This window comes from Ictidomys tridecemlineatus, chromosome 12, assembly GCF_052094955.1.
Source record: "Ictidomys tridecemlineatus isolate mIctTri1 chromosome 12, mIctTri1.hap1, whole genome shotgun sequence".
Lineage (NCBI taxonomy): Eukaryota > Metazoa > Chordata > Mammalia > Rodentia > Sciuridae > Ictidomys > Ictidomys tridecemlineatus.
In genome coordinates this window covers 68,818,160-68,890,248 of record NC_135488.1, presented here as the reverse complement: position 1 = coordinate 68,890,248, position 72,089 = coordinate 68,818,160, and the positions used below count along the sequence as shown (strand labels likewise).

At 42.3% G+C, this 72,089-nt stretch overlaps 1 protein-coding gene and 1 pseudogene across 1 annotated transcript; both read left to right on the top strand.

Moving 5' to 3' along the window:
• The first annotated feature begins 24,203 nt into the window (after positions 1-24,203).
• On the top strand, positions 24,204-24,882 carry LOC101963397 (RNA-binding protein with multiple splicing 2 pseudogene; annotated as a pseudogene).
• Positions 24,883-42,081: 17,199 nt separating this feature from the next.
• Positions 42,082-71,647, top strand: Slc1a4 (solute carrier family 1 member 4). Its single transcript, XM_005322070.5, has 8 exons — positions 42,082-42,919; positions 54,960-55,002; positions 57,052-57,114; positions 60,866-61,032; positions 64,777-65,010; positions 65,405-65,599; positions 66,434-66,568; positions 68,727-71,647. Exons 1-8 carry the CDS (start codon positions 42,393-42,395, stop codon positions 68,959-68,961), a joined length of 1,599 nt encoding a protein of 532 aa, XP_005322127.1. The 5' UTR covers positions 42,082-42,392; the 3' UTR covers positions 68,962-71,647.
• The last annotated feature ends 442 nt before the right edge of the window (positions 71,648-72,089 follow it).

Sequence of the window (72,089 nt, the reverse complement as noted above, 5' to 3'; positions counted from 1 at the left end):
GAGGCCAGCATCACTCTGATTCCTAAACCAGACAAAGACACTTCAAAGAAAGAAAACTACAGACCAATATCTCTAATGAACATAGATGCAAAAATCCTCAATAAAATCCTGGCAAATCGGATACAGAAACATATCAAAAAGATCATGCATCATGATCAAGTAGGAGTCATCCCTGGGATGCAAGGCTGGTTCAATATACGGAAATCAATAAATGTTATTCACCACATCAATAGACTTAAAGATAAGAACCATATGATCATCTCGATAGATGCAGAAAAAGCATTCAACAAAGTAAAGTATCCCTTTATGTTCAAAACTCTAGAAAAACTAGGGGTAACAGGAACATACCTCAATATTGTAAAAGCTATCTATGCTAAGCTTCAGGCTAGCATCATTCTGAACAGAGAAAATTGAAGGCATTCCCTCTAAAATCTGAAACAAGACAGGGATGCCTTCTCTCACCACTTCTGTTCAACATAGTTCTCGAAACACTGGCCAGAGCAATTAGACAGACGAAAGAAATTAAAGGCATAAAAATAGGAAAAGAAAAACTTATATTATCACTATTTGCAGATGATATGATTCTATACCTAGCAGACCCAAAAGGGTCTACAAAGAAACTACTAGAGCTAATAAATTAATTCAGCAAAGTGGCAGGATATAAAATCAACACGCATAAATCAAAGGCATTCCTGTATATCAGCAACAAATCTTCTGAAATGGAAATGAGGACAACCACTCTATTCACAATATCCTCAAAAAAAAAAAAATAAAGTACTTGGGGATCAACCTAACAAAAGAGGTGAAAGACTTATACAATGAAAACTACAGAACCCTAAAGAGAGAAATAGAAGAAGATCTTAGAAGATGGAAAAATATACCCTGTTCATGGATAGGCAGAACTAACATCATCAAGATGGCGATATTACCAAAAGTTCTCTATAGGTTTAATGCAATGCCAATCAAAATCTCAATGGCATTTCTTGTAGAAATAGATAAAGCAATCATGAAATTCATATGGAAAAATAAAAGATCCAGAATAGCAAAAGCAATTCTAAGCAGGAAGAGTGAATCAGGTGGTGGTATAGCGATACCAGACTTCAAACTACACTACAGAGCAATAGTAACAAAAACTTCATGGTACTGGTACCAAAACAGGCAGGTGGACCTATGGTACAGAATAGAGGACACAGAGACCAATCCACAAAATTACAACTATCTTATATTTGATAAAGGGGCTAAAAGCATGCAATGGAGGAAGGATAGCATCTTCAACAAATGGTGCTGGAAAAACTGGAAATGCATAAAAGTTAACTCAAAATGGATCAAGGAGCTTGATATCAAATCAGAGACACTGCGTCTGATAGAAGAAAAATTTGCCTCTGATCTACATATTGTGGGGTCAGGCTCCAAATTCCTCAATAGGACACCCATAGCACAAGAGTTAATAACTAGAATCAACAAATGGGACTTACTCAAACTAAAAAGTTTTTTCTCAGCAAGAGAAACAATAAGAGAGGTAAATAGGGAGCCTACATCCTGGGAACAAATTTTTACTCCTCACATTTCAGATAGAGCCCTAATATCCAGAGTATACAAAGAACTCAAAAAATTAAACAAAAAGAAAACAAATAACCCAATCAACAAATGGGCCAAGGACCTGAACAGACACTTCTCAGAGGAGGACATACAATCAATCAACAAGTACATGAAAAAATGTTCACCATCTCTAGCAGTCAGAGAAATGCAAATCAAAACCACCCTAAGATACCATCTCACTCCAGTAAGATTGGCAGCCATTATGAAGTCAAACAACAACAAGTGCTGGCGAGGATGTGGGGGAAAGGGTACATTTGTATATTGCTGGTGGGACTGCAAATTGGTGCAGCCAATTTGGAAAACAGTATGAAGATTTCTTGGAAAGCTGGGAATGGAACCACCATTTGACCCAGCTATTCCCCTTCTCGGTCTATTCCCTAAAGACCTAAAAAGAGCATACTACAGGGACACTGCTACATCGATGTTCATAGCAGCACAATTCACAATAGCTAGATTGTGGAACCAACCTAGATGGCCTTCAATAGATGAATGGATAAAAATTGTGGCATTTATACACAATGGAGTATTACTCTGCATTAAAAAATGACAAAATCATGGCATTTGCAGGGAAATGGATGGCATTAGAGCAGATTATGCTAAGTGAGGATAGCCAATCCCTAAAAAACAAATGCCAAATGTCTTCTTTGATATAAGGAGAGCAACTAAGAACAGAATATGGAAGAAGAGCATAACAAGAAGATTAACATTAAACAGGGATGAGAGGTGGGAGGGAAAAGGAGAGAGAAGAGTAATTGCATGGAAATGGAAGGAGAACCTCATTGTTATACAAAATTACATTCAAGAGAAAGTGAGGGCAAAGGGGGAAAAACAAGAGGGAGAAATGAATTACAGTAGATGGGGTAGAGAGAGAAGATGGGAGGAGAGGAGAGGAGAGGGGGGATAGTAGAGGATAGGAAAGGCAGCAGAACACATCAGACACTAGTATGGCAATAGGTAAAACAGTGGATGTGTAAATGATGTGATTCTGCAATCTGTATATGGGGTAAAAATGGGAGTTCATAACCCACTTGAATCAAATGTGTGAAATATGATATATCAAGAACTATGTAATGTTTTGAACAACCAACAATAAAAATTAAAAAAAAAAAAGAGTGGAAGTCATTGTCCCAACATCCCAGAAGTCTTGAGATGTCTTCTGATTGGACCACTGTATCCCATCACCAAAGCCAGGAGGACATGCAGGGCCATGCACAGGTGGTCACTGTGCACTGCCCAGCATGCAGAGGTGCCACCACATAGACTGCAGCCCCAGCGCTGGGAATGAAGACCTCCCTTCACCTCCCTGGGTCTCAGTTGCTTCATGAGTCAGATGAGAGTGGTGACTCTCTAGGTCCCTTCTGACTTCATTCCACCCTTCTGCATCACCCTCCACTAAAGTAGCATTTTAATGGTTTGGCTACTTTTTAGTGAAGAGGCTTAAATTCTTTTTGGTCAACCCCTTCTAGAAAAACAAGTGGATGGGAGGCCTTTTTCAAAAGAGGAAAGAGAGAAGCCCCAAGAAATTGGGATGTAAAAATAATACACATTGTGAAAATTCTCATTCCATGCAGCCACTGGTTACATTCTATTCGAGTCAACAAAGTATTCTATGGCCACTGTTGAGCATTGGCTTTGTGCTTCGAGCTGTTTCGTGTACACTGTCTCATCTAGCTTTTCCTAGTGAGCCCCATGGAAGAGATAGTACTGTATTTGTTTCCATTTTAAAGATACACAAAAAATAAGGCCAGGTATAGTTGTGGAGGTTGCCTAAAGAGCATGTTTATGGAATGGTGACATCAGGACTCGAACCTATGTTTGCTGGGCTCCACATTTTTGCTTTGAATCAATATGCTTCATCATGCCTTTGTCAGTCTGTCTGGAGCTCGCAGTCTCAACTGAGGCTCCCATCCTGAGGAAAAACACATTTGCTGGTGCATAAGAACACAGGTGTTTTTTTTGTTTTGTTTTGTTTTGTTTTGTTTTTTTGCTGGGTAGGGAGCAAGTACTGGGAATTGAACTCAGGGACATTCGACCACTGAGTCACATCCCCAGCCCTATTTTATATTTTATTTAGAGACACAGTCTCACTGAGTTGCTTAGTGCCTTGTTTTTGTTGAATCAATCCTCCTGACTCAGCCTCCCAAGCTACTGGGACTACAGGTCTGTGCCATCCTGCCACCCCCTGCCCCCATCTCACCCCTCCTGCCAGCGAACATGGGTGTTTTTAAAAGATTCTATTTCCTCACAATGTTATATTTGGAATTTTTTATAACAAAAGAATAGAATTTTAACAAATTTCTATTTAACAAAATTCTATAACAAAAAATAAAATTCAACCAAACCTTCTTGGCAAAGGGAAAAACATAGGGATGTGTCTCTGTGTATCAGGACCTTGTGTCCGGATGACCCTGAAGATTTTTATATTGATCTAAAGAAGGTACCATTTTTTTTAACAGAACACTGGCTTTCTTTGGGGTAACAGGTGCACAAAGGGACTTGCAGCTGAAGGTACCAGTTCTACCTAGAAGAATAGGAATTAGTCATTGAGTGGGGTTTCTGTGAATTCCCCTGCCATGTGGCCTTTATCTATTGCCCTTTCCCCTTTCTTCCTGAGATTGCAGACAAAATGCTGGAGAGCACACAGTCATCCTTCCAGCATGTGTGTAGCAGCCACATGCTCAGGATAGGGGAACAAAAAGACGGAAGGAGCTGGGAACACGGGAACATAATGAGGCTGCCACATCTGCCCTGACCCTAGTGCTCTAGTCTAGACTTGTGAATTGGGGCAACTTAAAACTCTAATTTGCTTATGCCACTGTTTTCAATTTCCTGTTATTTGCAACTGAACCAAACCTCTGTGTGGGGACAGGAATTTCTGCAAACATCAAGTTCGTTCTGGTTGGGGAAAAAAATGTAGGACTCCTCTCTTGCTGAAACCAAGCAAGGCTGTCACATAGGTGAAGGGCCAAGGTTAAGAGCTGGATTTCTGGTTTTAGTTTTCCTGTGGGTCAGGCTATGCTAGAGTGGACAAGCTATGGCCAGTGAGGGCATCCTGGTACCCAGTACCCTGCTCCTTCTGTCCCAGTTCAAACACCTTCCCGACATCCCTACAGCTGGAGACTCCCATGACAAGAAGTCTGGATCTGGGTAGCTACAGGGTCTGTTCAGGGACTCAATATTAACTCTAAGAGCCCTGGTTTGGTTTTTTATTTGTTTGGTACTGGAGATTGAACCCAGGGGCACTCAACCATTGAGCCACATCCCCAGCCCTTTTCTGAATTTTATTTAGAGAGTCTCAATAAGTTGCTTAGGGCCTCACTAAGTTGCTGAGGCTGGCTTTGAACTTGTGATCCTCCTGCCTCAGCTTCCCGAGTTGCTGGGATTACAAGCATCCGCCACCGTGCCCAGCTTTTTTTTTTTCCTTTTAATTGGTTCATTCATTCAAATAAAGACTTGTTGAGGGCAGGGTGGTGCATGTCTGTAATCCTCAGCTGGGAGGCTGAGGTTGATCTAATCTAAGGACAGCTTCAACAACTTGGTGAGACCCTGTTTCTAAATAAATAAAAATAAAAAGGGGATGTGACTTAGAGGTAAAGCATTTCTGGGTTCAATCCCCAGAATCAAAATGTAAAATTTCTCAAAAAAAATTTTTTTAATTAAACAAGACTTGTTGATGGAAAAAAGAAAAAAAAAAACTTGTTGAATGCCTGCTAGATTCCAGGCACTGGAAATATTCAAGTAAAAGAGAAGGTCTCTCGAGCTACTCAGACAGAGAAAAAAAATTCAAGTAAAAAAGAAGGTCTCTCAAGCTAGTCAGACAGAGGAAAAAATTCAAGTAAAAGAGAAGGCCTCTCAAGCTAGTCAGAGAAAAATTCAAGTAAAAGAGAAGGTCTCTCGAGCTAGTCACACAGAGGAAAAAATTCAAGTAAAAGAGAAGGCCTCCTGAGCTAGTCACACAGAGGAAAATAATCAAGTAAAAGAGAAGGTCTCTCAAGCTAGTCAGACAGAGGAAAAAATTCAAGCAAAAGAGAAGTCCACTCGAGCTAGTCAGACAGAGAAAGAAAGTTTAGAGCAGAAAAAGCCATCAGGGGAAAAGTTTAACAGGAGACTGCTACTAACACCTTTCTATCACCAGAGGGTGTAAGTGTCCAACCAACAACACCACCTCCATATGCTGGGAGGCCCCCAACCCCTGCAGTTGATAGATGGGATCCTGAGACAGGATTTCAAATATTAACATGCCCTGTATTTGAGGCAGGAGGGCAGCGAATTCACAATGCTTTAAATTTCAAAACAGTGAAGCAGCTAAAAGAGGATGCAACAACCTATGGTCCTCAAGCACCCTTCACTGTAAGCAAGGTCGAATCCATTAACAACTTGAACATGATGCCAGCAGATTGGGCTAATATGTGTAAAGCTGTGCTAAATGGAGGACAATACCTGTTATGGAAGGTTGCCAATGAGGAATTTTGCAAGGAGACGGCTAGGCAAAATGCAGCAGCTGGTTATCCTCAGAGAAATCTAGATATGTTGTTAGGAAAGGGACCTTATGAGGATCAGCAGCAACAAATTGCATATGATCCTGGTGTATACACACAAATTGCTGTAGATGTGGTTAGGGCATGGAAGACTTTATAAGGACATGGAGGTTTACAAGGTCAATTATCTAAGGTAATACAAGGAGCTAATGAACCTTACACTGAATTTGTAGATAGGCTTATTCAAACAGCTACCAGAGTTTTTGGGAATACAGAACAAGCAATGCCATTAATAAAACAACTGGCTAATGAGCAAGTGAATCGTTGGTGCAGAGAAGTCATTAGACAATGGAAACATGAAGATTTAAACACATATATTAAATTATGTAGAGTCATTAATGAACAAGGGCAAGTCGTGGCAGCTGCAGTACAAGAGGTTTTAGATGCCAGGCCAAGAACATGCTACAATTGTGAACAAACAGGACATTTTAAAAGGAATTGCCCCATAGGAGGAAGGTTTAACAAAACTAGGTATCAAAGGAGTAGAATACCAGGTATTTGCCCACGATGCCATAGAGGGAGACATTGGGCTAATGAATGCCGTTCTCAAACCACCATAGAGGGTACTCCATTATCAAAAAATGAACAAGGACCAGGTGGTTACCCACGATATCCTGGAGAAAGGCATCGGGCTCCATTGCCAAAAAATGGATAGGGGGGCCCAATGCTCTGGGGCCCAAGACCACATATATACGGAGCACTGGAGGAACCCAGCAACTCCATCAGGGTAGTGCCCAGAACACATTGTCCATTAGATCCCTCATCAGACAAACCAGAGGGAGCGCAGGATTGGACATCTGCGCTTCCACCAGAGCAGTACTAACTCCAGAGTTGGGAGTTCAAATCATTCCCTCAGGGGTAAAAGGATCTCTTCCCAAAGGAACAGTAGGCTTATTATTGGGACGCAGTTCTTCTACTCTAAAAGGACTTTTGATAAGTCCTAGGGTAATTGATCCCGATTATGAAGGTGAAATAAAAATTATAGCCAGTTCTCCAAGAGGTATATCATTAATTTCACCAGGAGATAGAATAGCACAGTTATTAATAATACCCAGCCTACATGATAAATTTTCCAGTCATACTGTAGAAAGAGGTTCCAAGGGATTAGGCTCCACAGGTGTAGATTGGGTTATGCTTTCTTTAAATTTAGATTCTCACCCCATGCTAAAACTAAATATTCAAGGACATGAATTTAATGGGCTACTGGATACAGATGCAGACCTTAGCATCATCTCTCGTCAAGAATGGCCAAAACATTGGCCATTACAACAAGCCACTCAAACACTTCGAGGCCTAGGAGTGGTGACTAATCCCCATAGAAGTGCAATGGTATTAGATTGGAAGGATCCTGAAGGATGTGAAGGAACTATACAGCCATATGTATTGGATCATCTTCCCATATGTATTGGATCATCTTCCCGTAAATTTATGGGGACGAGATGTCCTAGATCAATTAGGTTTGACATTAACAAATAACATCAACCAAAATGCACCCACTATTATGACTAGACAAGGTTTTAGGAAAGGAAAAAGATTAGAAAAACAAAAACAAGGTATAACAGCACCAATACAAATAGATCAAGGAATGGACAGACATGGGTTGGATTTTCAGAAAGGGCCACTGAGACAATAAAAATTACTTGGAAATCAGAAAGACCAGTATGGGTTCCTCAGTTGCCCCTGACTAAAGAAAAGATACAAGCAGCCCATGACCTGGTCAAACAACAATTAGCGGAAGGACATATACAACCTTCTGAATCTCCCCATAATACCCCCATTTTGTCATCAAAAAAAATCTGGTAAATGGAGATTATTGCAAGATTTAAGAGCCATTAATAATGAGATGGTTATTATTGGACCTGCTCAATCAGGGAATCCTCAATTGTCTGCTTTGTCAAAAACTTGGTATGTTTTAGTTATAGACATTAAAGATTGTTTTTTTTTTTCAATTCCAATTCATCCTGAGGATAGTCCACGTTTTGCATTTACTATCCCTGCACTGAATCATGAAGGCCCTGATCAGAGATATGAGTGGAAAGTACTCCCTCAAGGGATGGCTAACAGCCCAACTATATGTCAAATTTATGTTAACAAACTAATCCAGCCACTTAGAAATCAAAATCCTGAACTACAAATATTTCACTATATGGATGATGTATTATTAGCACACAAAGATAAAAACACATTGCTAGAATGTTATGCCACACTTACAAACTTATTAAAAAATTATAATCTAGAGATAGCAATAGATAAAGTATAATTAAATTTTCCAATTAATTATTTAGGAGTTCTATTATCCTCAACCATGGTCTGTCCACCAAAAATTCAAATACAAGTAGATCAACTCAAATCACTTAACAACTTTCAAAGTTATTAGGAGACATAAATTGGATAAGGCCTTATCTAGGTATACCAACAGGAGAGTTGGGACCTTTATTTGATATCCTAAAAGGTCCATCAGATCCAAATTCACCCCGAATGTTAACGCCTGAAGCAAGAAAGGCACTAAAAATCATTGAAACATATATGGAAAATATGCATTTGGATAGAATTGATATAAGTTTGCCTTTATTATTTATTGTACTACTTGTGGTAGTGTTGGGGTATTTTTGCTGATGGTGTCATCAGTGGTACAATTTTTCCAAAAGGAGACGTCAATTGGCTTGGTGTATCTTCCTCCCTTCTGCTTGTCATGGTTGTTCAGCTAGAATTTGGGGGACAACAGAGGTGAGGCAAAGAACCTCAAGCCCCCCCGCTGGTACAAAGACCTATCCACAGGTGTGGCTGTATACTGGACTGGTAGTCAATGACGGGTAAGATCCAATTGCAATGGTACCAACCTAAGAAAGGAGGATGACGCCTTAAGGTCAGCTCATCCCATGACGGGTAAGGATCATATGTACTATTGGACAACCTAAGGCAGGCACGGTCCCTAAGCCACATGCTTGTTGTTTAAACAGAGAGGGGGAGATGTTGAGAGCCACAGCCGAAGGGGCCCCAGCAAACTTCCAGCTGCCAGCAAACTTCCAGCTGCCAGCTGATGATTGGCTCACAGTGGCCCCAGCAAACTTCTAGCTGCCAACTGATTGGCTCCTCTGCGGTGATGCTCATGGGCTGTTTCCCCGCCCTTTCAGACCACAGAGCTGCTCATTGGGGGACTCTTTTTTGCTCCGCCCACGCGACCCAGCCAATCGACCTCAAGAGCAGGAGGAGTGGGGGAGGTTGAGAGGCTTGTGGGAAGCCAGTGGTGGCAGTTGGGCTCTGAAGGTTTTCCTGAAGAGCTGTGTGGTTTGGCGTGTGTGTTCTAAAAATAAAGTTCGTTTCTTTTGACAAGTGGCTCCTGAATTGTGCCCAGCCAGACTGCGGCATTTGTTCTGTGTGCTGAGGAGAGTAAGAAGAGAGAGCAGGAGAGAAGTTGCTGAGGTCTGTACTCACAGCTTTGGGGCAGGTACCCTCCTGTGAGTCTTAGCAGCCCCTTTTTTTTCCGCCACAGGGGGGCTCTTGCATGCCACTACTTAATGCAGCCCTGGGGAACTCATCCACCTTCCCCCAGACTGTAAGGCTAGCTGGTTAGGACCATGTCCCCTGAGCTTTGCACTAAGTGTAGCACTCAGTGAGTACTGAGGGTTGATGCGTGTTTGTGAGAATCCCTGTTAATTCACTAATGATGTGCTAAAAGTTTTACTTTCTCAGTATCATTCATTTTTAAGAACATTTTTAGTTATACATGGACACAATATTTTTATTTTGTTTATTCATTTTTATGTGGTGCTGAGGATCGAACCCAGTGCCTCACATGTACTGGGCAAGCGCCCTGCCACTGAGCCACAACCCCAGCCCTCTCAGTATCATTCTTAAGAGCAAAATTGGGAACATTATCACCTCCAGCGTACAAGGTCACTGCAGGCTCATGGTTTTCTGTCAAGTACGGAAACTGAGACACTGAGAGTTTAAATCCCTCCCCATGGCTCCGCAGGTGAAAATGCCAAAAGCCAGTCCAGGTCCACAGCCACAGCACTGATGTCTTCTCATTCCCCACCCCCCACCCCAGTACCAAGATTTTTTTTTTTTAATTCAATCCAGGGGTTGAATCCATGGTCGTTCCAACTACTGAACCCCAGCAAGTTGCTTGGGGCCTCACTAAGTTGCTGAAGCTAGCTTTGAGTTTGCAATCCTTGTTCCTCCTGCCTCAGTCTTCAGAGTTGCTTTGCCCAGGACCAAGATTGAACCCAGATCCTGACACATGCAGGCAAGTACTGAGCCACATCCCTGGCCCTTCCTATTGTACTTTAATTTAAGGCAGATCTTGCTAAATTGCCCAAACTGGTCTCAAACTTGCCATTCTCCTGCCTCGGCCTCAAGAGCCACTAGAATTACAGACTATGTCACTGTCCCCAACACTGGGGTAATTTTGAAGCTGCCTTACTATTTACTCTTTCCTGTAGCCAACACTTAAACTTGACAATAACAACTGCAAAAACCATTTGGTCAGAGGCCTGGCACTGCCCACCTGAAAAAACAAGTTGCTGCAACGAGGGTTATGTAAAGGAGGGACGCAGTTCATGCTCAGCGGGAGCCCTGCCATGGTGACTTCAGCATCCTGGCCAAACAGTGAGCCTTGGTGGTGTTAGCTTGCCAATGGCCTTGGCATTGCCATTCTGCTGGCTGCAATGCCAACTGGCTCCCATGTGTCCACCACTCCCTGACACTTTGGCAGTTCCTCTGGTGCTACTGGCAGTCCCAGGCGCTGTGCCACAGTTCAGGCTCTCCCCACCCCTGGAGCAATGGAAATGTGCAAGACTATAATCACTGCAGTGGGAAAGGCTGCATCCAGCCCCATTAGTGTTCAGAAGTGGAAGCCAAATCCCAGACAGGTCTCAAGGCTCCTGAGTAGCAGAGCCTAAATAAGACTCTCCTTGGAAACGTTTTCCCTCCTTAAACTGCTGACCATCCACTTCCCACTCAAATGGTCTTCCATATTGTTCTCCTCTTAGATCCAAGAGCCATCTCCCCTATTCTTACCCAAGGCCCCAGCATTGGTCCTACTGACCATCCTAATCTCAGCAGTGACCTCCCTGCTCAGCCTCCGCTATTGTCCCTTCAATCCTTTCTCCACCAGGGAGCCAAAGTGCCCTTTCCAGAGAGCAGGTCAGGTCACGTCACTCCCCTATTAAAAGTCACTGATGGCTCGCTCCTCCTTGTCCTGCTGATGAAGCCTTAGCACAGGTGGCGGTTCTCCCTGCCTGGCCCTGGCAGGCTTCTGTAGATTCATCCTATGCACCCCCTGACATTCCAGCTACATGACTCACCTAACTTACTGGCTGTTGAGAGAATTAAATAACGTCTGAAAGTGTGTAGCATTTGGAGCATGAGAATCCGGAAAATATTGGCTGTCACCTGGCTGGGATGGGCACTTCCCCAGTAGGCTCCCTTCCAGAGCCCCTCTATGCTTATTAATACACAAGCTCAGCTCTGCTGTCCAAGCTAGGACACATGCCCTTAGCTATGACCCTGGGCCAGACCCTTACCACCCAGATTGAGGTTACACATTCCAAGAGAAGGAGTAAAATGCAGATCATCTGCCCTGCTCAATAGTTTTCAGTTTGTTTTTAAGAAAAAAAAAATTACAGTAATGCAGAGAAACAGTCATATAGTTCATCATTATTTCCTGGCTGGAGAGGAAGGGAGCCACTATCTCCCTTTGAATCCCCACAACCACAGCTGCAGGTCTGAACTCAGGGCAGAGGCAGGACTTCAGGAATGTTCGCCGCAGGCAGAGGCAGGACTTCAGGGTTCAGGGGAATAATGGGCAGGAGCTGCTATTTCTGTCATAACTACTCCTTCCTACATGTAGGTACTTGCAGTCAGACAGGCACCGATCCTGATTTTATGAGGGAGTTTATTACATCCAGAGAACGGCAGCCAGTTCCGTGGTCACAGGGGCAGCCCCCATGAGCCTTCCTGGGGGAAAGCCACTTCCTACCCACACTGAGAACCAGAAGCTGTTGGTCCATTAACCTGTCCATCTATCCATCCCTCTACCCGTCTATTCATGAACTTATTCAGATGACATTAACTTGGCCTCTTTCTCATGTTTGCTGTTGAATAGGACCTGGGGGGAGGGGGAGTCAGAAAAGCAAACCAGCTTCTACTTTCATTCTTTCTTCCTTCCTCTCTCCGCTCCTTTCTTCTGCCTGGAGTACTTAATAGAGTGTTCCTTAAAGATGATGAACTATACAGGAGATAGACTCAATTATTTTCTCCCTTTTATTATAGTTGATTTTTTAGCTTATAAAGATTTCAAACATATGGGAAAGTATGGAGAATACTGTTACAGTCACCCAAGGGCACATCACTTGCTGGGATGAACATTGACCTTTTTGCCATATTTGCTTTGAGGGTTTTGTTTTTTTTTTAGGAAACAGAAGGTCACGGGTCCAGCTGAAGTTGCCTCCCTCAACCTCATTCCACCTCCCTTCTCTATCAGCCCTTCCCAGGGGATGTGTAGTCTTCCAACAGGGTTTAGGCTGTTACTAGATCCCTAGGTACGAACCCCATGACAATACATCCTGTTGTTCAACCAGACCTGTGTGGAGAATCAGCCTGTGGGGAGAAGTCAGAAACATTTTGGATTTTATGTGCATGATATCATACCGTATGCATCCTTTTGCAACTTGCTTTTTTATTTTATTGGGATTTTAAAACTGTGGGTGCAATACATGCTGGTAGTAATGAGCAAAGGTGGAGAAGGGAAAAGTTAATTATCTCCTTCTGCCTGACTCCAATCCTACCACCCAACATAACCACTGGTAACAGTTTGACAAACATCTTTCTGCACCTTTTCTTTTGCTTGCATAAACAGACATAGAGCCTCAATGCTGAGGAAAGATCCAGGGAAAGTTCAGGAAAGGCTGAAGAATCCAGGGATAGCAACATGCATAAACATGGTCTCCCTTGTGCTATAGCGCAACTAGAGGCCGCGTGGAAGATGTGCAACTTCCCCTGTCGTTAACCCACAGAATGTGGGTTTCCCCACTCCTAATAACAGATCCTGTGGTCTGAAGAGGGACCAGGATCAGTTGACGAGCAGCATTCCTTCATTAAATGTCTCTAAGCTGGGGAAGATGTGCCACTGGCCAGCCAGGTAACCATGGTAAAAAGACTCCAGACTTCTGAAATCCTTTTGACCATTATCAACCCAATTGTTCCAACAGAAAAATCTGCTGGTGGGTCTAAGTGTGGGGATGCTCTTGGGAGGCCACACTGACATAGCCCACAGTGTGACTTTGGTATGACAGAGAAGAAGTTCGTGGTGGTATGCGTATGCTGACCATGCTGTGACCCAGGAATGAGAACATGGAATGCCAAGAAAATCTCCCAGCATTGGTATTCTGTCTGGAATAAGACTAGACATGTAGTGTTCCAAGCTGGATGGAAATGATTTCCCTTTCCTTGTCACACACACACACACACACACACACACACAAAAAAAAAAAGTCAATAAGTAGACCTAAAGTTTCGTTTTGTTTTGTTTTTTGTTTTTCAAAATTGCTTTCAGGTTACTGCAAAGTGGGAAGAGAAACTGAATGTGAAACTTGGGCCCCACGTCATCTGGGAGACGTGTTCAATTTTTCAACCCTTGAGGCCATGATATCTTGAGAGGTCTAAAGCTTGCTGGGATTTCTCCAACTTGCTGTGAGTTGAGATGATCTCTAAGGAACTTCCAGATGTTAAATTCTATGATTCTTTTTTCTCTTTTCCCATGCAATCAACAACTTTATTTGAGAGCTGATTATTGTAGGAATCAGACTGGATGAGAAGCAGCAAGCAGCACTCGGAGAGGAAGAGAATGGCAAACTTCACTTTATGCAGGCAGGCCCAGAGAAGAAACTCCAAATTCTGAGCCCTGATTCACATTGTATGTGTTTTAACATTTATAGGTTATTTGGCATCATCTTAGACCCATCCATCATTTTTTTTTTCTTTAAAAAGTGACTGGAGGCCTTGTGCAGGGTCTCTAACGTAAAGCACTTACAGAAACAGATAAAAAGAAATGGCTCTTCCCCCCCCCCCCCCCCCCCCCCCCGCATCTGTTAAATCTCTAGCCTGGAAAGCCTAGCACAGGGGTGTTTACATTTCAAGAGGGAGAACTCAGACTCCTAGAGACAGTTATGTACAATCCAAAAGTAGAGACCCACGGATGATTAGGTTTCCTGAAGAAAGGCTGATTAGAAGGGGAGAGGAACTGACTCTTTTTCTAGGCATTGTTACCCTAACATTTTTAGGGCTGAGGAAGTGGCTCAAGCGGTAGCGCGCTCGCCTGGCCCGGGTTTGATCCTCAGCATCACATACAAACAAAGATGTTGTGTCTGCCGAAAACTAAAAAAAAAAATAAAAAATGTTAAAATTAAAAAAAAAAAACATTTTTATAATTTCATTTTACAACCAGGTCTGGTTTTGCCATCACACTATGTGTCTGTCACTGTCTTAAGAACTGGGGAAATCAGTGAAAAACCAGACAAACCCCCCCACCCTCATGGAATTAAGAACTTTTAGCAAACAATATTAAAACACAAAGACTGGGGCTGAGGTTGTGGCTCAGTAGTAGAGTGCTTGCCTGCCATGTATGAGCACCACATATAAAATAAATGAATAAAATAAAGGCCCATCAACAATACGTATATATAAAACACACACATACACACACACACACACACATACAAAAATTTTTAAAAACCCAAAGATTTCTACTCTTTGTCAATATTTCAATGATCATCCATGCATCTTTCAAAGTGTATGGAGCCCCATGACATCCTCATGCTGATGGATAGATCAGGTGTTTCCAGCCCTGTTTTCCTAAAGGGCAGACCAAGAATGGATAAATGTGAGAAAGGAACATTGGAATAAATAACTAGTCTTTAAGGAGACAGAAAAAGGTGGAAAGGGACAACTCTTTCTTTGTTGAATCTCTGTCTAGCCCATCTCATGGGATGGGAAAACTTGAACGTGCATGTCTTCATATTGAATAACAGAAAGAAAACTGAGTCTCCAGACCTAACTCAAGAAGCAGGTGATGAAGTCTGGTAAAGGTTACCGAGGTAAGAGAGGCAAGGAGTCTTGATTGCTTGAGCAAACAAGTGCTCTCTACCTGGCTTCATTTTTCCAAAGAGCGTGAATACCCATTTAGCATTGTTGGGGCTCAGAAAAGCAATACCCCAAAATGAAGGCCTAGTGAGCAAATTTTCTCTTTGACCTTCCTCTCCCTCCTCTCACCCCCCATTCTCCCCGACACAAGCCATAGAAATTAGAATTCTGCTTCCCCCACCCAGGTCAAAAAAACTAGACTTCCTTTTTCCCAAAGTCAGCCATGAAACCTAAAAATGCTACTCTTTCTTTTTCCTAACCTTCTGCATATGAGCTGGCCATAAAGAAATTATGGTAGATCCTAAGACCCTCAATCCAAAAAGGGTCCTGCCCCAGACCCAGAAAGAGGGAAGGTCACACAGACACACCTTGCTGGGTTTCCCCACTTAACCTCTCACTATCAGGCCACCCCTTTTTAATCCAATCACATTTCTATATAACTGTGTGTGCTTTAGCTAAGCTAAGCATAAAGATGGAGCATTCACCCTGGGTCTTGGGTCTTCATTCTGAAGGCTCCTATGTCAGGTAAAACCATGAACAAATAAATTTGTTAATACTTTTCTCTTTTAACTTGTCCTTTGTTATAGAGGAAGTCAGCCATGACCCTGTGTGATGAGCAGGAATTGATCACCCCCTTTCCTACCCCTTCAGCATTGTTAAAGCTGAATATTGATCTTTCTTAGATTTTTTTTTCCTTCCTCTCCTTTTCCCTGGCTTGGTGTTGAACCTGATGGCAGCAACCTGCAGCCTTCATCCAGGAGGACCCCTCTTGAGGCTGGAGGGCCATTTGGTCCTTTCTTTCAATGCCATTAATATCAGAGCCAGAAATCCCTTAAACTTCCCAGTGAGGTCTTTATAGGTCTTTAATAACTTGCCCTGAACTCCCAGTCCAGGATCCTGGCCAACCTTCCCCAAACCCTCTTCATTAGTAATGAAAGGGCTGTTTAGTGTTGCGGTCAAATGCAGGACCTTTTTGCTCCTTTCCTTGCAGAGCTGTGAAGTCCCTTTTAGGCTGCTGTCTCCACCCAGCACTACCCATCCATCAGAAGGTGTTCTGGTCCTGTGAGTGGGCCTGCTAAGCCAGGAGGTGGCTTCCACGGTGATTTAGAAGATCCCCAAAAAGTCTCCCCACGTGGCCTTGAATTAACATCCCAGGCATAATGAATTGTCTGAATCAAATTGCTTTCTTTAAAAAATGCTGGATAACAAATTTTAGGATAACAAGTGTCCATATTTCATGAGTTAAAATGGGGAAAATATTAATGCAGTCCCAACCTATCCAAAAAGCCCCAGCCAATACCCTCTCAATCAGTGAAATACTCAGACACTTACATAATGATCCACCAAGGAGCTCTATCTATTATCTATCTATCTATCTATCTATCTATCTATCTATCTATCTATCTATCTATCTTTGCAGTACTGGGGACAGAACCCAGAGGTGCATATAGTCTAGCTACATCCCCAGCCCTTTCAGTGTATTTTTAGAGAGAGAGAGAGAGAGAGAGAGAGAGAGAGAGAGAGAGAGAGAGAGAGGGCGAGAGAGAGAATTTTTAAAAATATTTATTTATTTATTTATTTTAGTTTTCAGTGGACCCAACATCTTTATTTTATTTTTATGTGGTGCTGAGGATCGAACCCAGCGCCCCGCGCATGCCAGGCGTGCGCGCTACCGCTTGAGACACTTCCCCAGCCCCCTTTCAGTGTATTTTGTTTTCTTTTGTGACAGGGTCTCACTAAGGTGCAAAGGGTCTTATTATATTGCCTAGGCTGGCCTTGAGCCTCTGATCCTCCTGCCTTAGCCTACTGAGTTGCTGGGATTATAGGCGTGCACTACCATACCCTGCTAGTTCTTTATCCTGTCTGAAGGTCTCTTCTACACAGCCAACTCTCCAGCAGCCCTGAGTCTTGCACTGTCACATGGGAACTTCTGGATCCCCTGCACTTCTAGGGTTAAGTGAACCAACAGTAATACCCTTTGTACTGAGACCCAGTTCATTCATCCTCTTACTATCAGAACTTTGCATGTTGCTGGGAGCATTGTGACACTGCTGTCTGATGTAGAGGCACGTTGGACGGTGTAGTGCTATGATGTCATGGTTAACTGTGGTAACCCTCCACACCATCCTGGATATGGATATTGTACTGATCATACTGGTCTGTTGCTGAGTATAGCTTATGTGGTGGTGGTGGTTTGTTGAATAGTGCAGTAGTGACATAGTTGTTTTTTGAAGGAGGTAGCGGAAAAAGTAGTGGTTTGTGGAATGACCCAGCAGTATGGAGTGTGATTGATGCAGCCGGGTGGCTTAGTGGTTTATTGAAGAACTTAGCAGTGTGGTTGGTAGAACAGTGCAGGGGTGTGGAGTGAAGAATCATACATATTTAAACCCTCCTCTGCCACATATTAGCTATGTGATCTCAGTTGGACAAGCTCCTTAACCTTTCTGTGTCTCATTTTATCCTCTATAAAACATGGCTAGTAACCTTGCAGTATTGCTGAAAATCAAATGAGCTTGGAACATATAATAATTATCACATTTCCTGATACATTATAAAATGCTTAATAAATGTTAACTAAAATAATTATATTATTTTTGTGTGATCTACTTCAGTTGCATAAACTGGTTAATGTGTCAGAAGAAAGAAAAAATTCCTTCCAAGGACAAAGAATTTGAATACTTGTTCATGTTCAAATAATGCAAGGAACAATCCAAGCAAAACCTTGCCATGCGACGGGGAGAAAGTTAGACATTTTTCTGGTGCATTTTTCAGATCTAATTCCTAGTTTCCCTTTTCCCTCCCTTGACTCCAGGCCAGCTTGCCTGGATCCTTACTATTGCTGATCTGCCCTGGAGAGTGAGTCATCATCCACAGGAAGGCACTTGCAGAAGAGAGGGAGTTGAACACTTGAAGCTGCACCATGAAAGGTCATTACTAGTCAACAGGAAGAGGACTGGGCATTCGGCCCTGCTTGGCAGCTGACCTTGGCCTTTGGCAAGCATCCCTTGTGGGTTTGGCATGTGGCAAAAGTGGGCAGGTCCTCCCGACTCCTCTCTACCCCACATCCTTCTCCCATACCCGGGGCCAATGGGAAGGTCATCTGTCCCTCTTAAATCATAATACCTGTGTTTAGACTCTCTAAGTCCTTGCTAACTGCAGACACTGGCAGTTATGAACTAGGACCAGTTACTTATATTTGTTTATTGAGCTTTCTCTTTTCTTTTCTTTCTTTTTTTTTTTTTTTTTTTGGTGCTGGGAATTGAACCCAGAGTCTTGTGCATGCTAATGCACATATGCTCTGCACTTCCAGCCCCCAGGTTCTTATCTCAACATGAAAAGCAGTATATGAAGAATGGCTAAATCTACATCAACATCAATAGTGACGAGTCATGATGATGATGTGCACCTCTGACACAATGTGATAAGAATGACGCTTCAATGGTTTTCCTCTGCCACACCTATAATTCCTGCCTAGTCATGAATGAAACTGCAGAAAAATCCCAATGGAGAGGCAGCCTATAAAACATATATTCAGACCCAAAACTGTCAAGGTCATCAAAAACAAGGAACTGTCACAGCTAAGGGGAACCTAGGAGCCTTGAGAACAAAATGAACAGATATTCTGCAGTATCTGGGACTCTTGAACAGAAAATGATAGTAAGTAAAAACTAAGAAAACCTGAATAAAGTGTGGACTCTAGTTAATTATAATAATGGATCAATGCCAGGCATGGTGACCCACATCTGTAATCACAGTGACTCAGGAAGCTGAGGCAGGAAGATTACAAGTTCAAGGCCATCCTGGGTAACTTAGCCAGACCCTGTCTCCAAATAAAAAGGGCTGGGCGTATAGCTCAGAGAAAGGAAAAAAAAAAAAAGACTCCAAACTTCCTTAAAGGTTTGTTTGTTTGTTTTTGTTTTTTTTTTTAATGCGCACTTGAACTAGCATTTTTTTCTAAATTTTATATAAAAATCTACTTATGAGCTGCAGTAGGGGGTTCATTGGTAGAGAACTTGCCTAGCATATGTGAGGCACTGTGTTCGATTCTCAGCACCACATACAAATAAATAAAATAAAGGTCCATTGACAACTAATATATATATGTGTGTGTGTTTGTGTGTGTATAAAATCTACTTATATATCTCAGTTCCAAATCTACCATGCCCTATTTAGAACAACTAATTTTTGCTTCCAAGTTTGAAATGAATAAATAGTAACCCATTGTATACTTCCTGGGTAAGTCCTTTTTTAAAAACAATATATTTACTATTTTTCCAGTTATAGGTGTATACAATATCTTTATTTTATTTTTATGTGGTGCTAAGGATCAAACCCAGTGTCCCACACGTGCTAGGCAAGCACTCTACCTCTGAACCATAACCCCAGCCCCCCTGGGTGACCCTTCCAAAAATAATGATGAAACTTGTTAATTTGAGTTATACTGCCTGTATCTACTTTGGCATTCTCAGGTGTTTTAAATAGCATAGAATCTGCCCTGAGAACAACAAATAAAGGCCTCTTGGGAAATCATTCTCTCCCTCAGGATGGAATTGGGTTTATAGCTGAAGGTCTCTCCTTCCACAATCATGAACATTTTTATTCTTTTTATCTGCATGGGTCCACATCCTGGGTGAAATTAATCCTCTTTTCCTGCACTCATTTCTAAATGATTCCATTTTTAAATGTAAAAATAATGCTCGTTACTGAAAAAAAAACTTATTATAAAAACAAAACAAAAATCAGAAATATTTATTTCTTAGCACAAATCCACTCTCATAAAAAACAGCTGACTTGCCAGTGCCTGGTGATACACACCAGCAAGCCCAGCAGCTCAGGAGGCTGAGGCAGGAGGATTGTGTGTTCAAAGCCAGCCCCATCAGTTTACCAAGGCCCTAGGCCACTGAGTGAGGCCCTGTCACTAAATAAAATATTAAATGAGGGGTTGGGGTGCTGGGGATACGGCTCAGTGGTTAAGCGCACCTGGGTTCAATCCTCAGTACCAAAAAAAAAAAAAAAAAAACCACACAGCTAACCTGATTTATGTTTATTATATTTATATTCTTTTTCTTAATTTATTTTTTAGTTGTTGTTGGACACAATACCTTTATTTCATTTATTTTTATGTGGTGCTGAGGATCAAACCCAGGGCCTCGCACACGTAGGCGAACACTCTACCACTGAGCCACAACCCCAGCCCCTTATTTATATTCTTGCAGTTCCAAGTACGTATATTTTTAATATGTAAATATTTATACACAGAAGACATTGTTGACTCTCTATGCAACATCTACCCTTGTTCTTTTCTAAATAACCCATTTTTATCAGGAAATTCAAGCTATTTCTTGTGCCACAGATTGGTTTAAAGGGCACAGGCTGCGATTCTGGCCAATGAGACTTGAGAACAAGTCACCCGGGACTTCCAGGAAACACAGGTGTTTTTTTTAAAAATAACACTCTTACATTTAAACAACTTTAATTTTAGATTTAAAAGATTTTATAGATCTCAGTTCCAAACTTATCATATCCTACTTAGGACTACTAATTTCATTATGGAAAAGCAGAAATGTTTTTTAAAAAAATGACAACAACAACAGACTCAACAACTATCATCTTGTTATGTAACAATCTGTCTGAAATAGAAAGCGCTGAGGCAATACCTCAAGGATATTTGCTCCAAACTTTGAGGCAGGAGCAGAATTTGTCAACTACTTTTAAACTGATGAGGGCTTCTTGGAAAGACCCCTCATATCCCAGGAAGAGGCAGCCCCTCTTTTTTGCTTAATGTTGACTTATTTGAATTGGTTGCTAAGATAATCTCTTCTGAGTGATGGATATATTTTACATTAAGAAAACCCAAACTGAGGGCTGCGGCTGCGGCTCAGTGCCAGAATGCTTGCCTCGCACATGTGAGGTACTGGGTTGGATCCTCAGCACCACATAAAAATAAATAAACATAATAAAGATATTGTGTCCATGCAAAATTAAAAAATATTTTTTAAAAAAACTGAGCCAGTTTCGAGCCTGTAATCCCAGCGGCTTGGGAGGCTGAGGATCATGAGTTCAAAGCCAGCCTCAGCAGCCTAGCAAGGCCCTTAGCAACTCAGTGAGACCCTGTCTCTAAAAAAATAATAAAAAATAGGGCTGGGGACGTGGCTCAGGAACTGGAAAAAAAATCCCCAGTACCCACCACCAAAAAAAAAAAAAAAAGAAAGAAAGAAAGAAAGAAAAAAGAAAAGAAAACCCAAATTGTCTCTGAGGGACTGAACTGGAAAATCAAACTAACACTTTGAATGTGAACTCCTCATAAGGGCAAATATCCTCATGGCTTAAGAAGTCAAATAAGCCAGGGTTTCCTGTATTTTGCAGCTGAAGACATCTAAATTGATAGAATATATTGTTTCAAAAATAGAATCTCATTACCTAAGTGGATCATTTTGTCCCCTTAAGACTGAAAGGCCCATATCCCAGGAATCACCTCAGTCCCTGAAAACCTGGACCATTGTTTATCCCTACGTCACAGATACTTTGGCAATTTTTTTCACTTAATAGATCTTGCATGTCTTTCCATATTAACATATGAACCCTTACACAACACTTCCATTTTATTAATTTGGATGCTATGTAGAATTCCTTTAGATGGATTGTTCCACTAATAAATGTTTTAAATAACCTAGCCTATTTGTTTTGACAATTACATTGTTCCCTCCTGGGTATTTTTCCCCCCTAATGAACACAATACCTTTATTTTTATTTATTTATTTTTATGTGGTGCTGAGGATCAAACCCAGTGCCTCACACACACCAGGCAAGTGCGCTACCACTGAGCCACCACCCCAGCCCTCCCTTCTGGTTTTAAAAGAAGCATTACATACACTTGGTTTGCAACTCTTTTTTTTTTCTTTGCTTGTAAGATTTTATAATATGGTAATCTTTGAGTAGGCAAATAAATCCATAAGTAAACAAAAAAAACTCCTGGAGACATCGCCTCATGTTTTAACATGCTGCTTACTCATCAACCTCTCTTAATAGAACTGTCTCATACTTTCCATCTTAATCTTGCCCATCCATTTCCCCTTCATTTGTTCTATCCTCATGAACTTTGGATTTGAAAGCAGAATTTGCTGACATCACCACAAAAGCATTGCCAGTCCTGCATCTCACTCCAAGTGATGTTTCCAGACTTTCGAACTTGGAATGAATTTGCTGGAATCCAAGTTGTACCAAATGTTGAAGAATAAAGTAAAAGAATGAACCAATTTTGTCAGGAACAATTAGATCAAGAACATTTTGTTCTATTCCTTGAAAGACATATTTCTTTTGGAAAGGGGGATGTGTATCCTTTAGGATTATTTTAGCATAAGAAAAGAGAACTCATTGCAAATGACTTTAAGATAAGGATTTTTATTATTGTTTCTCAAAACAAGAATTCCAGACGTGAGGGAAATCCTGGGCTCAGCTCAGAAGTTGGTTGATGTCATCCAGGACATAGATTATCTCCATCTTTCTGTTTTTCCGTGTTCAGTGATTGGGCTTTGTTTCCAAGCTTGTTCCCCCTTGACTACAAAATAGCTGCAGCATCACACACTCAAAGAATGGCATCTCAAGACAAAAAAAGAGAAATGTCCTTATCATCTATTACTTTTTGAAAGTGAGGAAAATCTTTCCAGAAATGTTGCAGATATTCTCCAATCATATTTGCCCCGATCATATCTGTATCTTTATCTAAACAATCACTCAGAAACCCATGAATGTGTCAGTCACTATAAGCTCAGGCGAATCAAGAGCCATCTCCTGCTTCCCTTAAAGAACATCACAATATGGCCACTGGAGGAAGGGGAACAGAGCCAAGCAGCAGGGAGGAAACTGTCAGGTGAGGGGAGTAAGAAGCCACTATTGGATGGCCTGATAGATAAGACAGCTGTGGGGCACACCTGTAAATCCCTGATAGTCTGGAGGCTAAGGTAAGAGGATCTCTCAAGTTCAAGGTCAGATTGGGCAATAATTCAGCCACACCCTGTTTCAAAATTTAATTTTTTAATAGGACTAGGTATGTAGTACAGTGGTAGAGCACTTGCCTAGCATGCATAAGGGACTAAGCCAGGACTCAAAAATCACCCGAACTGGGGAGGTAAAAAAAGATAGGACAGTTTCCAGAATTTTGTCAGGTTATACATACTTTGGAGAACTGAGGATTCTCTCAAGTGGTATTCCAGTTATAAAATGGTTCTCTCAAGTGGTATTCCAGTTATATAATGGTTTCTGGTTTGGGTTTAAATAGGATTAGTAGGAGGTTATTCTTAAAAATTATTTTGGCTCTGGTTGTTGATGTTAAAAACAACATCTACAGCAGCACCTCTCTAAGCCTCAATTTCTTTGTATGTAAAATGGGTCTAATAAACTGGAAATGACACACAGAGTCACTTGGAACAGTTCCTGGCACTTAGTGAGCATGTTTAAATACTTGTTATGCCAGTTTTTGATACAATTCCAAGATAAATTATCTCGTTTCCTAAACTGCACCAAATTGGGTAAAAATGGCAAGTTAGAAAATGTCTAATGACTTAAAGGCATTTATTGATTTAAAGTTCATTCCAAAAGGTGGCTGCCAAATGTACCTTTTTTGTGAGGGAGGAGGTATCGGGGATTGAACCCACAGATGCTTTACCCTGTGCTACATCCCCAGCTCTTTTTATTTTTACTTTGGAAAAGGGTCTCACTAAGTTGCTTAGGGCCTCCCTGATTTGCTAGGCTGGACTGGAACTTGTAATTCTCCTGCTTCAGCCTCCAGAGCCACTGGGATTACAGGCACGAACCACCATGCCCGCCAGACTTTAAAAGTGAACTTTATACATCCCAGCCCGGTCCAGGCGCCAGGCTCGCCCTCCTTGTTCCCTTCCCCTAACCACCCCCTCCCCCTTCACCATGAGCAACTTGAAGCCTGACAGCCAGCACAATCCTGGAGGAGGAGGTTCGGTCATTGTCAGTGGCCTCCCTGCGGACATTAAACCCAGAGAACTCTACCTGCTCTTCCGGATGTTCAAAGGACATGAAGGGTCCCTGATCAGGCTCACCTGGAGACAGCCTGTTGGTTTTGTCATCTTTGACAGCCAGGCAGGAGCAGAAGCCTCCAAGAATGCACTGAAGCCTATTCTCTTTGATCCTGAGAACCCACAAACCCTGAGGCTAGAGTTTGCCAAAGCCAACACCAAGATGGCCAAGAGCAAGCTTATTGCAACACCAAATCCCACCAGTGTTCACCCTGCCCTAGGAACACATTTCATCGCCCAGGATCCCTATGACCTGATGGGGGCTGCTCTCATCCCTGCATCCCCAGAGGCCTGGGCCCCTTATCCTCTGTACACCACAGAGCTGACCCCAGCCATCTGTGTTCACCTACCCAGATGCCACTGCAGCTGCTGTTGCTGGCCTACATGCTCAGGTGCACTGGTACCCCTCCTCCGACGGCACCCAGCAAGGATGGAAGTATCCCAGTTCTGTTGGTTCTAGAACTATGTGGTGGGGCCAGAATAGGGCCCTGAGCTTCCACCGCCCCCTGCGGCCTGTGCAGAGCTGCTGCTTCTCGGGAGACTGTGAATCTTAAACCTGACTCAGTGAACGGCTTCCTGTTCCTTTCCCTCTTCCTCAGGCTTGTTCCACCCCAAACCCTTCTCCAAGGCCTCCCTGGAGGATTTGAGGGCCTTCTTGCTGGAACAACCAGCCCCAGCTAGGAGCCTCACTGTGACCCAGCAAGCCCTGACCTGACCTCCCACTCAAACATGCTTCTTAAGCTCTCCCTCAAGGAAAACAGGCATTTAATTTTGCACGTTTTCTGGCATGAATTCAGACACTTCAACTTGTGTATATGTGAGTGTACAGTTTGTCCTCACAGTGTCTCCATAGCAACAGGTCCTAGCTTATGGTGCCTGGTCCCTCCCTCCACACCCCGCCCCTACACCCACCAGGCTTCGTAGAGGCCTGAGCCCTGTGGCCACTTCTCCCCTGAAGACCCCTGCGCCACACACACTTCCAGGCTCAGCAACCACCACACGACATTTGCCTTGTCATTTGGAATCAGTCCTCTACTTCCTTCTCAGATGGGCCAATAACTATAAGAAAGTCCTCTCCTCTGCCCATCTTGCTGACCTCTCCACAGGGCGCCCTACCCCCAACACTGCTCCTTGTTTTTTCCAAACCTTAATATCAAAACGTGAAAAGGGTTTTTGTACTCTGGGTAACAAAATATTTATGCATCATAAAGGATTTTCATGTGTGTACTATTAATTATTAAAGAGACCTTGTTCGCCTTGTCAGATAAGTTTAATGTTTGGTTGGAGGCATGAAGAAGAAAAGGGTTTCCATTCTTCAGCAGCGAGCCTTTGCGTCAGGCGTGGGTTTAAGAAAAATAAAGAAAAAAAATTTTTTTTGAACTTTAAGAAATTTGAACTTTAATTCATAGGACAAGATCATTTTATTTTAAACCTTAATTCCTTTTAGACATTAGCTCAAAACTTAGAATTTGAGTTCATTAGACTGAATTAAATGAATTAATTCTAAGACTCTACTCCCATGGGAATTTGATAATTATAGAGATGTTTATGTTCAAATTTGGGCCCTCTCTGTTAGAATTGTATTACCAGTAATCTTTTTACTATTTAACTGATTGCAAAACCAGTTAAGCACAGTAGTAGTGTGGCTGGATGTAGTTTTAGATAGAAAAATAGAATTAGGGGCTGGGATTGTGGCTCAGAGGGAGAGCACTCACCTTGCATGTGGGAGGCCCTGGGTTCGATCCTCAGCACCATATAAAGATAAAATAAAGATATTGTGTCCACCTATAACTAAAATAAATAAATAAATAAAAAGAAAAATAGAATTAGCTTTGTCCCAACCTGATCTGAGAACATGTGGCAGATTTTATTTTATAAAATAGATCCCACCAGCTCTGTAACTCAGTGGTAGGGTGCTTGCCTAGCATGTGTGAAGCACGGGTTCCGTCCCCAGCCCCAGGCAAAACAAACTAAAACGTAAAATAGGCCCGTAGTGAAATGAGCCAGACACGAAAGGACAGGTGTTTATGACTAGATTTTTATGAGGTCTATCTAAGTAGTCAAACTCACAGAGACAGGAAGTAGAATGGGATTGCCAGGGGCTGGGGACAGGAGGGAACAGGAATTTGGTGTTTAAAGGGTAGAGAGGTTGAGTATGGGCATGTGAAAAAGTTCTGGAGTCGGATGGTGGTGATGTCTGCACACCAATGTGAATGCACTTAATGCCACTGAAGGGTACACTAAAGAATGGTTAAGTTAGGGCTGGGGTACAGCTTGATGGTAGAGTATTTGCCTAGGATACACAAGGACCTGGTTTCAATCCCCAGCAATATATATATTAAAACTTAAGTTGTGTATGTTTTGCCACAATTTCTTTTTTAAATAGGGGGAAAATGGCTCACAATACTGTTTCCAGTCACATGTGCTCTTCCCACACCTTGCTACTCTCCCATTAAGAGCTAGAGTCTCTGTACAGAGTGTGAGGACTGCAGGCGGGATGCTGGGGGAATTCCGAGACTCAGGCATAAAGGCATACAATTCATGCAAAGAATCCAGCCCAGCTGTTATCTAAGAGGCAACTGTATTCTGAACCCAGAACTGGTAAAGAGAATAACAATGGATGGTTGTTTTCTAACACTAAATTTGTAAGAGTCTATGATGTAGCAATTATAACTGGAACAAAAATGATTTAACTAATTTTTTTTTTATCTGACTCTTTCATTCTCTGGGTTGTCTTCATCCCTTCCTGAGATGAAATATACACTGGCCAGCAGTGGTCCTGAGAGGACATTCAGAGGTCCATTCCAATATCAGAAGGTGGGAGCAACACCCTCTAGCTCTTAACCACTGAGCCACATCCCAGCCCTTTTTATATTTTATTAGAGCCTCACTAAGTTGGTGAGGCTGGCTTTGAACTTGCAATCCTCCTTCCTCTGCCTCCCAAGCCACTGGGATTACAGACATGAGCCACTACTCTGGGCAGGTGATGACACACTTGATAAACTCAAAGCAATGAAAGAACAAATAGCTGGATACCCTGTTCCCCCTGCTCCTCACATTTCCTGTGGAAACATCCACCTGAGCCCCACTCTTGGCCTCTCTCCCTCTCCTTTCTCAGTATTCCTTTCAGAAGGGACATCTGATTGGCGAGTCTGAGAGAAAGATCTAGGCGTGCTGATCCCAGTCCCTTCTTCTCTGCTTTTGGGATGGCCTGGGTTCTGGTTGACATCTCTGCCATACAAAAATGAATCATTTGCCTAGTGGATCCCCTGACTGGGGAATGTCACTTCAGCCCTCTTGGAAGTAGGCCTTAGCCCTGTTCCCTTAGCAGCTTTATAGATAATAAAAGTGATAATTAAATTTCCAGCTGCCAGACTTCCGTGTCTGCATCTCAAATAATTCAAAATTCAGAAGGGAAGGAGAAGGGTATGTAATTTCTTTGACATCAACAGTTCCTGCCTATCCTTCAAATCTTCTCCTTGTTCTTTAAGACCCAAAGCGAATGCCAGCCCGGATGCCCCTCCTTCCCAGGTTGGCATGACCTGACCTCTCGTTGTTGTTTTTCCTGGATTCCTTTTTAGGTACTTGTAACATCTGGCTTTAAAGTCATCTGTGCACTTCTCATCCCTCATTACTACCTGGCATAGCTCGTCTTCAGCTGTGATAACTGGGCTTTGAAACAACCAAACTTCCTTTTACTGTCCTGCACTCATGTTATTTGCCAAATGCAGACTCTCATGCATCAGCTGGCAAAATGAATATTCCCAGGGATCTCACAGCAGAGTTGCTCGCCAGCCAGTGGCTGGTCTGTAGTTTCATCACTTTTATTAGGATGCCAATCAATTATTTAATATTTTATTACATTTTCAGTGATTGATAAAATAAGTGTTAAGCAGAAAAATAAAAACGTTCAACCTGATGATAAAAAATAAAGATCTCATAAACTTGATGTTGTTTAGGTCAAGTTGGAAATCGTGAGGCACACTGAATGCTAGGGATATTAAACCCCTATTTGAATATTTCATTTGACTGTGTTTGTGAAGAAAAATGGGCAAAATGGAAAGGACTAGTAGAACACGGCATATTAATCAGGTTCTGCAGAGGACCAATAGGATCAATAGAGAGAGAACAATAGAGATAAAATTGTTAAAATAGTAATATAGTTGTGTTGTGTGTAGTTAACTACAATATAAGAAAAGGAATGTGATGAATCACCGCTTTATTAGTTTGACATGTGTTTTTACTGGTGAGTTAGTTAAGACTTTGTGGTTGTAAATTACAGAAGCAATGAAGCTACTTGGAGTAAATAGGGAATATATTAAGGGACTGGAGTGTATCCCAGAACCCAACGGCAGGAATGCTAAGAGGTCTTGAGAAGGACTAGAATCAAGAACTGAAGGGCCATCTGAGTTCTGCCTTGTCTCTGCTTTCCTCTGTGATTCTGTTGCATCCTCATCACCCCTGCAGTCTGGTTTCTCTGACCCCTGGTCCACTTGATGGACCAGGCTTGCTGCCTTCTTCTCTCTGCGGCTTCTGGAGATGTTACACTCCCATGTTAATAGTAGTTCATAGTGTCTCAGCCCAATTCTACAGTCCCAAAGAAGGAACACTGACTAGCATGTCCTGAGTCTGGTGGCCTCCCCTAGTTCACTCAGCCCTGGCCAACAGGTGACACAAACTTGACTGCCTCTGAGAGAGGAATGGCTGAGCATATACATCAAACTGTGCCTTAAAATTTGGAAGTATTGCCGAGTGTAGTGGTGTATGTCTAGAACCTCAGTAACTTGGGAGACTGAGACAGGAGGATCATAATTTTGAGGCCAGCCTGGGCAATTCAGCAAGATATCCTATTTCAAAAATAAAAAGGATTGGGGATATAGCTCAGGTAAAGCAACTCTGGGTTCCATCCCCAATACTGGGAGTGGGGGATGGGACTCAGCTTGCAGTGACTTTGAGACCAAAGGAAATGGCATGGAACATAACCATGATCCAAAATAGCCAACAATATTCAGAATGTTGAATAATTAACTCAGTCTCAAGCCATCACAAAAAAAATATCCATCCATCAGATGGACAGGCTAATCAGGATAGTGACAGCTATACACAACTAGGAGTGGGCTGAGCATTAGTCCTGAGATGGCCCCCAAAGATAGAGGAGCATGTGCCCAAGGGACCCCTGTACCATGACACGGTCACTTAGGCACCCTTCCTACACCATCATGAGAAGGACTAAGAGGAGGAGGACCGCTTGGATTTCAGCATCCACGGGATGCTATTATGTGTAGAAAAGAACACAAGATGTTATTCATGTTTCCATTAACAATGAACTAGCTTATAAACCTATCAACCTAAATTTTTTCAAAAGGCTTTAAGCTCAACATATGAATTTTATATATTTATAGATCTAGTAATTCCTTGTATTAAAATAAAAAGTACTCACTTTTGCTTTCTTTTTAATTTATTCTTAATAAGCTTATACATTTTATAGATGAATTGCTCCCTAAACATTTAACACATTTACAAACTCAATTAATTAAATTCCTTTAGAGATTTCAAACCTCGGTCACAAACATAGCATATCTGAATTCTCCTAAGTTTCAAACATCAAAAACAGACTTATAAATCTAGCAAGTAAAATCTTCCTAATTATTCAAGTGACTTATAAACCTTGGAAAGCAGATTTACAAATTTAATAAATAAACCAGATTATCTTAATCAACAAGAGCATCATAAAGGAAAAAACCATATGAGCAGTATAAAAATTCAAAATTTGTAATTATACTTATATAAACACAATTTACACCAAGTTGTCAATGCTGTTAATTCATTACTTAATCTAGGAGTTATAAATTACTCATGTAATCAAGGGGAACAGCATTGCCATATTAAGCATATTAATTGAGTTTATGAACTCCAGATACTGAAGGTCCCCAGGGCTCAGTCCTTGAACTTCCTATCACCTGGTCGTCTTATTTAGTCCTATGGCTTTAAATACCATCTATGTGCTGATGACTGCTTCCTTTGCATACCTCCAGATCCAGGAGGCATGTTGAGCACCCATATTCCTGATCTTCCTTTTCCAGACATTAAGTAGAATCGTGCTTCCTCACCCCCTTGAAGGCCACGTGATTGACTTGAGCCAAGGAAAAGCAATGGGTCATTTCAAAGTGAATGTATGTATTTCATTGCTGGCATGAGACTCCCATTTTTTCCTTCCTCTGGCCATAGCAGTAGTCCAGATATTTGAGCTTCTCTTATTCCTTGACCCAGAGGGGAAATAACATGGAACGGAATCCTACATGTGACAAACGTTTGTGTTAATCCAATGAGATTTTGCAATTGTTCCTGCAGCCTTGGACATCACACTTATCTGCCCAGACTTCTCAACTCTAGAAATAAAGATCACAAATGTTGATTCAATATCTCCACTCAGACATCTAGAAATGAAGTTTCAGAGGGCACTAAAGAGAAATAATTGCCATATCAAACCCATTTTTTTTTCGTGGTGGTACTGGGGATTGAACCCAGGGCACTCTATCACTGAGCTACATCCCCAGCCTCTTTTATTTTTGTGTTTTGAGCAGGGTCTTGCTAAGTTGCCTAGGCTGTTCTCATATTTTTGCTCTTTCTGCCTCTCAAGTAACTAAGATTACCAGCAGGCAGAATGTATATTTTTCAGAGGTCTCATTAGCCAGGGAAAATAGAAATCACACTAGGAATTTCCAATGGAAGAGATATAATACAAGTAATTGATTGCAAAGATGTCAAGCAACTGGGAGGAAAAACAAAAAAAACAGGAAATGCTGCAGCCAGCCAGAGGTTAGAGGGCAGCAGCTACCACATCCAGGACTGGGGAGGAAAAGGGAAGAGGCGGTATTAGTAGAACCAGGACTTCAGAGGACAGAGTTTTGCAGGGCTAATGCTTAGACATCTCCCTGCACAGGTGGTACTCTGCCCTCTGATGAGGAGGTAGAGCTGGATGTGAGTTTGAACTGTTGGGAAGGTGTATGAATACACCACATTTTCTTTAATCCATTCATAAATGAACATCTGAGTTGCTTCTACATTTTGACTATTGGGAGTAATGCTGCTATGAATATGGGTGCTATGGATTGACTGTCTCCTCCAAAAGTTCATGTTGCAACCTTACTTCCCAAATGTATATATTAATATTATTTGGCGATAGGCCTTTGGGAGGTAATTAGGATTACATGAGATCATGAAGGTGGGGTCCCCATAATGACATTAGTATCTTTACAAGTAAAGGAAGAGTGTCCTGAGCTAACACATTTTCTCTGTCTCACCATGTGTTGCTTTGTGCCATGATGTGATACTGGATAAAGGCCAACCTGATGCTGGCATCAAGCTCTTAGACTTCCCAACCTCCAGAACCATGAGATAAATAAAGCTCTATTCTTTATAAATTACGTGGTCTTGAATATTTTGTTATAGCAGCAAAATGGACTAAGACCAATGAGTATATATATTTTCTTCTCTTTTATAATCCCTTTTGTCCCTCCTTATATAGGTGACTTGCGTCCTTTGACATGTCCGACCTATCATCTTCTTTCATCCCAAAATAAAATTCATAGGTGATATTGCCTATTCACCACATAATTTAAAGAAAATTCATGTAACCAAATGATATGTGTTTCATTGTAAGTGCCTGGGAATGATCACACAGGGGAATTATAACAAAATAACCAGATATTTGCCTATTGCCCATGGTGACTGTGCCCACAAAGGTCAACAATCTCAGAAGTATTATATTACTGTTCAAATACCACAAGCAGCTATGCTTGGTGGCATGAGCTCCCCAAATGGGTAACCAACACTTAATAAAGTCTGAAGCAAAGCGGTCTTTCTTCAATGTCCATGACAATTGCAATCTTAGAAAATTTATGCCCATTTACATTGGGCAAAAAAAAAAATATTTAAAGTTTCTGGGTAAAGCAGAATTAGATTCTTGGCTCAGATAACTTTAAACAGATAATTCCCCTTGGAACTATGGCATTGGAACTCATGGAAGACACAGGAAGATGGCTTGGGCATTGCAGGATCTCAAGTGTTCCTGACTCATGCGCTCTAAAGGCCAGTAGCCTTCTTCAATCATTGACAGCCAAGAGATGCTCTTGGGCATTCCCAAAATGCCCCTGGGAGGCAGAACTGCCTATATTAAGAACGACCCTTCTACAGGTGTAGTCTCCATGTTTCTGTCAGTTACGTCTTAACCACAAAAATGCTGTGGAATTTCAGGGGCCATAAGAAAGCACCTTGCAGACTTATCAGCGGGCAGCTGACTTTGCCTAGAGGTTCCTCAACAGCTGGGCTGCATCTTCCTTTGACTGCAAGACAGCCCAGGATGTTTGCTCCCAAACTTCCTTCCCTCAGGGGGAACTCCCATAGGGGAACTTCACTCAGGGGGACTTTCTTCAGGGGCATTGCCTCTGATGGCTCTCCCAGCCCACAGCTCCCTCCCCATTCTCTCTCTCCAGTAAGGCATCTGCCCCAGGAAAATCCTTACACATTTTATTCCATCTTGGCATCCTGGAAGATGGAACAACACAGTAACCAAGGACCACAAAATCTTCCAGGCATACAGCAGTGTTTATGTTTATGTCCTGTTTTGGAGGTGAGGGAGTGGAACCCAGACAGTGCTGGGAGTGGACTGGTTGGTATTTGAACTAGGACAATCTCCACTGTGGTGACTGGGGGATGCACCTGTGCTCTGTGCCTCACGCTCCCGAAGGTGGAGCCAGGCATGGTCTCATGGTGACAGCACAGGCACAAGGGAGCAGCTTAATATCCCTATAAACCCAAGTCAAACCTCCACTCCTCTCAGGTCAGTTACAGAGAAAATCACATGGCTGAGCTCAGATTCGGAGCCGGAGGGCCCTGACACATAACACGACAGAAGGTCAGGATGCAGGGCTTGTTGAAGAACTGGACTCTTTTGTAATCCCCGCAATGTCTGTACATTTTTCTTTTAAGTAAAGTACCATTCTTGCCTGGGCGCAGTGGCGCAGGCCTGTAATCCCAGCTGCTCAGGAAGCTGAGGCAGGAAGATCACAAGTTCAAAACCAGCCTCAGCAACTTAACAAGGCACTAAGCAACTCACCGAGACCCTGTCTCTAAATAAAATCCGAAATAGGGCTGAGGATATGGCTTAGTGGTTGAGTACCCCTGAGTTGAATCCCCAGTATCCCCCACCAAAAGTGCCATTCTTTTTCAATTTTTACCAACATTATCACCACCCTTACAATTTTCTATAATCACATCATTATACCATCGCTTTTTTTTATAAGAAAAATTTATGTTTTTAGTCTGAAATTCTGAGTATTCATTCTTTAAACTGGGAAAGACTATGTTGTAGTGACTTGCGAGTTAAAGTCAATTTCTCCTCCATGCAATGACCCAGTGCGTGACTGCCTGTGACAAAGATTAGATCAGCCACAAATAGCAAAGAATTATCAGAATCTTGAAACTCCTTCCACACAAAAGTGCAGAAAGTTAGGACATTAATTTTTTTATATAAATTCAATCAGATTCAAAGTTGTCCCTCGATAACATCACTTACTCATAAGACAACATTCTTTCTTAAGTAGGAGGAAAATCTGTTGTGTTCTAGGTCAGTAGCTAAGAATTATATCTAATCCTGGTTAGCCAAGATTATATCCAATGCCCGTGGCTGTGGGCACTGTGTATAAGCATCATTTGTCATGTGAAAATAAGTGGAGAACCAAAGCCAGAGGCCGTAGTGACCTCTCTGCTTCAAACTCCTATAATTATACCTTTGCCAAAGTTACTCAACTGTGCATGCCACAAAATCAAACAAAGTCTTTTCCTCACCACTTATATGTTCTTGTAACAAAAAACAATGTTTTATAATTTCAAAAAAATTTTAACCCACCGAAAAGTTTCCAGAGCAAAACAGTGAACAACCATACACTCCTCATCCAGTTTCACCAGCTTCTAACATCTGGCCTCTGCTGCTAACATTACCCTCTTCATATTTACACATTCCCCTTTGCAGTCCTCTTGAGAGCCATATGCGGACTCCATGATACTTAGCTCCTATGCCCCTTCAATAATGGAAATACAAATTAGTTTATGTCTAGGTTTTATGGACAGCTCTGCCCTAAGCTCAGGAATATGCATTTTAACTTCCTATCAAAGTAATGCTATCTCTCTTTTTTTTTGTATTAACTCTGTGAGCCTTGAAGAATGATTTGTCTTCTTAGTAAACAACTCTGTGAACATTTGGTTGTATTGTTGAATTAAATCCCTACTCTTAGAAAATGCTAGCCCAACTAATTTACATTTCCATATTGAAGTCGTGTTTTTGGGCATTCCTATTTCACTTGGCTTCTCTAAGAAGAAAGCATTAGTTGACATATTTTAGCCAATCTCTAAACCATAGGAACAAACCATTACTTCTGGTTCGTCCTGCTTTTTGCTACTACTCAGACAAAATTCCCTGTTTAGTGTTGATTCAAATTATTTATCTGAATCTGAGCCTGACCTTTTGGTTCTAGGAGCATCTTTACAACACCCCTCACTTTTCTCTCTTCCTTTTTTAAAAAAAAAAAATTGGGGGGTAGAGATGACACTGAAGGACTCTAAAGGAAGGACTACAGATTACACAGTCACCAGTACTTTGATGCCAATGTATACTAAGTTGTCCTTACTAGGAAAAAAAAACCTCATTTATTATTTTGGATTTTCTCTTTGCTGACTCTGAATGCTAAGTAATCTAATGTATTTTAAAAACAAATATTCTGCCAGGCATAGTGGTACATGCCTGTAATCCCAGAGGCTCAGGAGGCTGAAGCAGGAGGATCAAAGCCAGCCTCAGCAATTTAGGGAAGTGCTAAGCAACTCAGTGAGACTGTCTCTAAATAAAATACAAAAAAGGGCTGGGAATGTGGCTTAGTGTTACATGTCCTTAGGTTCAATCCCCAATACCAAAATAAAAAATTACATATAGATAGAATTCTAATTTCTATAAAGCTATATTTATAGAAAAAATACAAAAACATAAACTGACATTTAACTTTTAAATACAGTTGTTAAACTATCTGATATCTTTCGGTAAAGAAGTACTCTAGAATCCAAATTTGCCCAAGATACAGAATATAATTTTCTTTTTTTCTATAATGACAAAAAAAGATAATTTCTACTATGTGATTCCACTGATTACTCTAGTGACCCTAGTGAATAATGTAGGAAAAACACAACAAGCCTGTGTGGTGATGCACATCTGTAATCCCAGCTACTTGGAACACAGAGGAAGGAGAATCACAAGTTTAAGGCCAGCCTGGGCAACTTAGCAAGACCCTTTCTCAAAATAAAAACAAAAACGCCGTGTACACAGCTCAATGGCAGAGTACTTGCCCAGCATGCGCAAGGTCCTGGGTTCAATTCCCAGTACTGAAAGAAAAAAATAATTGAACTGGTTATCAATGTGAAAATAGAACTGAAATAATCTCATACTAGCAGAAGCCAGCATGTGGGTGTGTCTCACAAGCTATTCTCAGATACATAAGTAATTGACAGTGACAACCAGTCACTTTGACAAGATAGGAATAACACCAAGTAAAACCTATACCATTGCTTAAATTAGGGAAAATTGATTTTCATGATGGATGATGATGTGATGGTTTCAAGTGCATGACTAAATGTGCCAAAAAGACCTATTTTTAAATTTTTAATGGACCAGTAAAAATTAAGTATATTTATGGTATACAACATATTTTAATATATGTGTATATTGTGGAAGGTTAGATAGAGCTATTTCATATAAGCATTACCTCAAATCCATTTTGCATGTGGTGAGAACAATTAATATTTACTCTCTTAGCAGTTTTCCAGCATACAATATATTGTTATTTTAGTTGCCACGATGTATAATAAATCTCTGGAACTTGTCCTCCTATCTAACTAAACTTTTGTGTCCTTAGATTAACAGCTCCCTAATCCCACCATCACTCCCAGTCATTCAACTCTGTTTCAATAAGTTAGACACACACACACACCACCACCACCCCCTCTTTTTTTTTTTTTTTTTTTTAGTTGTTGATAGAACTTTATTTATTTGTGGTGCTGAGACTCAAACCCAGTGCCTCCCACATACTAGGCAAGCGCTCTACCACTGAGCTACAACCCTAGCACCTGAGTTAGACCTTTTTTACAGAGCACATACAGGTGAAATCATGAAGCATTTGTCTTTCTATGTCTGGGCTATTTTACTTAATATAATATCATCCAAGTTCATCCAGGTTGTTGCAAATGACAAGATTTCTTTCTTTTTAAAAACTAAATCTAAATAGTATTCTATCATATATATACACCACATTTTCCTTATTCACTGACCCACTGAGGAACAATTAGATTGATCCCATATTTTGTCTATTATATATAGTGCTGCAATAACCCAAGAGTGCAGATATCTCTTCTCTCTCCGTGAACACATATACTGAGTTCATTTCCTTTGAATATATACCCAGTATTTAGGATTGTTGGATCATATGGTAGTTCCATTTTTAATTTTTTGAGGACTCTCCATACTGTTTTCTGTAATGACTGTACTAATTTATTTTCACATCAATGATATACAAGTACTTTTTTCTTCACCTCCTTATCAATAGTTGTTATTTTTCTTCTTTTTGATGGTAGTCATTCTGACAGGCATGGGATTATATTTTACTGTGGCTTTAATTCACATTTCCAGACTATCAGTGATCTTGAGCATTTTTCACATACCCATTGGCCATGTATGTCTTTGAGAAATGTCTATTCAAGCCCTTTGCCTTTTTTTTTTCTTTTTTTGCAGTGATGGGGATTGAACTCAGGGTATTGTGCATGCCAGGCAAGCACTCTACCAATGGAGCTATGTCCCCAGCCCCTCCCCCCACCCTATACCCATTTTTTAGGTATGCTTTTGACTTCCTCTTGAGTTGTTCAAATTTTTTATATATTTTGGAAATTAACCTCTTATTGTATTATTGTTTGAAAATATTCCCTCCCGTTCTCTAGGTTATTTTCTTCACTCAGTTGATTGTTTTCTTTGATTTGCAGAAGCTTTTTGGTCTAAAAGTAATCTCATTTGTTTTTTGTTTTGTTGACAGTGTTTTTGGAATCATATTCAAAAAACCATTGCCCAGACCAATGTCACTGAGCTTTCCAGCATATTTTCATTTTTTTTTCCTTTTGCATTGGGGATTGAACCCATGGTCACTTAACAGCTGAGCCACATCCCCAGCCCTTTTTCATATTTTATTAGAGACAGCATCTCCCTGAGTTGCTCAGAGCCTTCTTGCTAAAGTGCTGCGGATGGCTTTGAACTCATGATCCTCCTGCCTCAGCCTCGCCAGTCACTGGGATTACAGACGTGCATCATTGAGGCTGGCTCCCCCATTTTTTCTTCTAGTAGTTCTGTGGTTCCAGGTTTTGCATTTAAATCATTAATCCATTTTGAGCAGATTTCTTTCTTTCTTTTTCTTTTGTGGGTACTGGGGATTGAACTCAGGGACACTTAACCACTGAGCCACATCCCTGTCCCTATTTTGTATTTTATTTAGAGACAGGGTCTCACTGAATTGCTTAGTGCCTCGATGTTGCTGAGGCTGGCTTTGAACTTGCGATCCTCCTGCATCAGGTTCCTGAGCCGCTGAAATTACAGGTTGAATAGATTTCTGTATATGGTCTGAGGCATGGGTGATTTCATTCTTCTGCAAGTGGATATGTAATTTCTCCAGCATCATTAATTAAAAAGACTGCCAAAGGAACTTTCCAATAGACTTGTCCAAAAAGATTCCAGAGCTGACAAACTTTTGGAAATATTGATTTATATATGTTACTCTGGCCTGCAAAATATAAACAATTTAGTAGGAATGTTACTGGGGATCAAAGATGGCTGAAAATGTTTTGCTACTCCGCCCCTAGAGTGGTGTTTAATTCTCCTCCTTAGAATTTGGGCTGGCTTTAGTGACTTGCTTGACAACAGAATGGGAAAGAAATGATACTCTAGGACTTTGTGGCTAGATCAAAAGCCTTGCAGATTCTACCTAGTTTCTTAGACTACTCATTCTGAGAGACACCAACTACTCAGGTTTGACTGTCTAAGAAGACCAGACCACAAGGAAGCCCAAGCTAGCCACACTGACAGAGAAAAATGCCTAGCCAGCCACAGCTAGCCCAGGTGCCATTTGAGTAAATGCAAGAGCCATTTTGAAGATTCCAGCTTCAGTAGATGTGACAATGGGAAAGAACCAAAGATCCTAGTGGATAGCCAGAACTTGGAACCCTCCCGTCTCAGCCTCTCACATTACTGAGATTACAGAGGTAATCCACTGTGCCCAGAACACATTCTTAATGTGTTCCCAGCTATCTCCAGCCATTAAGCACCCCAGCTGAGGTTTCAGTCATCAGGGAGCAGAGATGAGATCCACTGCCATGCCCTGTTGAATTTCTGGCCCATAAAGTCAGAAGCATAAGAAAAGGATTGTCATTTTATGTCATTCTATTTAGGGATGGTGGTTGTTTTATGCTGACACACACAAAATTATGGAGCTGAGCATGGTAGCACATGCCTGTAATCACAGTGGCTAGGAAGGATGAGGCAGGAGGATCACAAGTTCAAAGCCAGACTCAGCAATTTAGTGAGGCATTAAACAATTCAGTGAGAACCTGTCTCTAATAATATATATAAAAGGGCTGGGGATGTGACTCAGTGATTAAGCGCCCTTGGGTTCAATCCCCAGTACAATATATATACATACATACATACAGCAAGCAGAGCTGAAGAAAGGGGAAATCAGAAAGTCAATGTGAAGGATATTGTGTTTGAACTGGGACTGGTAAGAAAGCGCCTCTCCCCCCAAATGTGGGCGCAGCACACAATCCTATTTTTGTTTCACAAGTAGAGGACACAGGTCTAGACAGTAAGCTGAAGCCAGATCATGGCAGACCTTGAATGCTTCAATGACAGGGTGAGGGACACATTCTTCTTCTTTTTTTTGGTACTAGGGATTGAACCCAGGGGCACTTAACCACAGAGCCACATCCTCAGCCCTTTTTCTTTCTTTCTTTTTCTTTTTTTTTTTATTGAGACAAGTTCTCAGTAAGTTGCTGAAGCTGGCTTTTAACTTGGAACCCTCCTGTCTCAGCCTCCCACATTACTGAGATTACAGAGGTAATCCACTGTGCCCAGAACACATTCTTAATTATTTGGGAGCCAATAAAAGCTTTTGAACAAAAAGTGATATGAAGGAGTCGTCCTCCAGTATTGTTCTTTTTTTTTTTTTGTAGTTTTAGATGGACAGGATACACTTATTTTATTTATTTTTATGTAGTACTGATAATTGAATCCAGTGCCTCACACATGCTAGGCAAGCGCTCTGCCACCGAGCTACAGCCCCCGCCCTCCAGTAGCTTTCTTTTATGCTTCTTCAAAAACATCAGCCCATCTTTTAACTGAGTGCATGCCTATGCAAATAAAATGATTACATCTCCTATCTTCTCTTGCAGCTAGGTATGGTCATTTTTACTAAATTTTCAATAAGAAATATGAGAGAAATAATGTGTACAACTTTTAGGAAGTATCATGTCACCATGCCTCCCTGCTACCTTGGTTTTGGGGGAATAAATAGAACACATGGCCTCACACATTCTAGGTTCTAGGCAAGTGTGCTCTGCCACTGGGCTACAGACCCTGCTTTTATTTGTTTATTTTTATTTTGAGACACTGTCTCGCTAAGTTGCCCTGGCTGGCCTAGAACTTGGAATCCTCCTGCCTCAGCCTCCTGAGTAGCTGGGATTACAGGTGTTCTTAAAGGGAGAATGAATGCCCTCATTGGTACATTTTTTTTTTCCCCTAGAAGATTACCCTTAGGCAGGGCAAATTACAGAATGGCTGAAACAAGAGAAACATTGGAGGAAGGAAGGCTGATTAGGAGAACTCAATAGCCTAGATAAAAAGTGAGGAAGTAAGAACTAAGCCAGTATGATAGCAAAGGGAATGGATGGGAGGGAGGAATGTGATAAATATTGCGAAAGGAATGTCTGTGGGACTTGGCAACAGATCAGAGGAGAGAAGACACCAGAGGGGGAAAATCAAAGGTCTTTGAAATTTCACACACAGGTTACTGGGTCATCAATGATATTGGTAACAGAAACAGGGAAATCAGATTGGTAAGCAGGCTTGAGGAAGGCAACCATAAATTTGGTTTTGAGTGTGTTCAGTTGAGATACACAGGATATCCAGGTGGAGATGTTAAAGTAGGCAGTTGGAAAGTTATTTCTAGAGCATAATTTGAGAACTTTTGCATAAAGGGGGTAGTCAAAGGAAGAAGATGATGGGCAAAATAGGGCGTGTGTCTGTAGAAATTACTCTTTTTTTTAGGGCACAGAAAAATAAATTGGTTCTGGTAAACCAGATAAAAAATATGTAGGCTCTTTACCAGACGCATCCCTTCCCTTCCACCAAAACCCCCTATTAGTTCTAGCCAACAGCTTACCGGCTTCAAGTAATGAACCAGGAACTGTCCCAAAATTTGGACAGCTCCAAAAGTTCCTTATGAAGGCGTCTTAATTTGCACAAGTATGTCATGATATGTTTTAAGATGACTCCTTTCCCACAAGAAATCGAGAGTAAGTAGCCTTCCTCCCCAAGTGAGGTACATATTAAAACTTTCACAGACATCATAAAAGAATAACTCTTTTCAAAAGTAGAATGAGAAAATATAAATACAAACGTAGCACAGTAAACAGACTCTGCAGAGATTTCCCTTATATCTGCGGTGGCCAGAGCAGATGTTAAATAAAGGATAAAATAAAAAAGAAATCAATTGGACGTGAGCAATAAGGAACCACATTTCAGGATGGTCAAACTGCTGTCTGCAATGCTTACGCGCCACGGCGGGCTCCGGGATGAAGAGGTTAACGGGGCTTGTGTTTCAGCTGCGGTTACGTGGCAGAAACGCACAAGTGGTGGCGCGCGAGCTCTTTCTTCTAGAAGAATTTTACGCCTTCAGCCCGTATACCGCAGAAAAGGGCCGAGCAATTCAGGGGACTTCCGAAGTCCCAAGTCACACAGCCAGGCGCCCCGGGCGCTCCATTTGGCGCCACCGCAAGTACCCTTTCATTTATGGGTAAAGCTTTGCTAGAGCCCTTAGTGAGCAAGTGGTAAGGCTTCTTTCATCCATCCACGCACCCATCCACCCACCCACCCCTCTTTTGTCTCTGGGCCAGGGACTGTGCTGGGCACCATAGCGTGCTTTACCGCCCCAAACCCCACAAGACTCAGGAAAAAAAAAAAAAAAAGATTTTACTCCAGAAGGGGAGGCAATGGAATGATCGCCCTGGATCCTCTTCTCCGCTCACATCCCCGCTCCGAGGACGCAGACGAGCGCTCTCGACCCTGACAAGAAGCCTTCCCCACCCCCATCCCCTGGTTAAAGAACGCTGCGACGTTCCATGTTCTCCTGGCCCTCTGATCCCGAGGGTCCAGACCCCGGCTGGCCCGGAGCGGCCCGGCGGGTGCCAACGAGCCCGGGCCATCCCCCAGGCCGCGCCTCCCGCGCTTGTCCGGGACCAGCTTCCGTTAGCTGGGCCGGCGGATCCCTCAACCCCGCGCCGGACAACCCTAAGGTGGCCGCGAGCTGGCGGCGGCGGTGACTCCCGGGTTCCGATTGGCCGTATCATCGGGGGGCGGGGCAGAGGGCGGGGCGGGGCGGGCTCTGGCCACTCCCCGCTCACTCCCTCCTCCGTCTGCGTCCTCCCGCTCAGCTCCAGCGTTGCATCATCTCCAGCTCGTGGCTGCTGTGAAAAAGGCTGGGCGCGGCGCGGTCCGCTCTGTGCCGGACTGCAACCCGCAATCCACGCCTCTGTTAGCCCTTCCCGCACCTGCTACTCCGCCGAGACCGAAGACCCTAGGGCCGCCTCCCAGACTCTGCCCGGTGTAGCTGGCAGACGCCGCTAGCTCCGCCCGATCCATTCATTGGGAGCCCGTCTTTACAGAGCTCAAGTTCCCTGTCTCCTCCAGCTTGGGGCACACGGCCGCGCCATGGAGAAAAGCAGCGAGACCAACGGCTACCTCGACGGTGCCCAGACAGGGCCTGCAGCGGGGCCTGGCGCACCCGTTACCGCGGTGGGACGCTCGCGGCGTTGCTCTGGCTTCCTGCGGCGCCACGCGCAAGTGTTGCTGACAGTGTCGGGGGTGGTGGCGGGCGCCGGCCTGGGTGCCGCGCTACGCGAGTTAAACCTCACCCGCACACAGATCACCTACCTGGCCTTCCCCGGAGAGATGCTGCTCCGCATGCTGCGCATGATCATCCTGCCGCTGGTGGTCTGCAGCCTGGTGTCCGGCGCTGCTTCTCTGGACGCCAGCTCCTTGGGGCGTCTGGGCGGCATAGCTGTTGCCTACTTTGGCCTCACAACGCTTAGTGCCTCAGCGCTTGCTGTCGCTTTGGCGTTCATCATCAAGCCAGGATCCGGCGCGCAGACCCTTCAGTCCAGTGACCTGGGATTGGAAGACGCTGGGCCTCCTCCGGTCCCCAAAGAGACGGTGGACTCTTTCCTTGACCTGGTCAGGTAATACTACTCATTTAGCCAGAGGCGAAGTGGGTGTCTCCATCCAGATGGTACATGTACACATATATTCTAAGTTAATTGGCTGTTGGTGGCCTATAACTTTTTTATATATATCAAAATAGTGTGAGGAGCCTTTGCATGCTCACCACACCTGTGCAAAACAGCTGGAGTACACCGGCCAATATCAAGGAGCAGGGACACATCTTTTATCAAGAGCCAGTATCACCGTTAGATGAGTGTATGTGTTAGGGAAGAGTATGCCATTCCATCTGTACTTCACTCCTTACACTCAGACTGCCCTCACTGGTTAAAAAGTGTTTGCACCACGACGAATATCTTCACCCCATATTGTCCCCAAAGTGCCCAAAAGCTTCTGGGAGCTATGGGTAAAGTGCCTGTTGGGCCATCCTACCTGCACTTTAGGGCCTTCTCTGATTAAGCCCTTGGGCTGTGAAGGAAGCCGTCAGTTTTCTGAAGAGTTGTCAGTGGACCCTAGGATAACAGGACTGGAGCTGTGTGGGGCCCTTGCCCAGAAACATGCCTTCCTGGGATGTTGCTGCCCACCCAGTCAAGACAACTGAAGAGTATAGTGAGTTTCAAATGACTTTCTTTGTGAGAAGGTGTGTGTTCTAGGGATTGGAACAAAGATGCATCTTCACTTAATTTTGCATCCTTTTGGTGACTCATAGTAGTTATATTTCATCCCTTGAGATGATGTAGTTTCCAAAACCTCACCTCTTTTGGTTTCTCCAATAACCCAAAGTTCACAGATGGGAAGCAGCAGCAGGCAAGCATTTACTAATTTAACCAGGTTTGGTTGAGTGAGGTATCCAGCTGGGGACCTCCCAGTTTCTGCTAATTCTAGATTCTGAGGGTTGGAAGTATGTTTGGTCTTGAGTCATTGAGACAAACCTCATTGCTGAAACTAAAAAGCAGCAAACTCTGGGCAAAGTGACTTGCTTTTCTATTTTTCTGTCTGGAAAATGTGATGACTGTCTGCTACTTAAAAAAGAAAATGTTCATCTAAAACATCAAAAACAACCCAAAATCCAGGACATTTCTACTGGGGAAAGAAAAAAAAATGAGGAGGAGGACCATCAGTCACTTTTGCAGGGAAGAGTTCAGGGATTCTTGGTTGCAGAGGTCTGTGACCCAGGGAGAAAGCATGGTGTTCAGCTCTGCTGGGCTGGTGGTAACTCAGGGGGTGCCTCAATAGTGTTCTATCTCCAAAATATAAATGGTGGTCATAAAATGGGGGCAAGAGCCAAGATAAAGGAGGATACCTCATTCCTACTAGCCCCAGAAAGGACTTATTATTTCCTGGTCATGGTTTTCCATCTAAGCTCCTAAGCTCCTGCTTCTGAAGTGAATATTAACCCAGTGTCATAGCTTAGCAGTCAGTATAGGTTCAACTTCTCAACAACTTGGGCCACACCTGCCTGGGAGGGCTAAGGGAGGCTTTGTCCTGGCTTGTTAGAATAGGTAGTGTTTTATAGTACTTCCAAAGGCCAATTTCATTTAATCCAGCAGCTCATGGATGAAGAAAGGGCAGATGGTATGGTCCTGTTTTACAGGTGAGGAACCTGAGACAGAGAGAGATGAAGCAATTTGTTCAAGGTCATGTAGTGGTTTATCAAAAGATGAATTAGGAAACCTATGGGTCTCCGGTCCTACAGTGCAGGGCTCTGTATTTATCATACTCTCTCTTCCCCCAAGTCAACATGTTATAGTAATGTTTCACATTTGTAGTTTAATGTCACCATCCCAGAAAGATCTGCTTTGGACCAAAAGAGGAACCAGGTCAGTTCTGACTGGGCCAGGTCAGATACCCACTTCCTCCAACCAGGAGTTAAGGATGAATCCCTTAAATGGAGGAAGGTATGCAAAAACTGAAGGAAGGTATGCTCAGTTTTGGTTTCATGCTGAGTGCCTCCGGGGAAGAAACTAGGCCTGAGCCACCTAGAAATGCTTCCTGGGCCTAGAGATTCCTTGAGTCAATTTTTTAAATTTGCTTCCTTCCACAAACCACATGGATGCCGATTTGATATGACTCTGGGCTTATTCTTTGGCAGAGAGAGGCAGGACCCAGTTCTTTCTGCCTGTGGGCAGGTAAATAAAACAAGACTGCCAGGTAATACCTCAGTTATCCTGCATACCCTTGCCTGGCAACTGTCCAGAACTCAAACACCTGGAAGACTAGGAAAATTCCCTGGTGAGTCGGTACAGTTGCCACCAAGGTCTGTGCTCCAGTTCATGGCCTGTCCTGATAGTGGAGTGCCCAGAACTCCCAAGGGGTCTGTCGTGATTTCTTAACTTATATTTTAAAGATGGATCTACAAGTCAGGGATGAAGCAAATAGATATTGATATGTGTGAGTGTGCATGCATGTGCGTGTATGTGTGTTTCACCATATTTTCATTTAATTTTATTACGATTCTTATCTATAGATATCATATATACTAAGAAAATATACAATTTTGAGAGGTTTGGAGTTTTTTTTTGAGTGATATCAATTTATTTAAGCAAACAATAACATCATACAGACACACACACACACACACACACACACAAACTGTAGTCAGACAACCAAGTCTGAAGCATCAGGTGTGGGATCAGGAACTGTACTGTGCAAAGAACAGTTTTCATTGTCTAGTGACCAGGAGACTGACTACACAGTTTTTAACAAAGGGGAATCGTGAGAGTACCTACCTCACAAGATTGTTTTGAGAGTTAAATGAGTTGTCTGTAAAGCTCTTAGAACAGGGCTGGCCCAATATCTGTTTGCTGTGGCTGTACATGGATCAATAGATGAATGGAAGCTTTCCATCTTCAGAAATAAGGTTTTATGGAAAACTGCAAACTCCTGATTGGGAGTTTACATAATGTAGACCCAGGAGCTGAATATATAATATGAATTGAATATGCAAATCTCTTATGTTTTTCATTAATGAATGAATTGATATAAGAATGGACTTTTCTGGTCATTTGGAGGTGGTGCAGGGAACAAAAGATTTGAAGTCAGACAGGCCTACTTGAGAATCTTGCTTCAATCTTGTGCAGTGAGCACATTGACAAATGCTTGAGCCCTTTGGAGGGATGATCATTATACTTACTACATATTTTTTGTGGGTACATCCTATTTTACTTACTGTTGGGATTCATTATTCCATAGTCATACATGCACATAGTATAATCTGATCAACCTCATTCCTATTACCCTCCTTTCCCTGCCCTTTCTCACTCATCAGCTTGCTCTACTCTACTGATCTCCCTTCTATTTATTTATTTTAATCAGTACATTTTAATCATATTAAAAGGCAGGATTTAACATTTTAATTCAGAATGTGATTCTTGAGTAACTGATTTGGTTTTCCCAATGCAATGGATTTGAGATAACAAAGTAAAATGAGAAGTTGGAGTGAGGAGTCTGGTGCTAGAAGCGCAGAGAAGTGATGGCAGTTAACTACTGGCAGGTGGGAGAATGACAGTTTCCTTCTGAGCAGCCCAGGTAGAGTGGTAGAGCATGCCAGGGAGGTGCTCTACCACTGAGCCACATCTCCAGCCTGGCCTTAGTTTTCTTGAGCTATAAATTGAAGCGATTGAGGCAGCTGGCTTCAAACATTCCTTTGGGCTCTAAAGTTTGTAGTTTTCAAAAGGAGTTCCAGAGGTTAAACTGCAGAGGAGGCAGGTAGTGACAGGGACTGAGCCAGGGCTACTGCCTGGGAACCTGGAATAGTACAGGACTTTCAAAATTGTGTGTGACCCGAGTGATTGACTTGTGACTTCTCATCCAAAACAACGTGGTTTGGCACCAAAGACAAACAGATCGCCAAGAGACTAGTCATTGTAGAACTTCTTGATCCCCAGCAGTGGTTACTGGTTGTGGGTCATGTCCGAAACTCCTCCATTCCTTGGTTTCCTCATCTTTATAAGAGGAATCATGATACTACCTACCTCATAGGATTGTTTTGAGAGTTAATGAGTTATGTTTGTACTGCTCTTACAACAAGGCTCCTTGCACTTGCTACAACTGGATCAATACAATAGAGAGTTGGGTTTTTCCAGCTCACATGGGCTAATGGGGTTGGCCTTCTTTCCATAGCCTGAGATAAATGGGAAGAAAAGTACATTTTAGGGGAGTTCCAGATGACTTGAAGCTAAGGAGTCCTTAGGCATTTTGGGAACCATGTGGCATCTAGAGGAGAACTATGGGAAATTTGGAAAATGGAGAAAAGTAAAACTAAGGGCTAGGGATGTGGCTCAAGTGGTAGCGCACTCACCTGGCATGCGTGCAGCCCGGGTTCGATCCTCAGCACCACATACAAAAAAACAAAGGTGTTGTGTCCGCCGATAACTAAAAAATAAATATTAAAATTCTCTCTCTCTCTCTCTCTCTCTCTCTCTCTCTCTAAAAAGAAAAAGAAATAAAATTTTTTTAAAAAAGTAAAACTAAACACAGAAGAGCCTTCAATTCTGAAATGGGGCACATCCTCACAGATCCTCGCTGACCTTCCAGTTTCTCTTTTCTCTGCCTTACATGTGTATGCTCTCCAAAATCAACCTGGGTTTTCAGTGTTTTGTTTTGTTTTTTTTTCCAGCATGTTTTGCACATGCCAGGGAGGTGCTCTACCACTGAGCCACATCCCCAGCCTGGCTTTAGTTTTCTTGAGCTATAAATTGAAGCGATTGAGGTAACTGGCTTCAAACATTCCTTTGGGCTCTAAAATTTGTAATTTTCAAAAGGAGTTCCAGAGGTTTAACTGCAAAGGAGGCAGGTAGTGACAGGGACTGAGCCAGGGCTTCTGTCTGAACTGGTAGCCAGAAGAAAGGCCCTGGGCAGCAAGGATACTGCCATGTACCTGGTAGTCAGTAAGATTTTTTTCTGTTACCTGGTTTTCTAAGTTTTTTCCCCCTAGTGCTCATTTTCCCAATAGTGGACAGTGCTTAGGCCTTTCCCTTCACAGATGGGCAGGATGGACTTACTTGCCTTCCCAAAGATTTGGCACAAATATTTATGGTGCCTCTCAAGCTGCCAAGAAGACATCTCTTGAGTAGGTGCAGAGAAACCTATTGGAGATTGGGATTCAATATTAGGTCGGAACGGGCACACCCATAATCCCAGTGTATGGGGGAAGCTGAGGCAGGAGGATTGCAAGTATTTTACATTCTTCTCATATAGAACAGGAAAACACATACCACCCCTGACAATAGGACCAGAAGAACAAACGGCACCAGATGTATAAAGAAGGAACATTTTTGAAGTTTTTCACACTGAGCTGCCTGAGCCTGTACAGCAGCCCCATAGCAGCTCAGCAGCTTAGTGAGCCCCTAAACAACTCAGTGACACCCTGTCTCTAAATAAAATACAAAAAAGGGGCTGGGGATGTGGCTCAGTGGTTGAGTGCCCCTGGGTTCAATCTCCAGTACCCAAAAATACACACACACACAAACACACAGAATTACACAGTCAAGGGAGTGAATTGTGAATAAATTCTTTGAAGTATTGACCCCACAGGTTGCTTTAACTATGCCTTTGACTTTTTTCCTATAGACAGAATGAAACAAGGATCCAAATTAACAGATTTCTCAGCCTAACTAGATACTGAGAGGAAAAACATAGAAGCTCATAATTTAAAAGAAAAAAAAAAAAGGTTTAATTTGACCATTTCTTCTATCAACACAGGAGAATACTTGAACAAGAATGAAAATAACATACACCCAGGGAGATGGTTTGGGTCATGATTAAGAGCTGGCACTAAAGTTAGCCACCTGGGTTTAAATCCCAGACAAGCCATTTAGCCTCCAGTGACTCAGTTTCCTTCCCTGCAAAATGAGGCTAATAGTAATCCTTCCTCCCCAGAATTACTTGGAGGATTCTACGAGTTAATACTTGAGTGCCTTGCTAGTATTCTAATGTATCCCAGACTCTGGGGACAGGGCTATTTGATACAGAGAGTGAATGCTGTTCTCAGCCTTGTTTCCCAAAAGTCTCCCCAGGAGTCCAGCCCTAGCCTTTCTGGCTGGTACCTAAAACTGGATGTGGGCCTGAAAGAGAAGGTAGATCGACACACACATAAACACACACAGCCACCATCAGCGTGTGGTTCCACTCTCCCAGCCTTCCCTTGGCTTCCAGACTGGTAGGGGGTACCAAGATCTGAAGGGGGACAATCCTGTTAACTGGTTCTGAAATAACAAACACTATGGCTAATAAATATTTACCAAATATACATACCATGCCATATCCTGTTCTGGAGTCTTTGAAATTTTCATAGATTTAAAGAATTTTTGAACTTAAATAAAAGGAAATACTTCTGGAACAAAAAAACTTTTACCTAAGCAAAAGTTAACTATTTTACATTCTTCTCATATAGAACAGGAAAACACATACCACCCCTGACAATAGGACCAGAAGAACAAACGGCACCAGATGTATAAAGAAGGAACATTTTTGAAGTTTTTCACGCTGAGCTGCCTGAGCCTGTACAGCAGCCCCATAGCAGCTCTGCATTTGCTAATTCAGCCCCGCCTCCTACCTGTTTTCCTATTTGTTTTAAGTAACGTATCCCGTGATTCTTATAGCACTGGAAAGTTGTCCATTCATTCTGACTTGGATCTCTGGCTTTAGTAGTACCATCTTGGCCTTTACACACATTTTTTCACTTTGACTCACAGTAAAAAGTACATTTTAGGAGCAGGGGGTGGGGCGCAGTGATGAGGCACTGTGTTCCATCCTTAGCACCACATAAAAATAAATAAATAGAATAAAAAAGTTATGAAAAAAATACAGAAGAACAGATGCATTTTTTTAAAAAAAGTATATTTTACATTGTATCCACGTACATAATAACATTCCCCACCCTGACATACAGCAGCTGAAACAGGTTCACCAAACAACATTTTCAGTGTGACACATACCACTAACTTCCAGCCTGTCTAACGTGTTTCATCTTTTATAAAATACTGGTTAGCTGGGCACAGTGGCGCACGCCTGTAATCCCAGCAGTTCAGGAGGCTGAGGCAGGAGGATTACCAGTTCAAAGCCAGCCCCAGCAGCTTAGTGAGCCCCTAAGCAACTCAGTGAGACCCTGTCTCTAAGTAAAATATAAAAAAGGTGTGGGGATGTGGCTCAGTGGTTAAGCACCCCTGGGTTCAATCCCTGGTACCAAAATAAAATACTAATTAAAGCCAATAAATTGATTTTGTGATCTACTCATACTTGAGAAACCTTGGTCTAACACATATGTGGTATTACATGATTCAAATAAATCCCTCAGGATCAAACAACAGAAAGAGGAAGTATTTGCCAACTTGAAGACAAAGATCTCCAGAGTTAGAAATTCCCTAACACCCAGGAAGAGGGAGCCATGTGCAGAGTGGAACTTAGGAAGACAATTTGTTCCTACCTTCCAGGCTCTGGGTCTCCTGCACGTCTGTGCTGTCCCACAGGACAGACACTAGCCACACAAAGCTATTTACATTTAATTAATTTAAATGTAAATAAAAATAATTCAGTTCCTCAGTAGCCCCATTGGAAGTGCTCAGTTGCCACTTGGTAGAGCACAACTACAAACATCTCTATTGGCCATGCTGGTCTAGATGGAGCATGATGGGAGATGGATCAACTTCATGACTCCAAGCTTGGGGGTCCCCATGTGCTGAATGAGGGATCGCCTCCAGAATTGTTTCCAGCTCCATATCTCTAATTGTGAAAGTCCATAAAGTTACTGTGTGAATATGAGCAGTTGGGAGGAGTCCCTGGAGACAGAGCGCTGGGGAACAGAACGCTTGGCTGGCTAGCAGCTAATCATTTCGTACAGGAGAGTTCAAGGGAAGGAAGAGCCAGAGGTCACAGCCGCGTCTGTGTTGGAAAGAGGAGGCTAAGAAGAAATCAGAGGATGTGCTTTCCCTCCTGCCGCCCGGGCTCCTATCTGCTGCTCCTGATCCCCGATAAACCCAGGTGTCAGGTGAATGGAATGTGCTTTTTTGGTGGGTGTTTGGGCTTTGGCTCACTGCCCCTAGGAAAGTCCTTCCTAGAAATTGATATGTGAAAACAGTTCAGCTGTCTCATGGAGTGTGTTTTTAAGTTGCGGAATCTCCTCAGTTTTCACTCTTTTCACTTTTTAAGCAGTTTTGAGGTATGATTTGTATACTGTAAAAGGCATCCATGCAAGGTACAGTGGGTTTTGAGAAATAGTTAACCCACATAACCATACCACAATCAAGATATTGAATGAGCTGGGTGCGGTAGCCCATGCCTATCACTATAGGAGGCTAAGACAGGAGGATCAAAAGTTTGAGGCCAGCCTGGTCAACTTTAAAAAAAAAAAAAAAAAACCAGACTGGTGATGTAGCTCAATGGTACAGCACCCCTGAGTTCAGTTTTTCCCTAGCCTCGAGTTACTAATGGGCTTTTTATCACTGTCAATTAGGTTTTCTTTTTCTAGAGTTTCATATCAGTGGGATCATTCAGTATGACGCCTCTCTTTGGCACAATGCTGTTGCAATTATCCATGTTGTTATGCATATCAATAGTTGGTTCCTTTTTATTGCCAAGTGGTATTCTATTGTATGGATTTATCTTAGTCTGTTTATCCATTCATCTGTGATGGACACTTGGATTTGGAGCTCTTAAGAATAATGCTATCATGTGTATGCACTCTCTGTGCAGACATTTATTTTCATTTCTCTTGGGTAAATATTCCCAGAGTAGAGTTTCTGGGTCATATGGTAAACGTATGTTTAACTTTATCAGTAACTGCCAAAATGCATTGTATTATTCTTAAAAATTTAATTTTTTTTGGCACAAGCTGCTGTTTTGCCTAAAGTATTGCCTGTATCCCTCTGTTTCCATTAGATCTTGTCTTGGTCTGAAAACAAGTTCAGGGTTAGGGTACACAATAAAAGGACCAGGCAGGACAGAGAAGGATTTAAACAAATAGTGTTGTGCTTTTTGGAAAAGAGTACATTACCAGGCTGTGAGAAAGACTGTACTCTAGGATAATAAATGTGTGGGATTTTAAGCTACTAATGGTAATTTGTTTTGTAGCAATAGACAACTAATACACTAGCCCACACAGTTAACGAGATGCAAAACTACTTCATTAGAATACTCAGGGCCCTCTCACAGGGATTGAGGAAACATCTCAATCCCTGAAGGACGCGAGGAATTTGCAGGGGAAAGTGTTCTCCTTGGAAAGGTAGATGTTTTTGAACTTAGCTGTTTCCTTAATTTACCTGTCCTCATAGAGAGAGAACCCTGTCACCAGCTCAGTCTGGGAACTACTGAGAGTTGGATGTAGAACAAGAAAACTTTGGCATGGAGCACTTTATGCTTCTGAATAGAGGAGCAAACAAAAATGTTATACCAAACCTAGCCCACAAGATTGAGATAGGTTAGAGAGTTGTTTTGTAATGGCAATAATAGGCAAATGTTGCCCTTCACCTATATACAAAAGACTAGCCAATGCAAGTTGCTAGTCTCCCCCCACACACCTTTTTTTAAAGTAAATATACATATGATAAGAATCAAATTTCTGATCACAATTTTGCAACCATTAATTCAGCCAAAGATCACCTTTTTTCAGCTTAAATGCAGGCATGTACTTGCCGTCTTCTCTAAGTATGTTAAAAGCAATTCAAGTTTTATAGGTAAGTTTGGGAAATGCTATGTTGCAGCCTCTAAATGCTGGCCATCCTGTAAGAGGGCCCTGGGTATTCTAATGAAGTAGTTTTGCATCTCATTAATCTTGTGGGCTGGTGTATTAGTTATCTATTACTGCAGAACAAATTACCATAAATGTAGCAGCTTAAAATCCCACACATTTATTATCCTAGAATATTTGTGGTCAGGAATCTTGTCATTCTGCTTCAGTCTCTTACAAGGCTATACAATCAAGGGTTGGGACAGTGCTGGTGTCTCATCCAAAGGCTTGACTGAAGGATTCATTTCAGTGGTCACCTGCTGGTTGGCAGAATTCAGTTAGTTGAAGTTTGGGCTGGTTGCCTTGGTTCCTAGTTGGATTTTGGCTAGAGGCCATCAGCAGTTTCTTGTCACGTAGGCTTTTCTGAGAGCTGCTTGCTTTCTCAAAATATGCAATCCCAGAAGACAATCAGGAGACTCAATAGCAAGATGGAAGCTAAAATTTTAGGTAATCAAATCATGGAATGAACATTCCATCACCTTGGCTGCATACTGTTGATTAGAAGCAGGTCACCAACCCTACCCACACTCAAGGAGAGAGGATTACTTAAAGGTGTGACTACCAGGAAGCCGGCTTAGATTCTGCCTGCCATTGGGTTGCAGCCAAACCTGTCAACCGCTGAAACCCAGTGCACCCCAGCAAACACTCTAATGACAGAAGTAAGAATCAGTGGATAAATCTGACACACATTATAAAGGATGAGTCTGAGTCTTTTGCTCTTCTAGACTTCTTCTCCAGAATTAGGTAAAATAAGAGCAGGAAGGAATTGTGGTGTTAACAAATCTTGGTAACATTGATCCAAGTTTTTGTAGATGAGCACCAGAAATTACAGAAAATAAACAACAACAACAAAAAAAGAATAACAACAATCCCATATTATTCTTGCAGGAAGTGGGTAGAACAAATGGACAGTCGACTGGAATATAATTTCTTGTACATCAAGACCAGTAATTTACTGAGTCTAATCCAACAGAGGCACTCAATAAAATGTGTTTATATGAATAGACTTTGGACCCAATCTGTTCTGTTGATCTTCTTTTGTAACAAATACTTTATAATAACCTATAATAACCCTAAAATGAAATCCAAAAATAGAATTTACCCACCCAAATAATTGCAAAACTTCAGAATGACTTAACTAATATAAAAGATGAAAGAAAAATAATTGTGATTAAAAAAATGTGTTTCAATATGAAGATTCTCCAAAACAAAGGGGTTGGATGATTGCTTTTGGATTAGTAATTGCTGCTAATGAGTTAGTTATGAATGCAAGCGGATACTTAATACTGGGGCATGGTATTAGGGACTCAGATCTACAATTTACCATTAGTGGTGTAATTTTCTAGGAAGATGGATATTTCTTGGAACTTTCTGAACAAAACAACAACAACAACAAAAAATCATCCCATAATTTCTACAGAAATTGCATTCCTGGAAAATTCAGTGTATGTTCAAGGTGTGCAAAAATAAACCTACCACCCCACCCCTCCAAAAATGAACTCTTCTTGTGGAGCCAGTCCAGGCTCACATAATTATATATAAGGTTTTTATCTACAGGTATGTCATGCAGGACATTGAAAACTATAAGGGCCTTGAGACAATTATTGTACAGGACTGCACTGCATTTATCAGGATAAATGCCTGGGACCTAGGATAAATGCCTGGGACCTGGCATTTCTCCAAACACACACTCCCCTCAGTTGCAGAAATGGCTGTCCATTATTGCAACAGCAAAAGACCCCTAGGATTTTGCTAGTAGGCAGGATCTCTTGCCATTGTAAACCACTTTACAAAGTAATGTAGTTATCAAGACTTGTTTGGACTCAGTTAAACCTAAAGATCAAGGAGTGTTGCACTCAGGCTGTGGATGTAGCTCAGAGGTAGAGCACTTGCCTAGAGGTGGAGCACTTGAATATTGTGGTCAAGCAGCTGAGGCATGGTTGGAGTGTTTGGGTCTAGAAAGAACTAAAGTACTTACTGAGGGTGGAAGGAGAAACAACACCAAGTTAGGCTGTTAGAAATGGCCATCTTAAGCCAGATGAGGTGGCACTCACCTGTAATCCCAGCAGTTCAAGAGGCTAAGGCAGGAGAATCACAAGTTCAAAGCCAGCCTAAGCAACTTAGTGAGGCCCTAAGTAACTTAGTGAAACCCTGACTCTAAATAAAATATTAACAAAGGCTGGAGATATGGCTCAGTGGTTAAGCACACCTGGGTTTAATCCCTAGTACCAAAAGAAAGAAATGGCCATCTCAAAACAGACACTTTGCACACTGAATCTTTTTCTTTCCACACTGAATTTTAAGAATACTGACAAAATGCTTTCTTTTTCTTACAGAAACCTATTTCCTTCCAATCTTGTGGTTGCAACATTCCGTACGGTAAGGTTTGATCCTTTGCCAAATATATGAAACTTTGATGGAGGAGAAATATAAATCACAGCTCTAGAGTTAGGTAAAGTAAGAGCAAGGCAGGATAGTGTTGTTAACAAATCTTGGTAACATTGACCCAAGTTTATAGATGAGCACCTGAAATAAAAAAATAAAGAATAACAACAACAAAAACTTTCTACAATGTCCCAAAGATACCCACATCTTTTATAGCTAAAAAATAACCCAAATCACATGTTGGAGAGATCTTAAATATTTTAAAATTTTAAAAATACAAAAATTTTTCTGATTGGAAAGGTAATATGTACTCATTGCAAAAATAAATAAATAAAATTTTTAAATGTGGAAGAAAACAAAAACCACCCATAGTTACTACTAGAAATATCCATTATTAACATTTTGTTATATGTCCTTCAGATATGTTTTTTCTATGCATGTACACATTTAAAAATAAGTATGCTATAGGGGCTGGGATTGTGGCTCAGTGGTAAAGCCCTCGCCTAGCACACATGAGGCACTGGGTTCAATCCTCAGCACCACATAAAAATAAAATAAAGGTACATGTCCACCTATAGCTAAAAATATATATTAAAAATTGGCAGAAAGAGTATTATAAAAAATTAAGTATGCTATACCTATTGTTAGTAGATGCATATACTATACATACTGCTTCATAACTTGTTCTTTTTTTTTTAATGCTTTTTTTTTTTTTTTTCAATGCTGGGGATGGAACCCAGTGCCTCATGCATCCTAGACAAGCACTCTACCTCTGAGCTACATTCCCAGCCCTGCTCTTTTAAACTTGCTCTTTTTAAAACAATACATGATCAGCATTTTCCCATATAGATAAATATCCCCCCTGCATAATGCTAATGGCTATAGAATATGCTGTTAGTTAGTGCAGTTTCCCTCCATGTGTCCCCTGCTGATGGACATTCAGGTTGTGACTCGTTTTTCCCCTGTTTTGAGCAAAGCATCAAAATACACTCCTGTGGCCATTTTTGACAGAGAAGGACCATAAAGGTTAGATTAGGTGGTCTAATCCTTTGCTTTTTTTAGCAAAGACTTTTCTGTTTCCACTTACAACCTCTCACTTTTGTTGTTTTTTTAATCTGCATACAAGCACAGAAGCAACTTATATATATAATGTGAGGTAGCAGAAAAAAAATAAATTTATGGAGCTTTCAGTGCCTGTCACAGAGTAGGTGGGGTCAGTTTTAACCATGGGACAACTGAACACCTTTGCCTCTCTGAGGCCTTGTTAAATCAAAGCTGGTGAATCCAGAACTCATCAGAGGTTGCCAGGTCTTTACCTCTGAATGGGCTCCTCCAGACAGTTCTGAAGCCAAGAACCCTTGGTAGAGGTCAGAAAGGCACAGGCTGTAAAAGATTCCACTCAGCAGTATGGACTGCCATGGGGAGGTTCCTGTGGGCACCATGCAGAGGTGTGCAAGGTCAACCAACTATAGGACCAACCCTGCAGAGATATCTCACTTCCAAATTGTGAGTCTCCTGAAAGACTCAAAACAGCAGACATCATTTGGCCTAAAGTCCCTTGCTTTAGAAAGCATAGGCTCAAGCTAGCTTAGAAACAGATGCTAAAGAGCAGTCACACTCAAATAAGTTCTGAAATAAAATGAGGCATAAATAAATTAGTGAAAATAAAGTGACACATTTAAAAGTAAACTTTGACCTTATGGAATTAGTGCCAAGATTCTTTAAATAACATGAAGTCTCAGCTGTTGGAAATATCAAACTATCAGCAGGAAATTGAGCACATCTTCTCCAACCCATTGCCCAAGGAACAGAAGGAAATTCTCTCTGTTTCCTTGGGTCCCTAAGTAACCCAGAGGCCTCTTGAAGGACATGCTGCCTTGGTCTTAATGTAAATTCTGTGCATTTTCATCAAGCCAACCAAGTCCCCGGTGCTCAGTGCAAATCATGCTGGAGGAGAGACAGACCAGGCACTCCCTGGGTTCCTCTGGGTGGGGCTCAGCCCGGGCACTAACCAAGAGTTTTTGTTCCTTTTTTTTTTTATAGTACGCGACTGATTATAAAATGGTGACTCACAACACCAGCTTTGGAAATGTGACCCATGAAAAGGTAAAGCTCCCTACAAAGTCACTTGTGTAGAATATTCATAAAGCAAATAATGTTTCTTAATTAAGGAACAGTTAAGATGTGTCTTTTTCTCAATAGGGTTGAAAACTTTGGGGTCTGAATGGACTACTTAAAGCTAACAAGTTAGGTTTGCTTCTTTGGGTATTTGTGAACATGGCCAACTGCACTTGTGGTACCTGTGGTACTAAATCCTCCGAGGATCTGTGAGGTACTTTATAACACCCCCTCTGCTATTCTGAAATACAATGAAAAGCTGATTCAACTGATTCCTACACATAAAACTTTTTAAAAATAATATAAGGAAGAAATAAAAAAAAATGTGTGAGGAAGCAATCTATATTTCACCATGTAAATGCACAATTATAAGACATAATGAAGTTTTCAGATATTTGCATCTACTCAAAAATGAATAAATTTGGCTTTAAAATGTGAGATGGAGCTGGGCCTGGTAGCAGATTCCTAGAGTGCCAGCAAACTACTCAGGAGGGTAAGGCAGGAGAATCTCTTGAGCCCAAAAATTGCCCAGGATAGCCTAGGCAACATATTGAGATCCCATCTCTAATAAATAAATAAATAAATAAATAAATGCAGTGAGACAGAACTCAACTAAACATTGTTGCAGTTTGAAATAAGTGCTAAAAATTTTTGTAGCCATGTATGGAATTCACCTAAATATCAACAGCAACAACATCAGATTGACATTGTGTTGTACTAGTGACTTGGATAGTAGCACTTTGACCACTGGTGATACAATTTTCTGAAATAAAAAAACAACATTACAACAAAACAGTTTTCCTGTGTTTATATCAACTTGATATTCTTTGGAAGTCCATGTATGTTAAAACTGTGCAGAAAAAAAAAATAAGCTATGTATGTATAAAATGGAGTTAGCTAGAGCTCAGATCCACAAATAGGATTTCCCCATCTCCCGCTGTGTGAATGCCTGGTGGGATGCTCAGAAAACTGTCGGGTGTAGAAGAGTCTGCACTTTGTTTTAAAATATGTGAAGGCCTTTCAGGACATTTATCATTCTTAATATCCTTGTCTACTATTTCCTAGTAGGACATCATCAAAGTACCCCCCCCATAAAACTACCCTGCTTCATTAATATAATTTAATCAGCAGTCCTTAATTAAAAAGGCCAGAGAGGGTGGTTGGACCTGTCTGCCAATCCCTGATTGCCACAGCCGGGTTCATTGGGATACGGGCTCTCTAGGTGGGCTTACCTCTGCATGCCACCTTCATGGTGTATAAACTCCTTTGACATGTCATTTGAGTCTTAGGACACCCTGGTGAGGATTAGGATTTATTAGTCCCACTATAAATTACTTGACAGGATGATCTTCTAAGGTTGATCAAGACTATTCATAACCAGGAGCACTGTGTGAATCCCAGAACATTGTCTCTGCAGTGTCTTCGAATTTTACAAACCTTGAAGGCATTCACTGGCTGCTCAGATTTCCCCCTGGAAATGCTAGTGACTCTCAAGCACCCCCTGCCACCTGACATACCCTTACTTTCACTATAAATTTAATCCAGTAATGAAAAGAGTCAGTCTTTGAGACAGGAACAGTGTGTCCACGCTGGTTCAAGGCTTTCAGGAACCCTGTGATTAAAGATTGTATAAAGATTAAGTCATCTTTGTCCCCCAAGGATGAGATGTTGGTGACAGAGTGAGAAGTCGGGGACTCAGAAACACAAGGTCTTGTGGAAAGCCTCCTACCCTGACCCATGCCCTGTCTTCCTTGCCTCTTTGATCCCATATTAACAACTCGCTATAAATACCTCCTAGGGTTTTGTTGAATAATCATTAATTCATTAAACAGTGATTTACTTGGCAGCCACTCTGTGCCATTTGTGGGCACTAGACCGCAAGCATTGCTCAACATAGGAAAAGCCGGGCTCTTTCACAGCTAACACTCTAGTGGAGGAAACCATATAAAAAATACATATGGCCACTAGAAAATGAAGCAGGGCACATAAACATACAGGGAAAGTGTGTTTATGTGTACCCGGTGATGGTGAGGTGTGCCATCTTAGCCAGAGTGGTCAGGGAGACCTGATGAGAAGGAGGAGAAATAGGGAGGCTGGTGGGAAGGGTCATATAGTCAATAGGAACAGAATATGCAAAGGCAAACAAGCAAGAGGCATAGCTCTGGGAGCAACTCTGGCTGTATCTCTGCCTATGTCTACTCTTCTATCCCCACCCAATGCTGTTTGCCAAGGTGTGTGCAAACATCTTGCTGCAAAACACCTGCTTTAAAGATGGGAGTCATTTCTTTAGAAAAATTGTTGTTATTGCCCTCAAGTTCAGAAATCCAATTCCTTATCTGGAATTACCTGACCTCAAACACCATACCTGGGAATGGCAGGTCTACTAAAACTAACTTTGGATTAGCAGATGAATTCTCTGGTTGCATTGATTCTCGATCCTTGATTCCAGTTAAGATTTGGGACATGGATTAAAAAAAAAATGTGGGTTGATAGCCCTGAGGTCACTACCAAATGTTAGCCCTGCAGCTCATAAAATCCTGGAAGCGTTCACTTCTCTAGAGATGCCTCCGGCACCCCCCCACATACATACAAGTTGTCAGTAGAGCACATACTACAACCCAAGCTTTCTTCCTCCCCGGCTCTTTAACCTGTAGCCTGGCAACTTTAATAGACCAAGTCCCCAGGAGAAAATAGTGCTATTCAGAAGATATTCAGATATTCTTATTGTCTTTGGTAACATAACACCATTTGTAAGAAGAACCCTGTCTAGATAAATGAACCTAGAATGATCTCCAACAAAATATCCCATTAAAAAAAAATAATAATGGCAAATTCTTGTTAGTTTTCATTTGCCAAACACAGTCTAGGTGCTTTACATTTATTAATATACTGAATCTTCAGCCTTCTATGCTAGCTACTATGATTGTCCCCGTTTTGTAGATGGGGCACTGAGGCACAGAGAGAGTTAACTTACTTACACTCACAACTAGCAATTGTAATGTAAGTCAGGCTCCAAAGCCAATGCTCCGTAATTATTATTTCTACTGTTACTCTATAAGTCATATAGATGTCACTGATATATTTCAGTATAGACAAAAGCACTGGATATGGTGATCATCATCCTATATTTCAACTTTTCTATTAATTTTGAAATGTTTTGTGATGGAAATTTGGAAGAATGCCAGGCATATTAGCACACACCTGCAATCCCAGTTACTCAACAGGCTGAAACAGGAGGATTGTTAAGTTTGAGGCCAGCCTAGGCAACTTAGTGAGACCTTGCCTCAAAATCAAAAGGGCTGGGGATATAGCTCAGTGGTAGAGCACGTGCCCAGCATGCACAAGGCCCTGGGTTCTGTCTCCCCAGTTCCACAAAAAAGGAAAGAGAGAAAAAGAGAATAAATAAAAGCGACCCATCAAGGTGGTTGTCCAACCATCCTTGAACACATCCGGTGACAGGAAGCTCACTACTTTATAATTGAATCTGTGCCATACGTATTTGAACTCTTCAGAGTTAAAGAGGTAAAATTTTTACTTGTTCATTTTCTGCATCCTCAAATACTATCTCCCCTCAGGTTTTTTTTATTCATAAAACCACTAAAGAAAAACCATTAAAGAAAATAATGAGCCTTTTATCACTCGGGATAGTCTGATGGAAATGTCAAGCAAATACACCCTAAATTCTCTCTCTTCTGTTGTGTTGTGAATTTAGACCATTCTGTCTCCTCTGATCCTGCAGATTCCCTATGCCACTGAGATTGAAGGAATGAACATTTTAGGATTGGTTCTCTTTGCCCTGGTGTTAGGAGTGGCCCTAAAGAAACTAGGCTCCGAGGGAGAAGAGCTCATCCGCTTCTTCAATTCCTTCAATGAGGCGACAATGGTGCTGGTGTCGTGGATTATGTGGTGAGTGTCACCCTGCCACTTCCTCTTATCTCGTTTCCCTTGACATCCAGGAAAGAATCCAACTTTGCTATTCTAGTTTTCCCGTAGGGCCACCTGGCCCAGAGATCTTTTGTGGTTGGTGGACCTCAGGCCAGTCTTGATACAGGAAGGGATGCATGTAGAGATGGCTTCTCTTCTTATCCAGGACCTAGGGAATTAGGTGTGCACCATAGTTACCAGTCACCCCTACAGTGCCCCCACTGACCCTTGGTGACTTTGTCACTATGATCTATTTAGGAGTTTCCACCATTGACCCATGCCATGTGCTCTGTCCATATCATCTTATAGAGCTTTGAATTTGTCATCTGTCACATAAAATAAGACCTGATTTATCTCAAAATGATAGACTTCTAATTTCCAAGAGACCTTTCACTATAGTATTTCACAACATGGAGGACCAGCCCAACTTCACCCCAGGCATGAAAAAACATGTAAAACTTGGAATGGTCTTTTGTTTATAAGTTTTTATTTCATAGATTACTTTTTGTGAGAATATCAAAAGAAGAATGATTATTGAGTAAAAAGAACAATAGATTGATTCCTGGCTAAAAATGTAAAAAGTTTGACCAGCTCACTCAAAACAACTTAGGAATCATGTCAATTCCAATGCTCAGACCTCATAGGTTAGCTGGGTATGGTGGGACATGCCTGTAATCCCAGCAGCTCCAGAGGCAGAGGCAAGAGGATCGCACCATTGAGGCCAGCCTCAGCCTCATAGCTTCACATAGCAACTAAGTGAGACCCTGTCTCAAAATAAAAAATAAAAAGGAATGGGATGTGGCTCTGGTACCAAAATAAATAAATAAATAATGAGAGAGAGAGACCTCAGAAGCTTTACTTGGAATTTCCCCCAAGCCAGACCTCTGTGGCTTTTAGCTTTTACCCATTAGTTGTTAAAAACTAGTTTATCCTTTCTTGCATAACGTCCTTATTGTCAAACCCTTAAAAAATCCCAGAACTCTTTCTCAATCAAATGAGACTGGGTGATAACTGGACTGGTTTTCAAACCGCACTGGTTTTCAGAGATGTTTGAAACATAGAGGCCAAATCTAAAGCACCCCCTTCCCCCACACCACCAGTGGTGTTTCTCTTGCTCCATCCAAGGACCCCAGAGCCTGCCTCTGTTCATTGCAAACACTCCACTTCGTATGACTGCAGCTGTCTCGGGGAGACACTGGTATTTTCAGAAAGGAAACTTTTCTTTCATCAGATGTCAAGTTCTTTTCTTGGCTTATTTTTTGACTCTAAAATTCTTCCAAAGTTTGGACTTAAGAAAACCCTGTGCAAGAAAGTATTATTCCCAGTTTAGAACATTTGTTTTTAGTCTGGAAACTCTTTGAGTCATTCCTTCAGTTTGATGTGCCAGTTATGTAAGTAGGTTCTCGGTGAGGCAGATCTTGCAGGGTATCTAGCTACAGGGGGAGATCAGCTGCCCAGGAAGCACAGGTCACATAGCACTGGAGTGTCATATGACCTCAGATGGTCAAGGATCTCAACCACACATGAGAGGGATCTTCAGTAGAAGCCCACTCTAAAACCACAGCAGCTGCCTACTCACCCTATGGATTCACAGAAATAACTTCTAGATGAACCAACCATACACACAGTCAGCAACCTTTGCAAGCCATACAGTTTCTGTTGCAATAACCCAACTCTTTCATTGTAAAGTGAAAGAAGCCAAAAGTAACTTATAATAAATGGTTGTGAATGTGTTTCAATAAAACTTTATTTACAAACATTTACGCTGCCAACTCTTGGATAAAACTAATCAGGAAGAAGAAAAAGAAAAGAAGAATCCTCTAAAAATATTTGAAGGAAATATATGAATAGGGAAAGTCTACCGAAGCAACATATAAAAAGCAAAAGCATTTTTAAAAGCTTCTAAACTTGAACATGTCAGAATCCAAAGAGTTTGCATGCAAAAGATACTTTGAACAAAGTTAAAAGTCAAGACACTTATTATAAAAAATAATAATAACATATTACATACCGTGTACAGAGAAATAAAGAGTTCTGTTACTGAAAAAGAAAAAGACTGAAGACACTATTAGAAAATGGACAAAATATTTAAGCAGGCAGTTTATCACAGAGGAGAGCTGAATGACATTTTTTAAAATAGTTTTAATTGTAGATGAACACAATACCTTTATTTTATTTATATGTAGTACTGAGGATCGAACCCAATGACTCACACATGCTAGGCGAGCGCTCTTATCACTAAGCTACAACCCCAGCCCACTAGTAAACATTTTAAGGGAAGCCCAACCTCATTAGAAATCAGGGAACTAAGGACTGGGGTTGTGGCTCAGTGGTAGAGCACTTACCTAGCATATGTGAGACACTGGGTTCAATTCTCAGCACCACATATAAATAAATAACATAAAGGTCCATCAATAACTAAAAGACATATTTAAAAAAAAGAAATTAGGGAACTAATAAAAAGAAATGAGGCAGATTTCTAAGTCCTGACATGAGAGGATCTCAAAGGCATAATGCAGGGTGAAAAGTCAATAAATGTACAGATTTAAATCCATTCCTATATACCTTAATGCATAGGAAATTAGCACGACTATCTGAGGTGGAGTCTGGCTTGGGAATTGTATCTACAGAGGATTTTAGTCTAATTTATAATGTTTTAGTTTTTTGAAGGGAAAATGTGTTCATGTATTACAACAAGGATTTAAAATTAATAACACTACTTACAATATCTCTAGAAAGAAATCTCTGCATTGACTGTCCCCAGTGGGTACTTAAGGGATAGAAATGAGAGATTTCATACTGTTGACCCTTTTGTACTCCTTGAAATTTGAACTCTGAAACATTATTACATATATAATTAAAATTTTTTTTAAAAATCAACAGTCCTACCATGAATACTCCATGTGTGTATGTCACAATGCATTCTACTAACATGTATAACTAAATAATAAATAATAAAAAGAAAACAAACATTTAAGTTCTTCCTGAATTGCTATTAAAATTTTAAAAACTGACGTTTGTTCTTTGCAGCTCCCATAAGTCATTCCCTCCCTTTTTGCCTTTAAAAAAATCTTCACGTTCTAGAAGTGTTCCCAGAGTGTCATTGTTACTGACTTTTTCCCACGGGATCATGTTTGTCAAACCACAAAGAATGTAAAATTTCACAGAAGGGAAAATCTGGCTCGATTTTGTATCACAGCAATTCTGTGAAATAAATGTTATCCCTCCATGTTTCTAAGTTCTCAGAAGGAGCCGGAACAAAAGCTGAAAGTCAAGCTCACAGTCCCAGAGGCTTTGATCTTGAGTCCCTGGCTTTCTGCTTGGGAGCCCCTGTGGTTAGTAGTATCCATCTGTTAAGAGCACGTGTCTTGGCCTGGGGATATAGCTCAGTTAGTAGAGTGCTTTTCATATACACAAGGCCCTGGGTTCAATCCCCAGCACCACACACACACAATCACACAAATCATATGTCTCCAAGAGAAAAGAAGACTGGGCTCTGCTGACTCCAATCCCTACGGTAAGTGATCAACTTTGTTTTACTCAGTCTCAACCAGTAAGATGAGCATGATCTATCCCCATGCTCTTCTGTGCTCAGAGTTATCCCAGACCAAGATGACGATGTCCTGGTTCAGAGTTCCTGCATTCTGTATTAGGATTAGGAAGGGCCGTCATCTCCCAGCCCCTCCTTATCACCTTCCTGATGAGTACCTTGTGCTTATCCCCTAGGTATGTACCTCTGGGCATCATGTTCCTGGTCGGAAGCAAGATTGTGGAAATGAAGGACATTGTCGTGCTGGTGACCAGCCTTGGGAAATACATCTTCGCATCTATATTAGGCCATGTTATTCATGGAGGAATTGTTCTGCCACTTGTTTATTTTGTTCTCACACGAAAAAACCCATTCAAATTCCTTCTGGGCCTCCTCACACCATTTGCAACAGCATTTGCTACCTGCTCCAGGTGAGTAGGCTTGGAGGGCTTTGGCTGCTCCAGCCATATCAGTATGGAACCAGGTGAGATCAGGGAGACAGATGCACAACCAGTTCTTTTTCTTCTTGTGCACATTTTGTACTACAAGGCAATATGTGATCCTTGATAAAATTTGGAACAGGTGAATCCAAGAAAATAATATCACAGGTAAATGCAGGAAGTAACTGGGAGTCGGGAGGTGAGAAAGCCTGTGTTATGCCAGAAAGTTTGAAACAATTCTGTGTTTTTCTTCTTATTTCAAGGGAGGAAAGTCAGAAACTAAGACAGTACTCATTGCTGTGTTCCAGGGTCTGAGATGAGTGATGTATTAGCCTGGTCTGAAGGAACTGTTCTCATAGTTCGTTGGTTGTTTTTCCATTTCTAGTTCAGCGACCCTTCCGTCTATGATGAAGTGCATCGAAGAAAATAATGGTGTAGACAAGAGGATCAGCAGGTTTATTCTCCCCATCGGGGCCACTGTGAACATGGATGGAGCTGCCATCTTCCAGTGTGTGGCCACAGTGTTCATCGCCCAGCTCAACAACGTGGAGCTGAATGCAGGACAGATCTTCACAATCCTGTAAGCTCAGTATTCTTTCCCTCATTTGGGGTCTGGATTAAAACCTGAGGTTTTTCTTGTGATTTCCTTCAAAAGAGTTTATTGCAACTCAACATCTCATTTGCAAAGTGTGGACAGTTTGGATTCGTTAGAGTCATTCTTCAGTAATCTTGGGGGGCATTAGTTCTAGGACCACTCCCCTATAATCCCCACAACCCCCTGCCAATCACAGATACCAAATTCCATCAAACTCAAGTCTCTTACATAAAATGGTGTAGTATTTGCACCTAACCTAAGCCATTTTCCAATTTTTTTTTGTGTGTGTGTGAGTGTGTGATAATCAGTTTAACCCAGGGGTGCTCTACCACTAAGTAGCCAAAGCCTTTTTTATTTTTATTATTTTTTTTATTTTGAGACAGAATCTTGCCAAGTTGCCAAAGCTGTTCTCAAATTTATTATCCTTCTGCCTCAGCCTCCTGTGTTGTTGGGATTGCAAGGGTCCAGCAACATGCCCGGCTTCCCATATACTTTAAATCATCTAGAACACTCTCAGTCCCTGATACAATGTAAATACTGTGTAACTGGTTGTTAGACTGTAGTGTTTAGGGAATCATGTCAAGGAAAAGTCTCCATGTTCAGTAAAGAAGAAATCTTTAAGAATTTACATTTTGATCCGTGGTTGGTTGAATCCATGGATGTAGAACCTGGGCCTAAGGTAGCTGACTGCACTTGCAGAGAATGGCTCTTCTCTTCAGGCCCCAGAATCCTCGGTGGTGTGGTTTTCAGTTTCTACACTATGACTGCCATATTCTGCATATCTGTGTTAAGGGCTGACCCTGCTTTGCCATCCCCTAGAGTGACTGCCACCGCATCCAGTGTTGGAGCAGCGGGCGTGCCAGCTGGAGGGGTCCTCACCATCGCCATTATCCTGGAGGCCATTGGGCTGCCCACCCATGACCTCTCTCTGATCCTGGCTGTGGACTGGATTGTGTAAGTAGCAAGTCCTAAGGACACCAAAACCAGAAAAGTCTTTTGTGTAGTTCCTTGGGAGCTTGACTCTCTGCTAGGCCTGGGGCATGCAAAGAAACCTAAAACACACTCCCTGCCTTGCGAAGTAGCCTACAGTAAAGCTGGCAAGTCCAGATTTAGAGCTAGGAAAAGTTAAACAATATGAGACCCAATGCCCAGGATCATCCATGAACAACCATGAGATGCCAGTATTGAGAACTTGCTTGTAGCATCCAATACAGTGAGGATTCAGGGCCAAGGCTCCCAACACAGGCCCAGGGGGCACAGGGGCCATGGAGGTTGTTGGCTGCAGATGAGAGATAAGTAGTCGGAGCGGTGATCCTTTAGGAATGGTTGTCCTTCACCTGGAAATGTCTAGGATCAATTTCTGTGGGAGGAAAGAAAGTGAACTCTGTGAATGCGAGAGTTTCTAAATGTTGATTTCTTGAATCTTGTGATACTTTTTGCAGCTGTAAATAATATCCCACTGTATAGGGAGGGTCAGCTGAGATGCTGATGTTGAGATAGGAGAGCACATGGGAAGAAACTGAACTAGAAAAGTGAAAATATTAGAGTCAAATGCACATGAACATCAATGAATGACCATGAGATGCTAACACTGAGAACTTGCTTGTAGCATCCAGAAGCCCAGGCACTTGGATTCAAGTCCTGGCTTCAATGTGTGGCAGTTGAGTAACGTGAGCTCCTCTGTGCTTTGGTCTGCTCATCTGTAAAATGGGAATCATAACAGAAGCTCCATCGCAGCTGCAGTGAGGGTTAAATAAATCCACACATGCAAAGCACACAGAACGCTGGGCACATGGGAAAGCATTTGATAGATACAGTGAAGACATTCCTGCCAGGCTAGTCATAGCCAGGCGTGAGAAGACCTGAATACAGGAACCTGGCACTGAGCTCTCCGATCTACCCATGGTGGTTGGGTGGTTGGATGGTCGGGATCAGTTTTTCCAACTTAACACCCTTAGTGAAATGAGGGTAAAATGTCCTGTTGTCCAGATCCTCCATGAAAAGGAATTCCGTCCCCAAGCTGGCAACTTGGATAGAACCAGAGTCATATCAGAGCTCATGCAGCTGCCTCTGGTGCAAGGAGAAAGGACATCAGAGGTACTTGGCCAGGGAAGAAATAGGGCCCATGCCAGCTGACCCACCAAGCCCTCCAGCCACCCATGCATGCCCTATGATCCTGCACCCATGTCTTGTGTCCTCTGGTGCCCCCTGAGAAGATCACATTTTCTCCCCTCTCTTCAATATGGACACAATACCTTCTTTGAACGAAGATAGATATTGGACTCACCTGTGGTAGATAAGCTAGAAAGGATAGTGCTGTCGTTCTGAGAGAGGGCGTTTGCCAACAGCCATGGAATGCACAGGAAGGTCCCATTAGTGAAGCTGGGCCAAAATGAGAACAGCTCAGTGTGACACTGAGGGGAAGAAGAGCTGAACACAAAGCCATGTCTACTCTACTCTCCCAACTTGATGGAATTTTATACGGTGGTGTCTATTACATATAAAAGACATTTATAGAAAGATGTCTGGAAGGAGCTAGATCGCAGCGTTACTCTGGACTCATTCAGAGTTTGAAATATGGGTAACTTGTTTGCTTCTTTATACTTCTTTTTCTTTTCTTTTCCTTTTTTTTTTTTTTTTTTTTTGGTACTGTGGATTGAACCCAGGAGTGCTTTACTGAGCTCCATCTCCAGCCCCAGCCCTTTCTATTTTTTGAGACAGGGTCTCATTAGGTTGCTTAGGGCCTCACTTAGTTGCTGAGGTTAGCTTTGAGTTTGCAATTCTCCTGCTTCGGCCTCCCGAGTCACTGGGGTTACAGGCATGCAACATTGCTCCTGGCCCCTGGTCCTTTTTATTTTTTATTTTGAGACAGGGTTTCACTAAGTTTCTGAGCCTTGAATTTGCAAGACTCTTACCTCAGCCTCCTGATTTGCTGGGATGTAAGATCAACTTCAAGCAAGACCCTTAGTAGCATGCCTTTCAGGAAACAACAAGGCATCCCTCCTCATTACTTCCCTCAAGGCTGTCCAGCCTGCCTGGGACAGGGCCAGCTCCCTACTAGCTCCCAGTGGTGGTACTGGATGTGACTCTTGCCCTTTGCTTTTCCTACCAGGGACCGGACCACCACCGTGGTGAACGTGGAAGGGGATGCCCTGGGTGCGGGCATCCTCCACCACCTGAATCAGAAGGCCATGAAGAAAGGGGAGCAGGAACTGAGCGAGGTGAAAGTGGAAGCTGTTGCCAACTCCAAGTCTGAGGAGGAGACATCGCCTCTGGTGACACACCAGAACCCTGTAGGCCCTGTAGCCAGCGCCCCAGAACTGGAATCCAAGGAGTCGGTTCTGTGAGGGAGCTGGGCCTTCACCCCGCCCTGCTCCCACCCTGTTTGACACAGTCACAGCCCTCATGGACTTTTAATTTCCAAGCAATGCTTTGGCCTAGTCACTAGTTAGAGGAATTACCTCAGCACAGGCGTTGGGCTCCCCAGTGAGAACGGGTTCCCAAGGACCAGGACACGGACATTTGGCACCAGGACTCTGTTTGGAAACACCCCCTCAAGCCACCAGGCTTGGGAAGATCGTGGGCTCTCGGGGGGCCTCTGGGTAAAGCCTGGAAAAATGTGGATGTATTCTTCATTGCCCCCGGTCAGCGGTCATCAGATGCTCTCTGGGCAAACCCAGGGCCTTTGTGGTCACCTGTCACGTTGCCTTATGGACAGTAGTAATTGGAAAAATTCCCAAATTCTTAACTTTGGCTGGAATTTGCTGAGCTGCAACTCAGGTGTTTCAAGAGTTTATGCTCCAACTAAGTGTGGGTGGCTTCTAGGGGACCCGAGGTACTGCTCAGTGTCAAGTTAGAAATACTCCAAGTCGGGGCTGGGGATGTAGCTCAGTGGTACAGTGCTTGCGTAGCATGCAAAAGACCCTGGTTTCAATTCCCAGTACCACAAAAAAAAAAAAGAAAAGAAAAATACTCTAGGTGGTGTTAGCACTGCTGGGGTGCCTGGTCAGTATCACTAAGGAACTCTAATTTCCAAGATCAAAGAAAGGCAAGGGAGTACACCCTGGGGGTGAGGGTGGGGACCCTGCTAAGGACAGGGCAAACCCATCTGCCCTGTTCCCATCCCAGGCTGAGGTACCTTTCTGCTTCTGAGGCCTGAGCCTCTGACAATACTTCAGCTTTATCTCCATCCACTCTGATTTGACAATGGGCCAGAGGGGCCTCTTTCTCTGGGGAGGTGAGATGTGGTCATCACATTCACAATCCGTGTTGGTTTATTAATCTAATTTTAATTTTTAACTAGACCCTAAAATGTCACACGGCAGAAAAACAAAACAAAACTACAAAAACCACCTGCCCCCCACCAATAAATCCATGCTCTAATTGGGGTGGGATGCCCCTACTCCCCGGTCCCCAAGCTTTGGCTGATTTCCATAGATGAGGACTCCTTTCCTGCTGGCGCCTCAAAGTTTAAAATTACCAGCAAAGTGGTCCACATTCCTCCAGATACTGTGCCCCAGTTTTAGTCCAGGGAAGGGTTCTCTTAGAAGAGAGGGTGTGGCTGGTTGGAGGGAAGACCTCAGTCTGCTCCTTTACCATGGCTGTTGATGTGACAAGTCCTGGGCCTCACTTTACCCCATTTATAAAATGGGGCTAATGTCACCTGCCTCTTAACCTACCTCAGAGGGATCTGGTGAGGCGAATGAAATCTGTGAAAATGACCATTTCATCATTTTTGGGTTTTGGAGAGCAAATGCTAACCCATGTGGACTTCTTATCTACCTAAGTGACAGCTTCCTTCTGTGGAGGCCACCTTCGGGTGGAGACAGTTCTCCTGAGCAGGAGATCCTCTATCCTGCCTCTGATCTGTTCTCTGAGTCGTTATTTGGTAACATCCCGTGCAGCCTCTCCTGAGGTCCTTTAGGCTGGGATGAATTTACTCCCCACCTCCCACCACATTTCTGGGTGCCTGTCTTCTGTGTGATCCCCATGCCCAGCCACTGTTTGGGCCACCTCCCCAATACACACATCAGGCCATTAAAGTCCCCAAACGCTCAGTCTCGTTCACTCTTGGTTTCCCTGTTTGTGTCACCAGGTCTTACAGGTAACACATCTTTATGATGCATCTGCCATTACCATGAGAAAGACAGACAGAGAAATACCCCTCCATTTTAGAATAGGGGGTCTGTGCCTGAGTGGATGGGGTAGGGGGAAGCCATGGGGCTCAGAGATGACCTGCTCTGTAGGAAAGCCTGCTCTCTCGAAACCAGCTAAACCACTCCAGTATCCTGTGAATCCAGGAGTGACCAGGAACTGAGAAGAGGTACCTGGAAACTTCTAGCCTGTGGCTAGAGCTGGTTGCCAATGCCTTCTGTTTTCAAAGGGGGTGGGGGGGGGACAATTGCATTGTGGGGTTCCATACTGTAAATGAATATCCACCACTTTACAGACTTCCGTGTACAAATGTGTGCAGGTATATATACTAGTATGTATATATACTGTGTGTGTGTGTGTGTGTGTGCGCGCATTTGTGTATGCATGTGTACCTGTGTGTTAGTTTTAGCTCCAACCCAAGGTAGTTTGAATTTGGATAGAGAACTAACTTAAAAGTATACGTCTTTGGCTTCCTGCTTTTCCATTTCTAAAGATGAATCTTACAAAGTGCACAGGTTACGGTGAGGCCCATTGGTTGAACACTCATGTCCTAACGTAGCCCTGCCATAAGGACAGTTCTGCTGCTGCCACCTGGAGAAGCCTGCTTCCATGTGATGGGCAGACGACCCTCCCCTTGGAGACTGGAAGAGAACAGAGAAGGGGCCATGTCTCCTGTTTCTCAGTCTGCAGAGGCGTCAGTGGACCAGGGGTCACCGACCAGGGAAAATCCCACTGTACCCTGTCTGAAATGTCTCCCCCCACCACTCTCTTTCTAACATGTCATAAAAACTGTTCATCTCTGTTTTGTATGTGTGACACTTGCCTTAAAAGTAGCACAGTCCTCAAAAATGAATACAGCATTTCTACTGGTGTCTGCGAGTCCTTTGTTCCTGTCTTGTGTTTGAAAAGGCATTTGTTCTAGGGGTGGCTTGGGAGGACAGAGTGGAATTTTTTCCCTGCTCCTTTCAGCCAGCGTGAGCCCCTGAAGCAGGATAGGCTGGCTCAGGTGGGCAAAGCTTCAGAGACAGTTGCCACTGATCCTTCTGTTGCTACCAGCTTACATGGGTGAACATCAAGCTGCCTGGGGCCTCCCATCTACACTACCAGGGTTCATGCAAAAAAATGTGTTGTTAGTCAGGTGTGGTGGCTCACGCCTGTAATCCCAACGGCTTGGGAGGCTGACGCAGGAGGATCACCAGTTCAAAAGCCAGCCTCTGAAAAACAAGGTTTTAAGCAACTCAGTGAGACCCTGTCTCTAAATAAAATACAAAATAGGGCTGGGGATATGGCTCAGTGGTCAAGTGCCCCTGAGTTCAATCCG

What these genes read in the sequence shown, in the direction of transcription:
- Slc1a4 (XM_005322070.5), top strand. Translation starts at nt 42,393, where the DNA reads ATGGAGAAAAGCAGCGAGACCAACGGCTACCTCGACGGTGCCCAGACA. An exon ending in TGGTTGCAACATTCCGTACG is followed by an intron (nt 55,003 to 57,051) that starts GTAAGGTTTGAT and finishes TTTTTTTTATAG; the next exon opens with TACGCGACTGATTATAAAAT. An exon ending in CTGGTGTCGTGGATTATGTG is followed by an intron (nt 61,033 to 64,776) that starts GTGAGTGTCACC and finishes CTTATCCCCTAG; the next exon opens with GTATGTACCTCTGGGCATCA.